Source organism: Arachis hypogaea, chromosome 19 (genome assembly GCF_003086295.3).
Source record: "Arachis hypogaea cultivar Tifrunner chromosome 19, arahy.Tifrunner.gnm2.J5K5, whole genome shotgun sequence".
NCBI lineage: Eukaryota > Viridiplantae > Streptophyta > Magnoliopsida > Fabales > Fabaceae > Arachis > Arachis hypogaea.
Genome location: NC_092054.1, coordinates 47,898,567 through 47,970,655, shown reverse-complemented (window position 1 = coordinate 47,970,655; position 72,089 = coordinate 47,898,567). Strand labels below are relative to the sequence as shown.

Sequence of the window (72,089 nt, the reverse complement as noted above, 5' to 3'; positions counted from 1 at the left end):
GGATTGTTTGAGTTTGGACAACTGACGGTTTATTTTGTTGCTTAGATTAGGAAAAATTTTTCTTTTTGGTTTAGAGTCTTTTATTATTTATACATTGTTAAAACACTTTAAATTTATAGCTCAATTAGTTAGAGCGTGGTGCTTATATTCTTGGTAATTGGCTATCCTATTTTTAAAATCTTTTTCAAAAATAATTTTTCTTTGAATAAATCTTGTGCCAAACTCTAAGTTTGGTGTTATCTTGTTGATTTTTCTTTGTTTTTCGAAAATTTTAGTTTGGTTTTCTAAAAATTTTAAGTTTGGTGTTCTTTCTTCATGTTTTTGTGTTCTTGTGAGTCTTCAAAGTGTTCTTGAGTTTTCCTTGTGTCTTGATCTTAAAATTTTTAAGTTTGGTGTTCCTTGGTGTTTTCCCTCCAAAATTTTCGAAAACAAGGAGCATTAGATCTAAAAATTTTAAATCTTGTGCTATTTTATTGTTTTTCAATTTCCTCACTAAATTCAAAAATATCTTTTCTCTCTATTTTTAAAACAAATTTTCGAAAATTATTTTTAAAAATTCAGATTTTTTTTCAAAATTTAAAATCTTTTCCAAATCATATCTTTTTCAAAACTTCCTAACCACTTTCTCTCTCCTCATTTTTTTCAGAAATCTTCACCTATTTTTATTTATTTTATTTTAATTTATTTTATTTTCAAAATAATTAAATAAATAAATAAATAAATAAAAATAAATATTTTTTTTATTTTACATCATCTCCCTTTCTCCATTATGGATCTAAGTGGAAATGAACAGTCTAGGAGGACTTTGGGGTCATATGCTAACCCCTCTACTGCTTCATATGGGAGTAGTATCTGCATAACTTCCATTGGAGTCAGTAGCTTTGAGTTGAATCCTCAGCTCATTATCATGGTGCAGCAAAGCTGCCAGTATTCCGGTCTTCCACAGGAAGAACCTACAGAGTTTCTGGCACAGTTTTTACAAATTGCTGACACAGTACATGATAAGGAAGTAGATCAGGATGTCTACAGATTATTACTGTTTCCATTTGCTGTAAAAGACCAAGCCAAGAGGTGGTTAAATAACCAACCTAAGGCTAGCATAAAGACATGGAAACAACTGACAGAAAAATTTCTAAATCAATACTTTCCTCCAAAACGGATGTCACAGCTAAGGCTGGACATCCAAGGCTTTAAACAAGGAGATAATGAATCTCTTTATGATGCCTGGGAGAGATACAGAGAGATGCTACGAAAATGCCCCTCTGAAATGTTTTCAGAGTGGGTTCAGTTAGACATCTTCTATTATGGGCTTACAGAAAAAGCTCAGATCTCTTTAGATTGCTCAGCTGGTGGATCTATCCACATGAGAAAGACAATTGAAGAAGCTCAAGAGCTCATTGATACAGTTGCCAGAAATCAGCATCTGTACCTAAGCAATGACTCTTCCATGAAAGAAGAGGCTAAAACAGTAACTGCTGAACTCAGTCCTGCAGAGCAAGCTGCTAAATTCAATCAACAATTGGATTTTCTAACAAAGCAGTTAGCTGAATTCAAGGATAAACTACAAGAGACAAGGATGGCTAATATAAACATGGAAGTACAATTAAAGCAAACAAAGCAGCAGCTGTCAAAACAAATAACAGAGGAATGCCAAGCAGTTCAATTAAGAAGTCGGAAAACATTAAATACCCCACCTCAAGGCAGCAAGAAGCCAAGAAATGAGCAAACCACCCAAAATCCACCAGAGGACAGTAAGAGCTCAGGGAAAAATAATTCTGGCACTAAAATGCCAGAAATTTGGTGGAAGGCTGGCGCTGAACGACCAGACCATGCTCAGGACTGGCGTTCAACGCCAGAAACAAGCAAGGATCTGGCGTTGAACGCCCAAAAGGAGCACAGTTCTGGCGTTCAGACGCCAGGAAGAACTGGGAAGCTGGCGTCTAACGCCACTCTAGCTACTAACTCTGGAATTCAATTGCCAGTGAGGGATCAGACACACACAAGTGATGATGACAACCCATCTAAAAAGGCTTCCTCAACCACTTCTGTAGGAAATAAACTTACAGCAACTAAGGTTGAGGAATATAAAGCCAAGATACCTTATCCTCAAAAACTCCGCCAAGAGGAGCATGATAAGTAATTTGCTCGCTTTGCAGATTATCTCAGGACTCTTGAAATAAAGATTCCATTTGCAGAGGCACTTGAGCAAATACCTTCTTATGCCAAGTTCATGAAAGAGATCTTGAGTCATAAGAAGGATTGGAGAGAAACTGAAAGAGTTCTCCTCACTGAAGAATGCAGTGCAGTCATTCTAAAAAGCATTCCTAAAAAGCTTAAATATCCTGGGAGTTTTCTGATACCATGCATGTTAGAAGGGAATTGCACCAAGACAGCTTTATGTGATCTTGGGGCAAGTATCAATCTAATACCTGCATCCACCGTCAGAAATCTTGGTTTAACTGAAGAAGTTAAACCAACTCGGATATGTCTCTAACTTGCTGATGGTTCCATTAAATACCCATCAAGCGTGATTGAAGACATGATTGTCAGGGTTGGGCCATTCGCCTTTCCCACTGACTTTGTAGTGCTGGAAATGGAGGAGCACAAGAGTGCTACTTTCATTCTAGGAAGACCCTTCCTAGCAACTAGACGAACTCTCATTGATGTCCAACAGGGAGAAATAACCCTGAGAGTCAATGATGATGAGTTTAAGTTGAATGCTGTCAAAGCCATGCAGCATCCGGACACATCAAAAGACTGCATGAAAGTTGATCTTATTGACTCCTTGGTAGAAGAGATCAACATGGCTGCAATTCTCGAATCAGAGTTGGAAGACATCTTTAAAGATGTTCAGCCTGATTTGGAGGATTCAGAGGAAATGAAAGAGCCTCTGAAATTTTCTCTAGAAGAGGAAAAACCTCTTAAACCCGAGCTCAAACCATTACCACCATCCCTGAAATATGCATTTCTGGGAGAAGGTGACACTTTTCCAGTGATCATAAGCTCTGCCTTAAATCCACAGGAAGAGGAAGCACTTATTCAAGTGCTAAAGACACACAAGACAGCTCTTGGGTGGTCCATAGGTGACCTTAAGGGCATAAGCCCAGCTAGATGCATGCACAAAATCTTATTGGAGGATAATGCTAAACCAGTGGTTCAACCACAGAGGCGGCTAAATCCAGCCATGAAAGAAGTGGTGCAGAAAGAGGTCACCAAATTACTGGAGGTTGGGATTATTTATCCTATTTCTGACAGCCCCTGGGTGAGCCCTGTCCAAGTTGTCCCCAAAAAGGGAGGCATGACAGTGGTTCATAATGAAAAAATGAACTGGTTCCTACAAGAACAGTTACAGGGTGGCGCATGTGTATTGACTACAGAAGGCTCAATACAGCCACCAGAAAGGATCATTTTCCTTTACCATTCATAGACCAGATGCTAGAAAGACTGGCAAGTCATGATTATTACTGCTTTTTAGATGGCTACTCAGGCTATAACCAGATTGCAGTAGATCCCCAAGATCAAGAGAAAACAACATTCACATGTCCATCTGGAGTGTTTGCTTATAGAAGGATGCCATTTGGGTTGTGTAATGCGCCTGCAACCTTCCAGAGATGCATGCTCTCTATTTTCTCTGATATGGTGGAAAAATTTCTGGAAGTCTTCATGGATGACTTCTCAGTATATGGAGACTCATTCAGCTCCTGTCTTGATCACCTGAAACTAGTTTTGAAAAGATGCCAAGAGACCAACCTGGTTTTAAACTGGGAAAAATGTCACTTTATGGTGACTGAAGGGATTGTCCTTGGGCATAAAATTTCAAACAAGGGAATAGAGGTGGATCAAGCAAAAATAGAGGTAATTGAAAAATTACCACCACCTGCCAATGTTAAGGCAATCAGAAGCTTTCTGGGGCATGCAGGATTCTATAGGAGGTTTATAAAGGATTTTTCAAAAATCGCAAAACCTCTGAGCAATCTGCTAGCTCCTGACACGCCATTTGTGTTTGACACAGAGTGTCTACAGGCCTTTGAAACGCTGAAAGCCAAGCTGGTCACAGCACCAGTTATTTCTGCACCAGACTGGACATTACCATTTGAGCTAATGTGTGATGCCAGTGATCACGCCATTGGTGCAGTGTTGGGGCAGAGGCATGACAAGCTTCTGCACGTCATTTATTATGCTAGCCGCATTTTAAATAACGCCCAAAAAAATTACACAACCACAGAAAAAGAATTGCTTGTAGTGATTTATGCCATTGACAAGTTTAGATCATACTTGGTAGGATCAAAGGTGATTGTGTATACTGACCATGCTGCTCTCAAATATCTACTCACAAAGCAGGATTCAAAACCCAGGCTCATAAGATGAGTGTTGCTTCTGCAAGAGTTTGATATAGAAATAAGAGACAGAAAAGGGACAGAGAACCAAGTGGCTGATCATCTGTCCCGGATAGAGCCAGTAGAAGGGACGTCCCTCCCCTCTCCTGAGATCTCTGAGACTTTTCTGGATGAGCATTTATTTGCCATTCAGGAAACACCATGGTTTGCAGACATTGCAAACTATAAAGCTGCAAGGTTCATACCCAAAGAGTACAACATGCAACAAAAGAAAAAATTAATTATTGATGCAAAGTACTACTTGTGGGATGAACCCTATCTCTTTAAGAGATGTGCAGACGGAATAATCCGGAGATGTGTGCCTAGAGAAGAAGCACAGAGGATCCTGTGGCATTACCATGGATCACAATATGGAGGCCATTTCAGAGGTGAGCGAACAGCCACCAAGGTCCTCCAATGTGGCTTCTATTGGCCCACACTCTATAAAGATTCCCGAGAGTTTGTACGTAACTGTGACAGTTGCCAAAGAGCTGGTAATCTGCCTCATGGTTACGCCATGCCTCAACAAGGAATCTTGGAGATTGAGTTGTTTGACGTATGGGGAATTGACTTCATGGGGCCTTTCCCACCATCATACTCAAACACTTATATTCTGGTGGCAGTTGACTACGTATCAAAATGGGTAGAGGCCATTGCCACACCCACCAATGATACTAAAACAGTGCTGAAGTTCCTCCAGAAACATATCTTCAGCAGGTTTGGGGTCCCTAGAGTACTAATCAGTGATGGGGGCACTCACTTCTGCAATAAACAGCTTTACTCTGCCATGGTTCGGTATGGGATTCGCCACAAGGTGGCAGCTCCATATCATCCACAAACTAATGGGCAAGCTGAAGTCTCTAACAGAGAGCTAAAAAGAATCCTGGAATGGACTGTAAGTACTCGTAGAAAGGATTGGGCACGAAGCTTGGATGATGCTCTGTGGGCTTACAGAACAGCATTCAAGACTCCTATAGGGACCTCTCCATACCAACTTGTGTATGGTAAGGCATGCCACCTGCCCGTGGAACTGGAACATAAAGCCTACTGGGCAACCAGATTCCTAAACTTTGATGCCAAATTAGCTGGAGAAAAAAGATTGCTCCAGCTAAAGGAGCTAGAGGAATTCAGATTCACTGCTTTCGAAAATGCCAAGCTTTATAAAGAAAAATAAAAAAAGTGGCATGACAGAAAGCTGTCATCTAGAATCTTTGAACCAGGACAAAAGGTTCTGTTGTTTAACTCTAGGCTCAGGCTATTCCCCGGGAAACTGAAGTCCCGGTGGAGGGGACCATATGTGATTACAAGTGTATCACCATATGGTTATGTGGAGCTTCAAGATATTGATTCTGACAAGAAGTTCATTGTTAATAGACAGAGAATCAAGCACTATCTTGAAGGCAATGTTGAGCAAGAGTGCTCAAGGCTGAAGCTAGATTAAAAGCTCAGCAAGGTCCAGCTAAAGACAATAAAGAAGCGCTTGCTGGGAGGCAACCCAGCCATGGGGCATCACTTCCTCTAAGCATTTTGCCCTATTCTTGAATTTATTTGTTTATATAAAGTTCACTGATACTAAGGTAAAGAGTCAATTGTATAAGTTCACAGAGTTACAGAAGGATTCTGCACACAAAACAGAGAAAAAGAGCTCACTGGCAAGAAAATGCCAGTAAAAGTCTGTTTTGGGTGCTCAACGCCCAAAAGAAGCATCCACTGGGCGTTGAACGCCAGTAAGGATAGCCATTTGGGCGTTAAACGCCAGAAAGAAGCATCTTCTGGGTGTTGAACGCTAAAAAGAAGCTCCTTCTGGGCGTTTAACACCAGATTTACAGCGTCTTGGGCGTTCAGAAAAACGCCCAGTGACAAAGGAGTTCCTGGCATTTAACGCCAGAAAGAAGCAGCAGCTGGGCGTTGAACGCCCAGGAGAGGCAGCATTTGGGCGTTGAACGCCCAAAACATGCAGCGTTTGGGCATTCAAACGCCAGGATGGTGGGGAGGAGGTGAATTCGCTTTTTACTTCACATTTTTCATTCTAAATTTAATTTTCATGTTTCAATTCACGATTTCTTGCATAAACATGTTAAGAACCCTGATTTCTAAAATCCCTAATTTCTAAAAAACCTATTTTAAAAATATCAAATATATCTTAATCCATAAGTACAAACCTTTTTTTTATCCAATTCAACTCTTTTTCAAAATTTTCAAAACAAATCTATCACTTTTCATTCAAAAATCTTTTCAACTAATCAATATCTTTTTCAAATCTCCATACTATCTTTTTCAAAAATCCAAATCTATCTTTTTCAAATATCTTTCATATCTTTTTAATCTAAAATTATATCTTCTATCTTATCTTTCTTTGTATTTTCGAAATAACCCACCCCCTCCCTTTAAATATGGGTTCGGCCTCCCTCCCCTCCCATCCACAATTGCACCTAGCTCTCCTTCTATCCCTCTCCTTTCTTTTCTTTTGCTTGAGGACAAGCAAACCTCTAAGTTTGGTGTGCTTATCCGTGATCACTAAGATCATGGCTCCTAAAGGAAAACAACCCACTCCAAGAGGCAAGAAAGAGAGTGTTCCAAAACCACTTTGGAATCAAGGGAAGTTCTTAACTAAAGAACATTCAGACCATTATTACAAAATAATGGGTCTAAGATCAGTGATCCCGGAAGTTAGATTCGATCTGAAAGAAGACGAATATCCAGAAATCCAGGAGCAAATTCGAATCAGGAACGGGGAGATCCTAGCCAATCCTGAAACGAAAGTGGGAAGGAATATGGTCCAGGAGTTCTATGCTAATATATGGCATACAGACAGGCAAAGACTATCTGGATCTGCTATCTATGACTATCGGACCTTGGTCAGAGGAAAGATTGTTCATACCCACCCTGACAAGATCAGGGAGATCTTAAAGCTACCTCAGCTGAAAGATGATCCAGACTCCTTCAATAGGAGAATGATGAGAACAAACAAGGGCCTGGATAAGATTCTGGAGGACATATGCATCCCTGGAGCCAGGTGGACCACTAGCATGAAGGGTGTTCCAAATCAACTCAAAAGAGAAGATCTCAAACCAGTCGCCAGAGGATGCCTGGATTTCATTGGGCATTCTCTGCTGCCCACTAGCAACCGTTCTGAAGTCACTATTAGAAGAGCAGTGATGATCCATTGCATCATGATGGGAAAAGAAGTGGAAGTTCATCAACTGATTTCAACTAAATTTTACAAAATTGCAAACAAAAATTCCAAAGATGCCAGGTTGGCTTATCCAAGCTTGATTTCTATGCTCTGCAAGAAAGCTGGAGTAAGGATGGGAATAACTGAGTATATCTCAATTGAGCGAGCAATCACCAAAGCATCAATGGAAAAACAACAAGCATAGGATGACCCCATCAAGAAGAAAACACAGGAATTTCTCCCAGAAATCCCTCAATCTGAATACTGGGAGTATCTTGAAACGTCAGTTACCAAGATGCAAGAAGCTATGGAACAAATAATGAAAGAACAGAAGGAACAAAGTAGCATTCTTTGCTATTTGATTAAAGAACAGGAGGAGCAAGGGCGCGACTTAAGGGAATTGAAGCGCCAGAAATTATCTCTTGAAGGACCAAGCACCCCGCAGATTAGAGGAACATCCACTCCCCAGAACAAAGGTTGTTAAATTCCAATCTTAGCCTTAACTCTGTGATAACTGTTTCTATTTTTGTTTTACCTTAAGAGTCATATAGTAGTAATTAGTATCTATATTTTTTATTTTATCCCCAATTAAGCTATAATTTAATTTTATCATCATCATTAAACATGAATAAAATAGAATAATTTCTTTAGAATAAAGAGGCAATATTTTTCGAGTTTTTAATAAGATAAATTCTAATTATTTACATGTGGTGGCAATGCTTCCTGTCTTCTGAATGAATGCTTGAACAGTGCATATGTCTTTTGAATTTGATATTTAAGATTGTTAAATATGTTGGCTCTTGAAAGAATGATAAACATGAGACATGTTATTGATAATCTGAAAAATTATAAGAATGATTCTTGAAGCAAGAAAAAGCAGCAAAGAACAAAGCTTGCAGAAAAAAAATAGCGAAAAAAAATATAGAAAGAAAAAGAAAAAGCAAGCAGAAAAAGCAAAAAGCTCTTAAAACCAAGAGGCAAGAACAAAAAGCCAATAACCCTTAAAACCAAAAGGCAAGGGTAAATAAAAAGGATCCCAAGGCTTTGAGCATCAGTGGATAGGAGGACCTAAAGGAATAAAATCCCGGCCTAAGCGGCTAAACCAAGCTGTCCCTAACCATGTGCTTGTGGCGTGAAGGTGTCAAGTGAAAACTTGAGACTGAGCGGTTAAAGTCAAGGTCCAAAGCAAAAAGAAGAGTGTGCTTAAGAACCCTGGACACCTCTAATTGGGGACTTTAGCAAAGCTGAGTCAGAATCTGAAAAGGTTCACCCAATTATGTGTCTGTGGCATTTATGTATCCGGTGGTAATACTGGAAAACAAAGTGCTTAGGGCCACGACCAAGACTCATAAAGTAGTTGTGTTCAAGAATCAAAATACTAAACTAGGAGAATCAATATCACTATCTGAATTCTGAGTTCCTATAGATGCCAATCACTCTGAGCTTCAATGGATAAAGTGAGATGCCAAAACGGTTCAGAAGCAAAAAGCTACTAGTCCCGCTCATCTAATTAGAATCTGAGCTTCACTCAAAAACTCTGAGATATTATTGCTTCTTAAATTATCTGTATTCTATTTTATTTATCTAGTTGCTTGAGGATAAGCAACAGTTTAAGTTTGGTGTTGTGATGAGCGGATATTTTATACGCTTTTTGGGGTTAATTTCATATAGTTTCTAGTGTGTTTTAGTTAGTTTTTAGTTTATTTTCATTAGTTTCAAGGCAAAATTCATATTTCTGGACTTTACTATGAGTTTGTGTGTTTTTCTGTGATTTCAGGTATTTTCTGGCTGAAATTGAGGGAGCTGAGCAAAAATCTGATTCAGGCTGAAAAAGGACTGCTGATGCTGTTGGATTCTGACCTCTCTGCACTCAAAATGGAATTTCTGGAGCTACAGGAGTCCAAATGGCGCGCTTCTAATTGCGTTGGAAAGTAGACATCCAGGGCTTTCCAGCAATATATAATAATTCATACTTTTCTCAAGGATAGACGACGTAAACTAGCGTTCAACGCCAGTTCCATGCTGCAGTCTGGCGTCCAGCGCCAAAAACAAGTTACAAAGTGGAGTTCAACGCCAGAAAAGGATCCAAAGCTGGCGTTGAACACCCAAAACAGCCCTATGCACGTGATTAGCTTAAGTCTCAGCCCCATCACACACCATGTGGGCCCCAGAAGTGGATTTCTGCACCATCTATCATAGTTTGTTCATTTTCTGTAAACCTAGGTTACTAGTTTAGTATTTAAACAACTTTTAGAGGTTTATTTCACATCTCATGACATTTTAGATCTAAAATTTGTACCTTTTGACAGCATGAGTCTCTAAACTCCATTGTTGGGGGTGAGGAGCTCTGCTGTGCCTCGATGAGTTAATGCCAGTATTTCTGTTTTCTATTCAATCATGTTTGTTCCTATCTAAGATATTCATTTGTGCCTTATTATGATGAATGTGATGATCCGTGACACTCATCACCATTCTCAACCTATGAACGTGTGCCTGACAACCACCTCCGTTCTACATTAGATTGAATGAGCATCTCTTAGATTCTTTAATCGGAATCTCCGTGGTATAAGCTAGAATCCATTGGCAGCATCCTTGAGAATCCGGAAAGTCTAAACCTTGTCTGTGGTATTCCTAGTAGGATTCTGGGATTGGATGACTGTGACGAGCTTCAAACTCGCGAGTGCTGGGCGTAGTGACAGATGCAAAAGGATAGCGAATCCTATTCCGGTATGATCGAGAACCTACAGATGATTAGCCTTGTGGTGACAGCGCACTTGGACCATTTTCACTGAAAGGAAGGATGGTAGCCATTGAAAACGGTGATCCTCCAACACACAGCTTGCCATAGGAGGGACGTGCGTGCATGAAGAAGAAGATAGAGAGAAAGCAGAGATTCAAAAGGCAAAGCATCTCCAAAACTCCAACATATTCTCATTTACTGCATAACAAGTAACCTTTAATTCATGCTCTCTTATTCATTTGCAAGTCAATTGATAGCCACTAATTAATATCCTGACTAAGAATTGCAAGATAACCATAGCTTGCTTCAAACCAACAATCTCCGTGGGATAGACCCTTACTCACGTAAGGTATTACTTGGACGACCCAGTGCACTTGCTGGTTAGTTGTGCAGAATTACATAGTGTGAAGTAATTTTCGTGCACCACTTAGTCAGCTTCTGGGGTGGAAAGAATTTAGTCAAAAATCTAGTGACCACCTTCTCCCATGTGCCAAGCTCTCCTTGGGCTAAGAATCAAGTCACTGCTTTGCTCTATCCCTTACAGCAAAAGGGAAGAGCATGAGCTTGTAAACCTCAGGGTTCACTCTACTCGTCTTGACAGTGTCACAGATCTATAGAAAGTCAGATATGAATTTATTGGGATCCTCCTACGGGAGTCCATAAAACTAACAGTTCTGCTGCATCAAAGTAACGAGTTGAGGCTTAAGCTCGAAATTGTTGGCACTAATGGCAGGTATAGCTATATTGTGCCCATAGAAGTCTGGTGTGGATGCAGTGTATGAGCCAAGCACCTTTCTTGCTTGCTTTTTAGCGTTCAGATTCTCTCCATTAGCTGCCATGGTGGGTTCTTCAACTTCCTTCTCAAAAGTTTCCTTGAGATTCTCTCTGACTTTGTACGCTTTAGCTTGTTGCAAATGCCGCCTCAAGGTTCTTTCAGGTTCAGAATCAAACTCGAGAAGGGATTCTTTGTCCCTGTTCCTTCTCATAAACAACAAGAAACAAAGAAAAAGTGGGAGTCTCTATGTCAAAGTATAGAGATCTCCCGGTGAGATATCCTATCTAAAAAAAAGAAATTAAGTAAAACAAAGTAAACAATTAACCAAAAACTTTGAAACGACAAGTGAGAAAATAACTTAAAAATTTCAAAAACTAAAAAGACAATAACCCTAAAATTCTCAAAAATAAAAATAAAAGAAAAACCTTAACAAGACACCAAACTTAAAATTAAAAATTATATGCAGATTAATAAGATGAAATTTGAAAATCAAGAAAAATAAGCAAAATAGAAAATAAAAAATTAAGAAGAAATTAAATAAACAAAAACTAATAAAAAACCTAATCTAAGCAACAACACAACTGATAGTTGTCTGTCACAAACAATCCCCGGCAACGGCGCTAGAAACTTGGTGCAGGAAATCAAATTTCCCACAGCTTAACCAGCAAGTGCAACGGGTCATCCAAGTAATACTTTAGGTGAGTAAGGGTCAATCCCATGAGGATTGTCAGACTGAGCAAACAAAGGTTGTCAGGTTGGACTTAGTCAGGCAAACAGGAATAAATGGTTGTTGTTGTTGTAAACGCATAAAAATAATAAGCAATTGAGAAAAGCAATAAACAGTTTGGTGTGAAAATAATATGAGAGAACAGTTAAGGTTTCGGAGATGTTTACTTTTTCTGGATTATAACGTCTTACCAATTATTTTAACAATGACTGATTCATTCTATGGCAAACCATAAATGTCTAAACTCTAATCTCTTAGCGATTTAGCCTCCTCTAACCTTCATCAACCACCACTCTTGTGGTCACTAAACTTAGATTAAAGGGTGAAGTTCAAAAAAATTAGTTTATACCACGAAGGCCCTAATCACCCCAAACCGGTTGAATAGATATTGCTTATCCCATCAGTTTGTGTTATTAGCCGTCTAAGAGGAATTTTTTCAAGCTATAGTTTAGGTGAGATAACTCTCGAGAGAGTCACAAGAACTCATGTAGAAAAGGGTCAAACTCTCGTTCCACCCAGTTCATAAGAATAAGAATGAAAACAATCCTAAGAATTGAATTAAACATATATTAAAATAGAACAATAATAATTCTAATCCATAGAAATAAACAGAGCTTCTAACCTTAAGCAAGAGGTTTAGTTGCTCATAATTTACACAGAAAATAGGGTTCCGAAAACGTCTAATGATACGTGATGCAAGATGCCCTAGAAAGGGTGCATCTTATTCCTTAAATACTAACCTAATCTGATAAGGAAATAAAATAAAATAACAAATTCTAAACCTAAAAGATATTGTTTGTAAATAAAAATTACAAAAAAAAAATAAAATAAGTTAAGAAGTGCAAAATCCACTTGAGAAACCCAACTGAGTGCGGATTCGGGCAGCTGCTGGCATTTTAACTCCAAAGATAGATGTTAAACGCCAAGGGGGAGAGTGCAACGTTGCTGGCCTGTGTCCCTACTAGCGTGAAACGCCGGGTGGGCGTTCAAAGCCCAGGGGGGATGCTGATAGCATTTTTCTTTTTAGCCCTAAACTCCGCCAAGTTACTCTAAATTTCACCTAAAATCATAAAAACACGAGAAAAACTCAAAGTAGCATCCAAATAGGATTTTTGCACTAAAATCAAGTAAAAATAAATAAAATCTAACTAAAAACAAATAGAAAATGCTAGGAAAAAGGGTATAAGATGCTCATGCATCATTTGATAGAAGAAATGAGGTGTTTAAGGTGCACGAAATGGCCAGTCAAAAAGTTTTAGCAGTTGATCTTGCGCAGCGGGTGTGACTGAGGCCACTTTTAAGTGGTGCGACTACTTTGTCGTTATGTTATTTCTTGTTGTGCTAACCAGTGCCTTGATTAGCAGGTGTATGTCAACTAGGTGTGTTCAAAACTGATCCGAACCGAACAAAATCAAACAAAAAAATCAAGAATCGAACAACCGAAAATAAAAAAACGGAAAAAAATCACGTTTTGCTTTTTTTTTTTTTTTTGCGATTTGGTTCAGTTTTTGGTTGAGACTGAAAACCCTAACCAAACCGGTCACCTAAAAAACGCTAAACAACCAACCCCCTAAACCCAATTGCCCAAACATAAAAAAAACATAATCCGTAGTAGCGCCACTCTTAGTCTCTCACAGTTTCTCTCTAAGAAGGAAGATTAAGCCCCAACCCCTAGCCTTTGAACCCCTTCCTCCCAACACCGTCTTTCTCCACCATCCACAGCACCATCGCCAACTCGCCGGATAGCACCCAAGGCCACAACACCGTCTTCCTCCACCGTCCACAACACCATCGCCAACTCATCGGACAGCACCTTGCCGGACAGCTCCTCACGGACAGGACCTGCAAGCCACAACACCATTTTTGTTGCCGCATTTTCCTCTTCTCGATGTGGTCTTCTCTCCCTCCCTTCCTCTTCGGTCATCGCACTTCCCTCGCTGAGTCAGATATGGAGCCTTTGAGTCAGGTATTCGATTTTTGTTCAATGTAGTTTTCAATGTATTTGTTCATTGTTGTTCATTGTTGCTGATTGTTGTTCATTGTTGTTCATTATTTGTTCATTGTTGCTGATTGTTGTTCATTGTTGTTGATGACTAGTAATTTTATTTTGTTGTGTTTCTGCTTCTACTTTTTTAATTATTTGTTCATTGATGTTCATTGTTCATTGTTGCTGATTCCTAATATTTGTTGTTCATTATCTGGTATTGGTCTTTAGCAGGATATAAGAAGAGAACTTGGACTCAATATAATTGATGAACAAAAGGTGCAAATGTCTAAGGTAATGCATCCTACAATAAGTCTAAGGTCATGATCATCAAATAGGTATTTGCTTTGTATTAATGATCTATTCTATTGACAAGTCAACAATAAATGTGATAAATGTGGTCATGGTGAAGCTACCTTCTATACCAGACAGGTAAATTATCAATTATGTTATATAATGAAAGATTTTTCAGTTTAATTTTGAAGGATATATTATATATTTGTATTCCTAGTTTATTTATGTGAAATTCTGGTAATCTTCAAATGAGATCAGCAAATGAAGGGTAAACCACTTTCTACACATGTCTCGGTTGCGGCTTTCAATTTCAAGAGAATGAGGTGCACAATATATTGCCTGAATTTTTTTGTGAGAGAGTGCATTTCAATTGCAAGTTATGAAGTTCCTTATACCATGAAAGATGTCTTCATCATTCTAAATATACTGACATAATGGTATTAAAGATAGAAAGGAAAAATTTTATTGTTTTTAATATACTTTAGATCTTTTATCTATGTTATTTTGTTGCATAATGCAATGACACTTCTGTTTGTCTTGTGTTATTTTGTGTCATTTCATTGAGTTAGTTCATTTGTTTTACTACATTTAGAAATTCCTTAACATGTGTTGTGAAATTGTGATCCTCAATTTCATTTATTTTAATTTCTTTAGTCGTTGAATTTTATTAGATTAAGACTTTTGTTTATTGTGTATTTTTGTTCTATGATTTCAATATTATGACTTTGTAAAATAGTATGGCAGGTTTTTCTTTGAGTTGATTGAAAAACCAAAAAAATCGAACCGAACCAAACCAAATTGATTTCAATGGTTTGGTTTGGTTCGGATGGTCTTGATAAAAAACCAAACCAAATTGAACCGTAGTTTAATTAACCTATTGAATTGGATGACTTTTCTCTAAAATATCGAACTAAACCACACTGCGAACACCCCTAATGTCAATGATGTGTATAAGATATCAGAGATTCACAAAGTCTACAGGGTAGAGTTTGTCCCTTTAGTCGATCCGGAGTCATGGCTTGCTTATCTGGGACGAACGATGGTCGCGAATCCTACCTTGAGGGAAATATCAAAAGGTCATCCCAAATCAACCTACTACTTGAATGAAATGGTCTTCGAATACACCATCTCTGCAAGAGACAGGGTCATTGCCGGAGTAGATGTCCTCAACGTGCTACACCAAGTGGGGGAGGGGGTGGTGGTAGTGGTGGTTCATTGGTCTTTGTTGGTGGATGTATTTAAATTAATGTGTGTTAATTTTTGACTTGCCAAACCACGATGGAGAAAACTTATCTGGCGGATTGATTTCCGTCCGTAGGTTATAAGGATGACCCCGACTAGAAACACCGACCTTTTTCGTACTCAATCCACCTTCCTCTCCTCCTACCATGCCCAACTCACTGGCCTCTCTAGGAGCAGACACATCGGAGTCGTACTCGTCAACATGCTCCTACTGTGCCACGTTCAAGTCAAGATCGCCTGGCCTATCAGGTGGTACATTAACACGAGCTCTGTCAATTGTGAAGTGCGAAGCGATGCTACCACTCCCTCGAGAATCAACTAACATACGACTTGAGGTGTGGTTAGAAGTAGTATGCCTTCGATGATAGGAACTATCAGTCGAAACTTGTTGTGGTTGAGACAGTTGTGGCTCAGATATGCTTCAATATAGGAAATATCCCACACCAGTGGCAACCCAACCTTCGATTTGATCATCCCTAATAAAGGCATTTGCAATGGGATTGGGGAGAAGTCTGAGTACAGAAGACTATAGATCGAGCTCTCGTGTAATGTTGGTGATGGTAGCAGTGGTGGCTCGTGGTGGATGTGATAGTTGTGACGACTAGGGTGGCTGCGATGGCTGTGCTGTGATGGTTCTGGTAGTTGTGGTGGTGGTGGGGTGGATATTGCTGGTAATAAGGAAATTGATGAAAGACTAGATAATGTTGCGATTGTTGCCGAGGTGGTTGCTAAGGAACTCTCTCTGACAATCTCAACTATACTCCGAAGGCACCCAAGTACTAAGTCTGGTAATCAGCAAACAATTTGAAGTCGGCGATTGGAAGGGGATGTTGTTCTCGCAACCAAGTGTTACGGCGGTTGTCCCAATTCTCTATCTATCCCGCATGTAACTTGCTCTAATCATGGTTTTGCACTCTGGGAAAAGTGATGCAATGCTCATCCACGCTAATGACTTTTGCAGGTGCAAGTTCAGGTTGTGCATGACCGAACTGACACATCACTCGGTCCTCATGGTTTCATTTGACACACTTAAACTACAACAACGGCGCCACTGTGTCACACACTTCAAGACGTTCATGTAGCTTATTGAGTATGATCAATTCTTCGTACGGTCGCTAGACAAACTATAATATATTATCAAAAAATTAGAAAATTACAATTGTGTTTAATATTAACATACACAAAGCACAAACACTGACCTCAGCCGTGTCTATTTCCTGCCTAAAAGACATTTTGGTCATTGATGTCCGCACTTTAGATCGTGGGCAATGACTCCACCTGCAACACATAATGTTTACAAACATATAAAATATCTACCATCAATAAAATATAGATAAAGTATGATTTGTTACCACTGAGCAACTGGTATTTCAGCTGGTGCAAGATGTTGTCTCGGAATCGGCTCAAGCCATGGTATTTGCTCCTATGCCCAAACAAACAAAAGATTAAGAGGGTTGGTGCGCAGAAATTGTGATTACACTTTGATTATGTAAAATTCATCGCTCTTTCTTTCCCTGGTAATGGCGCCAAAAACATGATGCCAATACCATGGTTCACAACTTCGCACAACTAACCAGCAAGTGCACTGGGTCGTCCAAGTAATACCTTACGTGAGTAAGGGTCGAATCCCACGGAGATTGTTGGTATGAAGCAAGCTATGGTCACCTTGCAAATCTCAGTCAGGTAGGGTTAAATGTGATTGGATTAGATAATTAAAAGATAAATAATAAAGGATAGAAATACTTATGTAATTCATTGGTGAGAATTTCAGATAAGCAAATAGAGATGCTTTCGTTCCTCTGAACCTCTGCTTTCCTGCTATCTTCATCCAATCAGTCTTACTGCTTTCCATGACTGACTTTATATGATACATCACCATTGTCAATGGCTACTTTCGGTCTTCTCTCGGGAAAATGATCCAAATGCCCTGTCACGGCACGGCTAATCGTCTGGAGGCATCACCCTTGTCAATGGCTTCATCTTATCCTCTCAGTGAAAATGGTCAACGCACCCTGTCACGGCACCGCTATTCATCTGTCGGTTCTCGATCATGCTGGAATAGGATTTACTATCCTTTTGCGTCTGTCACTACGCCCGGCAATCGCGAGTTTGAAGCTCGTCACAGTCATTCAATCATTGAATCCTACTCGGAATACCACAGACAAGGTTTAGACCTTCCGGATTCTCTTGAATGCCGCCATCATTCTAGCTTATACCACGAAGATTCTGATTAAGAGATCTAAGAGATACTCATTCAATCTAATGTAGAACGGAAGTGGTTGTCAGGCACGCGTTCATAGGGAATGATGATGATTGTCACGTTCATCACATTCAGGTTGAAGTGCGAATGAATATCTTAGAAGCAAAATAAGATGAGTTGAATAGAAAACAGTAGTACTTTGCGTTAATCTTTAAGGAACAGTAGAGCTCTACACCTTAATCTATGGAGTGTAGAAACTCTACCGTTAAAATTACATAAGTGAAAGGTCCAGGCATGGCCGAGATGGCCAGCCCTCAAAACGTGATCACAGGATCAAAATACGATCCAGGATCCAGGATGTCTAATACAATAGTGAAATGTCCTATTTATAATAAACTAGCTACTAGGGTTTACAAAAGTAAGTAATTGATGCATAAATCCACTTCCGGGGCCCACTTGGTATGTGCTTGGGCTGAGCTTTGAGTGTTGCACGTGTAGAGGTCCTCCTTGGAGTTGAACGCCAGCTTTTGTGCCAATTTGGGCGTTCAACTCTGGTTTTGGCTCCTTTTCTGGCGCTGGACGCCAGATTTGGGCAGAGAGCTGGCGTTGAACGCCAGTTTGCGTCGTTTAAACTTGGCGAAAGTATGGACTATTATATATTGCTAGAAAGCCATGGATGTCTACTTTCCAACGCAATTCGAAGCGCGCCATTTCGAGTTCTTTAGCTCCATAAAATCCACTTTGAGTGCAGGGAGGTCAGAATCCAACAGCATCAGCAGTCCTTCTTCAACCTCTGAATCTGATTTTTGCTCAAGTCCCTCAATTTCAGCCAGAAAATACCTGAAATCACAGAAAAACACACAAACTCATAGTAAAGTCCAGAAATGTGAATTTAACATAAAAACTAATGAAAACATCCCTAAAAGTAACTAGATCCTACTAAAAACATACTAAAAACAATGCCAAAAAGCGTATAAATTATCCGCTCATCACAACACCAAACTTAAATTGTTGCTTGTCCCCAAGCAACTGAAAATCAAACAAGATAAAAAGAAGAGAATATACTATAAATTCCAAACTATCAATTAAACATAGCTTCAACCAGATGAGCGGGACCTGTAGCTTTTTGCCTCTTGAATAGTTTTGGCATCTCACTTTATCCATTGAGGTTCAGAATGATTGGCATCTATAGGAACTCAAAGTTCAGATAGTGTTATTGATTCTCCTAGTTCAGTATGATGATTCTTGAACACAGCTATTTTATAAGTCTTGGCCGTGGCCCTAAGCACTTTGTTTTCCAGTATTACCACCGGATACATAAATGCCACAGACACATAATTGGGTGAACCTTTTCAGATTGTGACTCAGCTTTGCTAAAGTCCCCAATTAGAGGTGTCCAGGGTTCTTAAGCACACTCTTTTTTTGCTTTGGACCTTGACTTTAACCGCTCAGTCTCAAGTTTTCACTTGACACCTACACGCCACAAGCACATGGTTAGGGACAGCTTGGTTTAGCCGCTTAGACCAGGATTTTATTCCTTTAGGCCCTCCTATCCACTGATGCTCAAAGCCTTGGGATCCTTTTTATTTGCCCTTGCCTTTTGGTTTTAAGGGTTATTGGCTTTTTGCTATTGCCTCTTGGTTTTAAGAGCTTTTGGCTTTTTCTGCTTGCTTTTTCTTTCTAATTTTTTTTCGCCTTTTTTTTTTCTCTTTTTTTTTTTCTGCAAGCTTTGTTTTTTTGCTGCTTTTTCTTGCTTCAAGAATCATTTTTATGATTTTTCAGATTATCAAATAACATGTCTCCTAGTAATCATTCTTTCAAGAGCCAACATATTTAACATTCTTAAACAACAACTTTAAAAGACATATGCACTGTTCAAGCATTCATTCAGAAAATAAGAAGCATTGTCACCACATCAATATAATTAAACTAAGTTCAAGGATAAATTCGAAACTCATGTACTTCTTGTTCTTTTGAATTAAAACATTTTTCATTTAAGAGAGGTGATGGATTCATAGGACATTCATAACTTTAAGACAAAGTTACTAACTACTAATGATCATGTAATGAAGACACAAACATAGATAAACACATAACATAGAAAATGAAAAACAGAAGAAATAAGAACAAGGAATGAATCCACCTTAGTGATGGTGGTGTTTCCTTCTTGAGGAACCAATGATGTCCTTGAGCTCTTCTATGTCTCTTCCTTGTCTTTGTTGCTCCTCCCTCATTGCTTTTTGATCTTCTCTTATTTCATGAAGGATGATGGAGTGCTCTTGATGTTCCACCCTTAATTTTCCGATGTTGGAACTTAATTCTCCTAGGGAGGTGTTGATTTGCTCCTAATATTTATGTGGGTTTCAAGGTTGAATCCTCCCTCACTGCATTTGCATAAAACTCTTTCACCAGGTTGATGTTGATTCTAGTGATTGGCTTAGTCAGGAGCTCCCACTTCCTCTTTTTGATCTTCTCCCAAACACCTGGGAACTCATCCTTTTCAAGGTCAAAGGGAACCTCAGCTAGTACCGTTTTAGGTCTCATCCATTCGGCTTGAATCTCATGGAATACTGATTTGTATCTCCATGCATCGAATTCCCTGTTCTCCTCCATTGGCTGCTTGTCTTTTCTTCTTTTGTGGCTAGATGAGGCTGCCATTGGTTCTTTAGTTTTGGTAAGTGACAAGCTAAAGTTGACAAGGTGAAGCAAGAAGTGTTGTTGGAAGTGTGGTGAGGTTGTTTTTGGCAAGAGATAGTTATGCTATGATGAAAGAAAATGTGCATGAAGGAGATTTGGTGGTGTGGAACTCGTTCCCCAAGTGGTTCTTTATAGTGCCCGTAAGTGAAAAATGGACGGCTAGGGTGATTTGTGAAGGGTGGCTTGATGGTAAATATATGAATTAGGGAAAAGGACGAATTGCTTTTCATTTTCTTGGAGGTATTCTGAGTGCATTAGGTTGTACATGTAGCTATCTTTTCATGCAGAACTCCCTTTTCCCATGTGTTAGTTTCAAAGACTTGTGAACTTCCTTTTTGACCAAGCACCGTACCTCCCCCTTTGTCTTTTTCCTCCATTCTTATCTTTCCTTTTGTACCTGCACAAACAAACAAATTTGCTATCATTTTTTTCGTTCATGTGAATAATGAATAGTACTTGTACATGTTTTTCCTTCTTTTTGAATTGTAAATCAATGATTGACTTCCTGAGCTTATAGCCGTGACCTTTGTATGTATGCACACTTATTACTGGACACCAAACTTAGTGTTTGGTAATGTCTCCTGATGACATGAAATCCATGTTGGTTATCCTTAATGAATGTGCATAATTCTAACAAATCATAGTCACTTTGGCTCTTTGATCCTAAACAATTTTACTACCTAAAGTAATTGAAATCAAAGTATTAAAACATGCAAATGGTATACTTGTCATGAATTTCTAAATCCAGAGGAACTTCTTGCTTTTCATTAACTGTGTTCAAAAGGAACACCAAACTTAATGTTTGGTTGTGCACTTTGAATGAAAGATTGAATACAATTTGAATAAAATTTGGGGTGCCTTCAGGCACACCAAACTTAGATACCAATTGTATTTTACATGCAATGTTTAGTGCACTCTTTCAACAGTTGTCCTGAGGATTCAAGTTCATGCATAAGAAACCATGCTTTATTAGATGCAAAGCAAAACAATAAAGAGTAAGGATACTAAAACATGGGTTGCCTCCCATGAAGCGCTTCTTTAACGTCACTAGCTTGACGGTTGTCCCTTGTTAGGGTGGATTGTAGTGCTTGATGCCTTCTCCTCTCATTATGAAAACGTCCCCATTTGATTCCTTCATGACTTCTAAATGTTCCATAGAAAGAACTTTCCTGATTGTGAACACTTGAGGGAGCTGGGAAGGAATGGTTTTGAGGCCAGGTGGAATTGGCAGATAATGACTTGATATCACTTTATCTCCCGGAGAAAAACCTTCAGTGGGAATTTTCTTGTTTCTCCATCCTCTTGGAAATTTCTTTACAATTCTTCCCTTTCTCTTGAGGATTTCTTCATTGACCCTTATGCCATGAGGATCCTTCTGATTTGTTTCTATTGATTCTTGTGGCTTTAACTTTTGCAATTCTTGTTTGCCTTCCAAGGACTGTTTTAGAGTTTCAGCTGCTGGATTACTTTCCTCCAAACACAGATGGCTACTATCATCCTTAGGCTTTTCAGGTTCTGGTTCAGGCTCAGATGCAGGTTTGAAAACTTTGAAAATGAGCTGTTCATCATGTATTCTCAGAATTAGCTCTCCTTGTTCTACATCTATGAGCGCTCTAGTAGTGGCTAGAAATGGCCTGCCCAGAATGATAGGGTGTAAGTAGCTTTCCTCCATGTCCAAAATGACAAAGTCTGTGGGGAAGTAATAATCTCCCACTTTCACCAGCACATTCTCAACTACCCCTTCAGCTTGCTTCTGAGTTTTGTCAGCCAGTTGTATGATTACATCAGTGGATCTCACCTCATTCAGTTGTAGCCTCTTCATAAGAGTTAGAGGCATCACATTTATGCTAGCTCCTAGATCACAGAATCCTTTATCAATTTTTGTTTCCCCTATGATGCAGGGGATATGAAAACTTCCTGGGTCTGTTTTCTTAGAGACTGTGTCCTTCTTGATGAGGGCACTGCATTCTTTGTTCATTGTTACCATTTGTCCTCCCTTCAAAACTCTTTTCTTGCTCAACAATTCCTTTAAATACTTGATATGTGTAGGCATCTGCTGGAGGATCTCAAGGAAGGGAATATTGATATGGAGAGACTTAAATGTCTCTAAAAACCTTGAATAGGTTTTCCCTTTTTCACCTCCTCCTAACCTCTGAGGAAATGGTGCTTTTGGTTGGTATGTTTCCAGCATGCCTTTTTGCAGTTCCTTGGCTTGCTCAGTTTCACTTTCCTGCTTAGCTTCTTCCACACCTTCCTTCAAGATTTCTGGCTCCTGTTCTGAGGGTCTGATTCCTTCTTCTTCTGAAACTTCCTTCAATATGGTGATGGCCTTGCATTCTTCCCATCTTACTCTCTTTTGTTCCCCTTTAGGATTCTTTTCTGTGTCACTAGGGAACACTGCAGTTGATTTGGGGGCCTGTTGAGATAGCTCTCCTACTTGAGACTCCATCCTCTTGAGTTTTTCACCATGGTTTCTTAAGGTAGATCTCACATCATCCCTGAAGCTTTTCAACTCAATTATGTCCTGACCCATGTGTGCCAGCATTCCTTCTATCCTGTTTAATTGATCTTGAAATTGTTGGTTCGGATTAGGTTGGGTAGGTTGATTATTTTGGCCATGATATGATGGTTGGGAGTAAGTGTTTTGTGTGGCTTGGTATGATCTTTGGTTGGAGTTTTGGTATGTGGACTTGTTATGTTGGTTTTGCTGGTTTCCCCACCCAAAGTTTGGGTGGTTTTTCCAGCCTGGGTTGTAAGTGTTGGAATGTGGATCATATGGTTGCCTTTGTTGATTTCCTACATAATTGGCCTCTTCCCAATCACCTCCTTCAGTGCTTTCTTCCTCTTGATCTTGTGTGTGTATTGCAGCCACTTGTTTTGTTTCTAATTTCCTGGTGAGCTCTGCTAGTTGCTTGGCAAACACCTTGTTTTGGGCTAGAATTGTATCAACATGGTTCAGCTCCATGACTCCCTTAGTGTTGTGTCTCTCTGATGCATAGTAGTACTCATTCTCAGCCACTGTCTCAATCACTTCAATGGCTTCTTCCACAGTCTTTTTCCTGTTCAATGAACCTCCTGATGAATGGTCTACAGCCTTCCTTGATTCATAAGAGAGTCCATCATAGAAAATATGCAATTGCACCCAGTCATGGAACATGTCTGGTGGGCATTTCCTTGTCAAATCCTTGAATCTCTCCCATGCCTCGTAGAGAGTTTCACCATCTTGTTGTCTAAAAGTCTGAACCGCAGATCGAAGCCTATTGACCTTTTGTGGGGGGTAGAAACGTGCCAGAAACTTGCTTTCCACCTCGTCCCATGTTGTTAGGCTCCCCCTTGGGAATGATTCCAGCCACTTAGCTGCCTTGTCCCTAAGTGAAAATGGGAACAAAAGCAGTTTATAGGCATCTTCCTGGACTCCATTGGACTTCACAGTGTCGCAAATTCTCAGGAATTTTGTGAGATGTTGGTTTGGGTCTTCATTAGCACTCCCACCAAATGAACAATGATTCTCCACAAGTGATATTAGCTGTGGTTTGAGCTCAAAATTGTTGGCCTGAATGGGTGGTTTTTGAATGCTGCTACCACAATTCCCAGAGGTTGGGTTTATGTATGAACTAAGAACCCTCCTCTCAGGAATGGCATTGTTTCCATCAGCTCTCTCATGGTTGTGAACTTCTCTATCCATGTTGAGATCTAAAGCTTCCTCAAAATTGTCCTCAGATTCTCCTTCAGATTCTTCTTCTCCCAGTACTCTCTTCCCTCTTGCTTCCCTTCTAAGTCTATGAAGGGTCCTCTCTGGTTCGGTATATGGAGGAGTTGATGTCTCTCCTCTCCTACCTGTCATACAAGAACACAGCACAAGCAACAAACAAGTGAAATACTCTTGGTTAATGGAAGAGTATGGTTAGAGCAGTTGAGGAATTAATTCAAACAGTTAGTGAGTCAGTGAGTTAGTTGCTTGAATTTAAAGGCATAAAGAAAGAAAGCATGTAACAGAGTGCAGAAATTAAAATTCAACAAGTAACTTGTACTGAATTAACAAAGCAAGGAAAATGCTCAATCTAGTTAACTTCCAATTTGAGAATTGTCAATCGAAAACCAATCCCCGGCAACGGCGCCATAAACTTGATGCGCATAAACTTGTTATGCTATGATTTAGGAAATTGCACGATCGGCAAAATTCCTTCCGGCAAGTGCACCGGTTATCGTCAAGTAAAAACTCACAATAGAGTGAGGTCGAATCCCACAAGGATTGGTTGAATGAGCAATTCGGATTAGAAGTGTGACTAGTTGAGCGGAATCAAGAATTAGATGAGATTTGCGGAATGTAAAATTGGCGGGAAATGTAAATGGCAAGAAATTGAAATGGCGGAATCTTAAATTGCATGAATTAAAGAGCAGAAGCTAAATTGCTGAAATTAAAAGGGAATGGGGGTGATTGCATGAATTAAGTTGCAGAATGTAAAGAGAAAGTGGAAATCAGAGATGGGGAATTCATTGGGTTATAGGAGATATTGAGATCTCCGAATCAAAACATGTATATCTCTTCCTCAACCAATGCGTTCATTGAATTTTGCTTGGCAATCTTATATGATTGGATCCCAATCCCTTGGCTCACCAATTCTCTCTAAAAACAAACAAATTCCCAATCCCTTGGTTTAAATGTTCATAAGAAGAGATGATGCTCGATCACTGATTATACCACACAGTTTCATGAACCACAATTTGGTAGGATTACATGTCACAATATCCATCCAAACCCCAATCCAATTCACTGTGAGAAAGCTTCTCTAGCATGAATCCTCCATTCCTTTCCCAAGGTTCCGAAGGATTCCAATTATGGGTAATTTCTTTCCCAAGACAACTACCCAATGGAATTAGATCGAGAAGCTTTCTAACAAAATTCAAGAGAAAAGATTGAAGAAGAAGATAAACTATTATTGATTCATTGAATTACAATAGAGCTCCCTAACCCAATGAAAGGGGGTTTAGTGAGTCATAGCTTTGAATTCAATTACAAAGTTATGAAAAATAGCAAAATGAAAAGGTAAAAATCCTTCCTAACTTAAATTCTATCCTATTTATACACTTTCTATATTGAGCTTCTGTTGTGTTTCTTGGGCTTTGAGGCCTCTCCCTGCTTTCCTTCTGCTTTGGGTTTATGATCCATAATCTTGATGAGGCTGCTGATCCACATTCTGTAACATTCATTGAGCCAACTTAGTGATAATCAAGTAATGACATATGACTCAACAAATTAAAATTCCAGACTCATCAATCCTTCAGGCCCAATCCCATAAACCATGATATTCAATTGGGTTTCATACCAGAGTAAGTTTAAGTTAATGTTTGTGCTCAAAAGCTAACTTAAACTGCAATATTTTTGGCCCAGAAACCTTTTCCGATAGTGGCGTTTAAGTTGCAGTTTAAGCTTAAACTGCAGCTTAAACGCCAGACACTTCCAGTGATGCCTTTTGTGGAAGCACGTTTAAGCTTCAGTTTAAGGTTAAACTGAAGCTTAAATGTGGAAATGGAAGAAGGCAGCCCTGGAGGGTAAAGTAGTCGAACACGTTTAAGCTTCAGTTTAAGGTTAAACTGAAGCTTAAACGTGGAGATAGGAAAGGCAGCCCTGGAGGTCGAACACGTTTAAGCTCCAGTTTAAGGTTAAACTGGAGCTTAAACGTGGGAATAGAGAAAGCCATCCTGGAGGTCGAACACGTTTAAGCTCCAGTTTAAGGTTAAACTGGAGCTTAAACGTGGGAATAGAGAAAGGTAGCCCTGGAGGTGTCGAACACGTTTAAGTTCCAGTTTAAGGTTAAACTGGAGCTTAAACGTGGAAGGGGAGAAAGGTAGCCCTGGAGGTGTCGAACACGTTTAAGCTCCAGTTTAAGGTTAAACTGAAGCTTAAACGTGGAAATGGAGAAAGCAACCCTGGAGGAGAAAACTTGATCGAACACGTTTAAGCTCCAGTTTAAGGTCAAACTGGAGCTTAAACGTGGAAATGGCTCCCTGGTGCATTTCCCATTTCTGGCGTTTAACTTCCAGTTTAAGGTTAAACTGGAGGTTAAACGCCACTTCCTTCCTTTCCTCAGCTTTCATGATTTTGGCGTTTAAGCTCCAGTTTAAGCTTAAACTGGAACTTAAACTCCACATGTGATATTCAAGCTTCCTTTATTGATTTTTGTTGCTTCCTTGCCTAGCCTCTTCTTTCCTGAAATCATCCAAACAACTGCATCAAAGTCTTGCAAAATTTCATGAGAATCTTCCATTCATAGCATTCAAGTAATATAACTAAAAACTCATGGAATTTGCATCAAAATCATACTGTTTGGATGGTTCATTGCTTTGTTATTCATTTAACCATTCTTGGTTACTTTAAGCTCAAGAAAATGCATAAAACAACTAAAACTAACAGAAAAATGCTAGTGAAACTAGCCTAAGATGCCTTGGCATCACATTCATCAGCCTATAAATATCTTGGTTACCATTGTTCAATGTTTCCTCTAATTCTCGGAGTTAAATTCTGACTTTCTCTAAACTTAATTTGTTTGCATTGAATCAGGTTCTCTGACGAGCGGGTATATCGGAGCTCTGGAATAATTTACTTGGGGTGTATTCCTGTACCTGCAGCTGTGACAGGTATTATCAATAGAGTAGAACCAATTTGCCTTGCACAAAGTCTTTTGGAGAATGTATTAAGTATTCATCTTTATATTTTTATTTGATATATTTTGTTTTTAGTTGAATTGGAGGATCATGTTGTATTATTTTTTTATTTTATCAACCTTCTTTTTTTAGAAGAGCTTGATTCAGAAATAGTCTATTAAGAAGAAGAAAAATTGAATTCTTGCTTGCTCAATCACCAATTGTGTTTTCCAAATTAAAATGCTCTTGTAAATGTAGGCATGACATTGCAAACTAAAAATTTACTTTTGATCTCTGGTTTCGCGTGATTAAAGAAGACTTAAAGTAAACCCTTTGATCCTTGATTTAATTATTTTTTATCAATGTGCTAGCTACCACCCAAAAAAAAATGCACCTTTTATTTTTTTATTTTGCATCAGATTTGAACGTGAAATGTATTTTATATTTTTTTGCTGCTAGCAATCTGAGTGAGTTGTTTCTTTTGTTAATTGAATGCCAAAATCAAGTAGAATTCAGTTTTTGAATACTATTCAGTTTTTAATCTGAGTGAGTTGTTTCGTTTCTTTTTGTGACAGCTGTGTACGCTTGATATTTTTATATTCCCCCCTTTTGATGAGCATGGTTATATAAGATGTTATTATTTGATACGTGTATTCCATGAGGAAAACTGAGGTCTTTTTTTGGATGCAGATTGTGAAGGCAAGACAGATCTCAACATTCGTGCTTTAGAGGTTGTGGAAGAACTTAGAACTAAAAGAGCAGACAAGTAGGTCAGTTATTAGTTATCACCCTTGAATGCTAATATCCATATGTCGTTGTCAGTGTTGTAAACTCTGGATCATACTTTGACCTTTTTCATTCCTTTGTTTTCCATTTGTCATTAAACTATTAAGATAGTTGTCTGATCATTATTTTAGAGGAGCATACTAACAATTCTTTTGACTTTCTAACCATTTCCAAACAGTCCATGCTCCTGTTAGTGGCTTTATACAAAGACAGGACATCTTTACCTCAACCTCTGCTAATTAGAATTTAGGTGAAAATAATTACAACCTCACAAGATGCACAAAATAATGAGTCAATCCTATGTATTCCATACTCAAAATAAGTCTTCATTTCTTTTATTCTATATATAGTGTTCTTATGTGATACAATTAATGGAGCAGTTTGATACTTTCATTTTGAGTGTTTTCAAGCATAAAACTATCCTCCATGTCATCACTTTTACCATTTTGATTTACCCCTTTCCATTTTTATATTAGTGACTTCGCCAACTCATATATTATATTTTAATAGTATAATAATTTCTCATTCTTTTATAACTTGTAGTGAAAAATATATAATGTATATCTGTGGGTGAACTGTTAAACAATTAATAGTCTAAGCTAACATAATAAGTGTCATCAGTTAGGGAAAAATTGTAATTTTCATTTCTGCATTATTATTCAAATGTTGCCAAGTAGACTCCATCAGTATAATATCATGGGAAGTAGGTATGTTTAGTTGAAAAACCTAAAAGCTTGTCCAAATATCATTATCCATTTGTGTCAGAAATAGGTTAAAAATGCAAGTATACTAGTAGATATATACAATAGTAGTGTAGCAGTATATTTGATACTAAAACTATGCATTTTGGTGTGTACTTTGGTGCTTGATTGATGAAATTACACGTTAAAAAAAAAGTTTTCCTGCCATGTTAGCTTATTGACACATAGATATATAGTGGGTACGAAAAATAACTAGCCCTTTTTTTTATAATCTCCTCCAGTAGGTCAAAGATTAATTTATTACAAGTTATATATACGTATATATTTTTATTTCTCAGATTAATATAATATTCCTCTTTTTCTTTTTCTGTTTTTAAGGAAGGAATTTTATTTTCCATTTCAAATATTTGCCATCGGACCCAGAGTTTCTTTCTTCCAGTAATTTTTTTTGAAAGTGCAGCATTTTTCAATGAGTAAGCAAATTTCTTCTACATTTCTCGTGCCTGTGTATTATCCTATATGCTATTAAATGCGTGTTTTATTATTCGGTTTAACAGTCAATCACCCATTCTATATCAAGTGTTAATTACTTACTTTTTTCTCGTGGTCTGCCTTTATTTTACGATTTGTCGTCGTTCCAATTTTTTCATCAAACTAGATATAGATAAGAGCTAGATTTCAAAGTCACGAGTTAGTGCAGAATATAGGGACGGTTTGACCGGATTCCTAGATTTTGCATTTGCCAATGCATCATCTGATGGGATGATACGTTGTCCATCTCCGAAGTGTGGTTTCCACCTCTTACAAAATAGAGAGGATGCGTTCGATCACTTGGTGATCAACCCTTTCCCGTCTACTTACACATTTTGGATCCATCACGGTGAGAGACGCGAGGTCGAGCCCTCTTCCGACGGACAAGAAGATCAATCTGAACAACATTTCAACGCCCCGATGCTTGATATCGTCCACGATGCATTCAACTTCTCAGGACTTCCCGGTCCCAAAGAAGACTTGGAGAATGAACCGGGCGGCGGTGCTATGGATGAGTTGCCTAACTTATACAATGAACCTAGTCGAGAGTCCCGCAACTTTCAATGCCTACTCGAAGACGGGGAGCAGGAGTTATACCCAGGATGTTCAAAGTTCTCTAAGTTATCTTTCTTGGTGAGGCTCTATCACATTAAGTCCATGTGCGGAGTGAGGGATAAGGCCTTCAGAATGATATTGGAGTTGCTCGCGGACGCGTTTGAGCATGCCCGGATTCCATCCACTGTGCACGATGCCAAAAAAGTCATAAGAAGACTCGGTCTCGAGTACAAGAAGATAGATGCATGTCTAAATGACTGCATGCTATACCAGGGCAACGACCAAGAGCTGACCAAATGCAAGCAGTGTGGGACATCGAGATGAAAGCATAAAACTAAGAAGAACTCTAGGGTGAGGATCAAGATGGTTATCAAGAAGAACGGCAAACCACAAGCGGCAAAGATTCTTCGTTACTTTCCCCTTATTCCACGATTGCAGAGGTTATATATGTCTAGTAAGACAGCCGTTGACATGCTGTGGCATAAGAGAGGTCCTAACTCTGATGGTATGTATAGGCATTCAAGGTATGCCGAGGCATGGAAGTCATTTGACGCACGATATCCCGACTTCTCTCGTGATCCGCGTAGTGTTCGCCTAGCATTAGCCAGTGATGGCTTTAACCCTTTTGAGAACATGAGCTCGAAGTACTCAATTTGGCCAGTGGTTCTTATCCCGTATAACATGCTGCCCAGGATTTGCATGAAACCCACTTCGTTCATCCTCTCTATGATTATTGCTGGTCCTAAAATGCCTGAAAATGACATAGACGTGTACCTAGAGCCGTTAATCAACGAGTTGAAGCAATTATGGAGGGGTGTTGAAACTTATGATGCAGTCGAGAAAAACACCTTCAAGATGCAAGTTGCGTTGATGTGGACAATCAGTGATTTACCAGGCTTGGGGAAATTATCTGGGTGGAACACGTACGGTGGGAGAGCTTGTCCTGCGTGCAATTTGGATGCTGAAAGTAAACGCCTTACACACAGCCAGAAATGGTGTTTCATGGGTTATCGTCGCTTTCTGAATCATGACCACAAATACAGAAAAGACCGGTACTCCTTTGATGGAAAGTTAGAGGATAGAGGTCCGCCTATTAGAGTCTCTGGTAGAGACATTCTCGGGCAGTTAGAGGGTGTGCATGTCCAATTTGGCAAGGTGCAATCGGTTACGGGGAAAAGGACACGCGGACAGCAAACTCCCATGCAAGACGAGACTCCTTGGAAGAAGAGGAGTATATTCTTTGAGCTGCCATATTGGGAGAACAATGAATTGCCTCACAACCTTAATGTCATGCACATAGAGAAGAATGTCTGTGACAACATAGTATTCACCATAATGAACGAGAAAGGTAAGTCTAAAGACCACATTAAAGCTCGAAGAGACCTCTAGTCGATGGGAATCAAGCATGATTTGTGGCCACGGAAAGATGGAAAGTACCCATCTGCCATCTTTACTATGACCAATCCACAGAAGGAGCTCTTTCTACGGACTATCAAGAACATTGTCTTTCCAGATGGATACGCTAGCAACATTTCCCGCTGCGTGGATTTACGACAGTGCAAGTTGTCGGGGCTGAAAAGCCACGACTATCACATTCTAATGGAATATCTACTTCCAATCGCGTTAAGGAATGCATTGCCTCTCCAGGTGTCTTCTGTCCTGGCGGATTTGTCATCCTTTTTTCGTCGATTATGCAGCAAATCCATAGACCCTCAACAACTTTCTCTCCTTCAGAGTCACGTGGTTCATACTCTGTGTCGCATGGAGACGATTTTCCCTCCTTCTTTCTTCACAGTGATGGTTCACTTGAGAGTGCATCTGGTCGAGGAGGTGCGTCTCGGTGGCCCAGTGCATTATCGGTGGATGTACCCAATTGAACGGTAATTATCAAACAAAATTATTAATTTTTGCCATTAATTAGTGCTTATGACACGTGTTATATTCCCAAAGGTACCTATGCCGTCTCAAGCAGTACGTGCGTAACAAATCACAACCAGAGGGCTCAATTGCAGAGGGATACTTATCCGAGGAGATTCTCGTATTCTGTTCAAAGTACTTAGATAATGTCGAGAGTAGGATAAATCGACCATCCCGTATTGATGATCGACCGCGTGAAGTCATTCCTGATGAGAGTGCAACCATGTTCCCAGAGGTTGGAAAGGCGGTCGGGGCTGCTTCTTTTTACACCCTCACACCAGCTGAAAAATTACAAGCTCACCGTCACGTATTGGTAAGTGACCAATACACATACATATGAAAGTGTATTTGAAAGTGTCTACTTCGTATGATTTTACAATATCTTGAGTAAGTGCATTTGAAAGTGTCTACTTCGTATGATTTTATACGGTTGGAGAACCTGAAGTGACATTTTTTGTGACGTTTGTAGTGAGTTTAGGGCGATCACAAAGAGAAAGTTACGAAGTAGGACAAGGTCAGAGTCTCACATAGATAGTGTTGTGCACAGAAAATTTTCTGATTGGTTCAAGCGTAAGGTGAAACGTTTTTTCATTTATACACATACATATTAATAAATGGTATCATATTATTCGTATCCCAAGATAATGAATAGTCAATTTGTTCACTTCCAGGTTACATTGGGAAGCAGCATGCACTCAAACGAATTGCAGTGGCTTGCATGTGGGCCCAATGTTCAAGTTAGCCGATATACATCCTACAACGTAAATAAATTTAAGTTCAGAACCCTATCGAGAGAGGAAGGGTTGAAAACTCAAAATAGTGGGGTGTATGTCACTTCTGACACTAGGAGTTACGCAAGCAAGCGCGATAGTAATATTGCCGTTGGTAGCGTCTCGTATTACAGAAAACTAGTGGACATCATTGAGTTAAATTACAGTGGTCAATTCACAGTCGTCTTGTTTAGATGTATCTGGGCAAACACCACATCCGGCAGAGGTATAAAAAAGGACTCTTTGGGACACACAGTGGTTAACTTCTCTCATCCAATTCATACCGGTGATCAAGAAGATGATGAACCGTATATTCTTGCATCCGAGGCTCGCTTAGTGTACTATGTCGAGGATGACGCTAATAAAGAATGGAGTGTGGTAATCCATGTGAACCCAAGGGACATGTTTGAAATGGGTGAAGATATAGGACAGTGTAACTTCAAATTTTCTCCCCAACCGATTCTAACTGGGTTGGCTGAGTTTGACGTCGAAGGTTTGTCATTGAGACGGGACGACGATTTGGAGGAACCAACCACTGATGCCATCGATAACTGCGACGAGGCTGCCTAGACATAGATGTCTTCGGAGACTAATTCTAGACATGGGCGCTATTTTTATAGTGTATATCACTGTTGAGGGTTATAAGATCGCATAAATATTAATTAGCATCTAGCATGTAATAGGTTCTCAGAACTTGGATACACCTGATGTATATTCCTATTTATTTATAATTAATTTACCTGGAGAATATGATTTTTTAAACATATGTATTGCTCAATTTATTTAACCAAGTAAGATGTTACTAGATTGTAATTGACACTATATATTGACTGACATGATCTTTTTTTCCAGGGAAATTGGAAGAGAGGGACCTCTTTCTTTGTGCCTCTAGCGTCTTGTTTTGCAATGCGATGATCGAGGCCTCCCCGTTCTCTTCACTAGAGCACGCAAGGTCATTCGCAAGAAACCTGTGGTTCAACACATTGCCCATTCAGTCATGGCTGGACACATTCTCAGCACACAGGCACTTATCAGATGCTATTACTTTTGCGCGTGGGGATATTAGGATGGTAAGTTGCCATGTGTCTACTCGCCTAAAGGCTACTTGGCTTTATTTCAACCCGCCATAGCAAATCTAGATGTTTATTGTCTTTAATTAAAAGGCACCTTCGAAAGGGGCTAACATATCTGAAAAAATGGACATTGCAGGGATTGCTTCAATACCTATCAGAGTACCGCAAGAAATTCGGCTTCGGGTTCGTGACTAGCACGAACCTGCACCTTTCGCAACAAATACTGGAGGAGGTGCAGGTACCATTTTTAATCTTTTTAACACGTGATTGTATGATTTAAGAAAAATAAATAAAAATAATAATAAGGGAGTAATTGAATGAGAAGAGAAGCAAAGAGTGTGAGTGGGATTATAATAATTTTGTCCGATGAGTTAGGAAGAATAATGGGGTCGTGAATGAAATTGGGATGAAGACTTGTGGCTCTGTTGGGGATGCTGGTTACATCATCATATTATTGATTATTAACAACAACTCTTAATTGAGTGCATCTAGTTAACTCAATCCTAAAACCCTATAGTTTGTAAGATTACAATAATAATTCTTTATGCATTTTTGTATATTGATAAGTATATTTATTTTCCTCCTAAGAAAATAAATATACTAACTTTTGAACATGCTGTCTACGTGATTATGGGTGTGCCTTGAATTCAGGTTTCTATTTTTGTTTGTTGTTTCTTCTTCCAATTAAAGAATGGAGGAGGCAGTTCGTTACTTTTGAGGAGGAGGTGTTTACCATCTTCCTTCCCATCATTTTTCCATTTGATTGTGACGACTTCATGATTGAGTTACTAAACATGTTTGTTACTTGTTAGGTACAATTACTTTGTGATTTTTTATTCACGCTAAGAAAATTGTTTGTTTAGTGTTTTTAGTTAAAATAATTTGACGTCACAGATTGAGCCTCTCTTATAATTTAGAAATTGTTAGTTAGTTTCAAAGGACTAATTAATTAGTTCATCATTTGGTTTGATGTGACAACTAAGAAATCACCACTCTAGTATTATACCATGTCTTTTCCTTGGACGCTCCTAAGTATGACTTTCAGTGATATTATTTAAAGAAAGAAAGAAAGAAATGGAGGAACAGCTTGGTATATATTTTTGACCTATATTTCTGATCTATACCACCATGTCAATTCAAATTTGTCAAGCATGTCCATTACTGATATATATTTCTGATTGGTCTGGCTGATTTTGGCATGTTCTTGTGCAGGCACGATATCAGAATAGTCTGCAAGTTGAACTTGAAACGGCGTCTCGGGAGGAATTCACTCTTATAGAAAGACGTCTTACGAAACTATGGGAACGTAAGCCAAACCAGCAGTTTATAACATGGCGCTATTTTGTGCTTTGTTTTTTGTAAAATTTGTGACTTCTAATAACTTGTTTGCTTATGGTGTATGCGTCAGGTTTGTCTTCGGAAAAGACTCTAGAAGTTTCGGAAGAGACTGGCGAGGTGGTTCAAGATTCAATGCTCGAAGATGACGTTGCGCCAGATAGTTCTGATGAGATTGTCTCTAAAGGACACCAACCTTCCATCGTAACCTTTGACCTCAATAAAACTCGAGAGGAGAATGATATTTGCTGACTGCTCTCTTTATTATTAGTCTGCCTTATCTCATGAAATATTAGGACTGAACTGAACAAAGTGACTATTTGTGATTATTCATTTGCCCATTGAATTCGATGAAATGATAATGAATTTGGAATAGATTAATCTCAAATTACTATATATCTAACATTAGATTTATTTAAGTTTTGCATGCATAAATTTATTTTTTTATTTTATTGTTTATCTTATTTTATTTTTTATCTAATTTATGTTTTTCACTTTGAAATTTACCAGTGATCAAATTCTAGACCTTTTAGATATGAAGTTTTGATATCATGTCATAAAATTATTTTTTCCAAAATTTTTAACTTGTAGAAAAAGACAACAGAATAGTTATATTGTTAACAATATATTATTTAATTTTGATAAACATTTTGATTGAATCAATATAATCAACGGTATATGTCTGCCTCCTTTCTCCTTCATCTCACTGAATAAACATAAATGAAATAATAATAATATATGAAGCAGGGGAAATTAAAATATTAAATGAGCACAGAGTTATTTAAAAATGTTTAATGATTTGATAGTAAACATTTTTTATAAATATACGAACGGTGATTCCAAAGACACATATAATTCATCAATGATTTTCTTGAAAGCTGGAGAATCATTGACTCCAATATGTGGAACATTTATCAATTTCTTAGTTTACTAGTCAGAATATTATAATCAGCAAAAGTAAAAAGCTCGATTTGAATAGCTTCTTGAAATAGCCAATAGGCCTTTCTTATCAATTCACTTAATTCATCATCTGCTCAAGTTTACACTACTCATGATTAATAAATATAAAAGTAAAAAAAAAAAAGAGAGAAGAAGAACACAATAGATTACTTCAAATATGTAACCAAAATAGTCTCGAATATTTCTTAAAAATTAATATATACAGAACACAATAATTTGTTCGTTAAGTATTTATGTTTTTTTTATTAGTTTAAATTTTGAAAGAAATAATATTATGATATGATATTAGAATTTTATATCTAAAAAATTTAGAATTCGATCTTTAATAAATTTTAAAAATAAAAAATAACATAAAACAAATAAAAACAGAAAAACTATGAAAAATTAAATAAATCTAAAAAAGGCATTTGTTTGAAAATGAGTGTTAAAAATATAACTATTTATATTATTTTTTTATTAATTTAAATTTTTAAAAAAATTAATTTCATAATAGAAACGATGAAGAATAAAATATAAATTTATAAAAAGCATATATATTATTCCAGTTTATGGAATTAATTAATCTATCGGTATGATATATAAACAAATAAGTCATATATACTGAATATTTTCTTAGTAGCGATATGCAAATGATAATATTAATGTATGAATTGAAGAGAGTAAACAAAACAACATTTTATATTAATGTATGAATTGAAGAGAGTAAACAAAAACTATTAGCGTCTATTATAAAATTAAATAAATAGACCTAACAAGCTTGGAGAATAAAATTAACATAAATATTTGTTTATAAATATATAGATAACAAACTAATATAATCGTTAAGTATTTATTTTTTAATTGTAATTTTTCCTTCAATACCTACTAATACTTTTAAAAAAGATACAAAAAACCGAAAAACACAAACTTAAATTTTAAATTAGATAAGCCACCGCCCCTTAATTCCTTATTTTTTTCCTAATACCAATAATCCTTATTGTTGCTTGCTTCGTCCAGTACCTCTCCTCCACGTCCGTCTCTGCGGTGTGCCAGCGTCCTGGAGCCTCTTCCCTCACTGTCCGATCCCCGGTGGTTCCTCTCTTACCCTCAAACCAGTCATCCCGCTGAAAGTAACCACGATTAATCCTGGATATTATTATGCTCTAACCTACTACTAATTTCATTCTCCAACCGCATCCTTCCATGCTCTAACTCACCTTCAATTCATCTCTCTCTTTTTTTAATCTGTCATTATCTTCATTTTAAGCATGCTATTGCTGATCCTAATAATAATAGTTATCTACGACGTACATTCATTATATTATATATTTAATTAACAAATACTCTGCTTATATATTAGGATTACTAATTACTAATTAATTAATAAGTGTCAAGTAATGAGAGACGTTTAGGCACCAAAAACAAAATTATAGAAACAGCATAATCTTACTCTCTCGTCTTGGCTAATGATATCCTTTCTGATTCCCTCTCACCCCCAGTTATTAGTTTTTCATAATTTCTCTCATTAATGAAGAGCCACCCTGCACCATGCGAATAAGTGTCCCTTTTACATTCATACGTTGCAATGTCTAGTTAGATTTATTTTCTTTTAATATGATTAATTAATTAAGCTTCTTCAAGAATTTGCTGCAATTCCACATTGAAGTGCTATTTTTTATTTTAAATTGAGTATTATTATTGTACTATTTTGAGTATGTTTGGAAGAACCCGAATTTTATGTGTATTAATCTAATAGTTAGACTTTTTTGCAATTCTATTCCAATAGTACACCACATTCTTATGGTTCTAGGCATTATAGAGAAATTGGAAGTACGTCAATGTTAGTTTTATGTCTAACATATTTGATTTCCTTGTTAATATACTCTTTTAATTGACAAACTCATGTACTCTCGTATTTTTCGAATGCAGTTGGGACCTCTGATAATTTATATTATGATGTACATATTAATTGTTATATTCATGTTAATAAAAATGATACATGATTAATTATATTTAACATAAATAATTGAATAAATTGTGAATATATCAATTTTTTTATGCCCCACATATTTGATTTCTTTGTTAACATGCTATCTCAACTCATGTACTCATGTACTCATGTAACTGGGGTATGCCGGTGTCCTTTTTGCATATTAATTTATATTATTATGTACACATTAATTGTTATTACTTCATTATAATTCAAATGCGGTTGGGAAAGATGCCTCGGGTAGGTCGTTTCACGAAGAAAGCCCGTGTAGACACAGCATGTCAGCAGCCTCAAGTGGGAGGTCATGCGGCTTTAACTTCGCAGAGAGCGGACTGCCCAATTCCGCCGCCCAGTGGCAGTAGTGCCCCCACATCCTCGTCTTTACGCCCCTTTCGTCCGCCCCGAACCGAACCACTGCCTGCTCCATAGGCTTCCATGAATGATGTTGAAAACTCGGGGCCAGACGCCGAGGCAGATGAGGTAGATTCTTTTGACCAACATGTTGATAACCTTTTAGCTGCACAGGATGCTCAGAAGCGCAAGACCACAGAATTTTGGGATGTTAAAACAATTGGTATAAGAAAACTTATTTAATTCTACATTTTATTGCCCCATTTTTCTATGATTTATTCGCAGCTTGACTCCAATGGTAGCTAACTAATAATTAATATTTTTTACAGAATCCGATGGCACAATCAAACAAGTCAAACTGAGTGTGAAGGAAGCTATGAAGCCACCTAACGGAAGAAAGGTTGTACTCAGGTTTAACAGTGCACTGCAACCAGTTAGGGATGAAGCAGGTTTACTGAGCGGCGTTATGGGACTGCTAGGATCTGACTACACCAAATTCCCAATCTGCGAGAGGGACTGGAGAAAGGTTCGCACCAGGGACAAGGTCTATAATGAAATAGTAAAGGTAAAATGTTATTTTTATTTCTTCGTACCATTCCAAACTCATACTTTGAACACTACTCACAGCTAAATTCTAATGTTTCAGGAAATGTTCCATTTTGAAGAAGATAGTAGAGGAATTATAAAGTCTGTAATATTCAAGATGCTGGGAAGGGCTTGGAAGGAAACGAGAAGCAGATTATACCATCGCTACTATGACACAGAACTTTCACTTGCAGCAAATATTGAAAACTGCCCAGATGGAATTACTGCGGAACATTGGAGAAAGTTTCTCGATTATCGCAATAGCGAAGAGACATAGGTAATATAGTTTTAGTTTCATATCAGACAAAGTCCATTTATGTTACATTTAGTTCGTTAGAACTAGTGTCTAGTAACTCTTAATTTGATGGCATGACAGGAGAAGTGTAAGAAAAATGTCGAGAATCGATCAAAGCAGCTTTACACCCACATCGGCGGATCGAAAAGCTTGGCAAGGCACGGAGAAGAAGAGGTAATCTAATTTTGAGAATGTTTTAGAATTATCTGTTCCTCTACCTTATTCACTTTGTCGTCATTATTGGTACAGTCGGAACGACAAGGGAGGAGAGTTAGTAGAGGAGAGTTGTATCTCTTAACGCACAAAAGAGATGATGGCTCCTATATCCATGATGCGGCTCGCGCTATTGGAGTAAGTAATGTGTTTTTAGTTTTTTAAATTTTATTGGAAGTATGTGCGGTTAGCGACTAGCTAATAAATGCTCTTAATTGCTTATCTATGTGTGTAGGAAAGAATTGAGGCTATTGAGCAAGGCGATGAATCTTCTAGACTGTTATGCCAGAATGATTCGCTTGCTCAAGCTCTCGGAAAAGAGCGCCCGGGTAGGGTGCGTGGCATGGGGTTGGGACCGACTTCTAGTCAAGTCTTTGGTATGAATTCCCATCAGTCGAGCAATAGTTTTGAAAGGAAGGAGACTCAAAGGGTGCTGCTTGAACTGCAAGCAGAGTTGGTAGTAGAGAAATTGAAAAGGAAGGCAGTGGAGGATGAAGTAGCAACCGAGAAGACCAAAAGACAGTCAGTGGAGGATGAAGTAGCAGCTGGAAAGGTCAGGATGCAGGCAATGGAGAGTGCTTTGATATGTCTACTTCAAGGGCAAGGTAGGGAGCTGCCATCAGACGTCGCCACATGGATGAGTGCGTTGGAGGGACAGATTAGAAAGTAGTTCTTAGGATTGTGGAACCTTTTCTTCTTTCAGATATACACTTTTATTTTGTTGATTATGCAACTCTTAGTAAGGAGTACACTTTGTTGATATTCGGATAATTATATTAATTAAGTTAATGGTTTTGCTATTGTCGTTTACCCTGCAATTTATTTTTCGGGATTTTAAATAATTTAACTTACTAATATTAAGAACAATTAAAAAAAAACGAAAAAAATGTACATTGAAATAAAAAAAGCGTGATTGCCAGTGTACAAAACAGTATTTTTGCGGCCATTTAACTGAAAAATAGTGGCGGTTGCGAACTAGCCATTAGGAATTTGAAAATTCAGGTTAGGAGATAGCGCCAGTTACATTTCAAAAAACATTGGCCGTTAAACCGCGACGTTTTCAAACCGCCGGTAAATGCATTAGTCTTTAAACTGTGGCCATTAAACGGCGGCGGTTTGAAACCGCCGAACATTTCGTGTCGACTACAGATTTCCAAATCGCGGCGGTTTTAAACCCCCGCTAAATATTGCAACGCTAATCTTGGATTTTGCGGTGGTTGTGCCAGCGGTTCCTGAGAACCGCCGCAAAATCATATAACCACCCCCTAATAGGCGACGCTTAACGAACCGCTGGAATCCCATTTCGTGGCGGTTTAAAATCGCCGCAAATCACTCCAGGAACCGCCGCTATTTTCTAGTTCTCTTGTAGTGAAAAGCCTTGCTTTTTACTTTCCATTCACACTTATGGCACCCAAAGTTGGAGAATCCTCTAGAAAGAGGAAAGGGAAAGAAGTTGCTTCCACCTCCGAACCTTGCGAGATGGAGAGATTCATCATCAAAGCTCATCAAGACCACTTCTATGAAGTAGTGGCAAAAAAGAGGGTGATTCCTGAAATCCCCTTTAGGCTAAAAAAGAATGAGTACCCGGAGATCCGATGAGAAATCCGTAGGAGAGGTTGGAAAGTCCTAACCAATCCTATTCCAGAAGTTAGAATCTTGATGGTACAAGAGTTCTATGTCAATGCATGGGTCACTAAAAACTATGACACTATTGTGAACGCACATCCCAAAAATTGGAGAGCTATGGTCCGAGGGCGACCCTTGGATTTTAGCCCAGAGAGTGTAAGGTCGGCGCTCCATTTCCCAATGATGTAAGGAGATCCACATCCTTACACTAGGGGAGTCAATTTTGACCAAAGGCTGGACCAAGTCCTTTCAGACATTTGTGTGGAAGGAGCTCAGTGGAAGAGGGATACTCAAGGCAAGCCTGTCCAACTAAGAAGGCTTGACCTCAAGCCCGTAGCTAGAGGATGGTTGGAATTTATCCAACATTCTATCATCGCTACTAGGAATCGGTCAGAAGTGACCATTGATAAAGCCATCATGATTCATTGCATCATGATTGGAAATGAGGTGGAGGTACATGAGGTAATACTTCAAAAATTGTACAAGAAAGCTGAAAAGCCTTCCACCTTAGCAAGGTTGGCTTTTCCCCACCTTGTATGTCACTTATGCAATTCAGCTGGAATTGTCATAGAAGGAGACATCCCAATTGAGGAGGACAAGCCCATCACTAAATGAAGGATGGAGCAAACAAGAGAGCCTACGCATGCACCTCAACAAGAGCGTGTGGAGCTGCCTCAACAAGAAATCCCTGAGATGCTTCAAGGGATGCATTTTTCTCCCCAAGGCTATTGGGACCAATTACACACTTCTCTAGGAGAACTAAGCTCCAACATGGATCAGTTGAGGATGGGAAATCAAGAGCATTCCACCATCCTCTATGAAATAAGAGAAGATCAAAGAGCCATGACGGAAGAACAACAGAGGCAGGGGCGTGACATAGAAGACATCAAGCTCTTAATTGGATTCCAAAGAGGAAGCATCAACCGTCGTCACTAAAGTGGTCACGTTCCATACTTCCCTTTTTCCTATGTCATTTATGTAAGACCCCGAATTTTTAGAAACTAAATATTGTCATTTAATGATTTATTTTTTTACTCGAGAATATAATTTCCAGAAATTTATGTATTAATTGAGTATTTTCTTATTATTGATTTACAACTTTAGTGATTGAAAAATAATGAGTTTTATCCGCTTTAATTTGAATGATTAGATTTTGAATTTTATTTTACGATTTAAAGAAAATTAATTTAATTATCTCTAACTATTGAGTTAGAGTATCTATTTGAAAATAAATTTGTAAATTAATAATTAAATAGTATTTTTATAGATATTATTTTTGGGTTAAAATTTGGTTTTCAATTACTCTATTACCCTAATTTTATTAAAATTACTAAACTAACCCTAACCCTAATTTTCTAAAAATGAAATCCTAACCCTAGCCCCCCCTCACCACACTCAGCCGCAACCCCTCTTTCCCCTTCAACAAACATATGAGAAAAGTAAAAGAAAGAAAGAAAGGGGGGAAACAAAGGGAAGTAGGGAGAACTGAGGAGAAGGAGAGGAAGAGAGACACGAGCTTGCGCCGGTGGGCCTCGCCGTCACCGCTGAGCTGCTCACCACTCGCAGCCATCACGAGGAAGGCCAAAACTGAGCAAGGGGGAAGAAGCCACGCGGCAGAGGAGAAAAGAAGGGAAACTCACCGTGTCGCCGTCACCCATGGAGCCACTAGCTGCACACAGTCGCTATCGAGGTCACCACGTCATCGTCCTTGCCAGCTCTGAATGAGAATCACGATGGAGCTCTGTTTCAGCTTCTCTGGTCCACCGAGAGTGAGCGACGCTGGGAGAGAGGGAGTTGCGAGCCATAGCCGCTGCCGTTCGCGCTCCAGCCCGTCGCCACCACCACATCACCTGCATAGTCACTGGTCTGTCCACAAGCCGCTGCGAGCGGGAGTCGCGCCGCGCAGACGTGTTGCCGTCCGTGAAGCCATCGCCGTCAGCTGTGTCATCGCCGCTGCATTCTGCTCCATCAGCACCTTCGTGGGGGTCCAAGTCAGCGGAGCTCCACATCACTTCTGCTGTCCAGAACCCTGCTACCGTCGCCCGAAAATACTGCCGGTAAGGGTTTTAAGTATGGTTTCTTTTCTTTCAAAATTCCGGGAAGATTATTGACACTGTATGGTTGTACAGCTGCTATTATCAGAGATTCGAGCTGCCGCCGTCACTTGAAAATTATTGACGGAGATGCTGCCTGGTCGATTTTGAGTTGTGGCTGCTTCGCTTTGTTATTCAGTAAGTAATTTTTATTTCGAAAGCCCTGCGTTAGTGTTCTATTCCGTATAATAAAGTATTTGCGATGTTAATGGTTCTAGAAGTTAGAATCTAACTTTACTTGTGGCATTTGAAGTTGTTTCTGCTTTTGAGAGAGCAGGTGGAGCCGAGGTTTTGGTTGCTGTCAATTCGGGTTGAGGGAAAAAGAACTCTGTGAGGCGTTTGGGCTGTGGTTTTCCGTATTGAGGTAGGGGCCTTTTCAGAAAACCATATTTTTTGAATTGGAATTATTATATATGGATATTGATGTGAGAAGATGTATCTTTGAGTGATTGTATATGTCTTATGTAATTGTTGGTTGTCTTGGATGAATATGAATGCTTGTTTGGCTGGGTTATTTCTTCGCTTTTGAGAAACGGATAGTTCTTGAAATGCTTCTTTAAAGTTAACTTGTAAAAGCTTTCAAATCGAGTTTATTGGTGCACAAAATTGTGATCTCAACTACGCCAACAACTTGGTATGCACGATCATAATCTCAATTATTTTTCACACAACTCCGCACAACTAACTAGAAAGTGCACTGGGTCGTCCAAGTAATAAACCTTACGTGAGTAAGGGTCGATCCCGCAGAGATTGTCGGCTTGAAGCAAGCTATGGTCATCTTGCAAATCTCAGTCAGGCAGATTCAAATGGTTATAGGATTTTGATAATTAAAAGATGAATAAAACATAAAATAGGATAGAGATACTTATGTAATTCATTGGTGAGAATTTCAGATAAGCGTATGGAGATGCTTTGTTCCTCCTGAACTTCTGCTATCTTATTGTCTTCATCCAATCATTCATACTCCTTTCTATGCCAAGCTGTATGTTGGGTATCACCGTTGTCAATGGCTACCTCTCGTCCTCTCAGTGAAAATTGTCCAAATGCGCTGTCACCGCACGGCTAATCAGCTGTTGGTTCTCGATCATATTGGAGTAGGATCCATTGATCCTTTTGCATTTGTCACTACGCCCAACACTCGCGAGTTTGAAGCTCGTCACAGTCATCCCTTCCCAGATCCTACTCGGAATACCACAGACAAGGTTTAGACATTTCGGATCTCAGGAATGACCGCCAATAATTCTAGCTTATACCACGAAGACTCCGATCTTTCGGAATGGAGGCTAAGAGATACACACTCAAGTTATTGCAGATAGAACAGAAGTGGTTGTCAGGCACGCGTTCATAGGTGAGAATGATGATGAGTGTCACGGATCATCATATTCATCAGGTTGAAGTGCGAGTGAATATCTTGGAATAAGAATAAGCTTGAATGGAATAGAAAAACAATAGTACTTTGCATTAATTCATGAAGAACAGTAGAGCTCCACACCTTAATCTATGGTGTGTAGAAACTCCACTGTTGAAAATACATAAGTGATAATGGTGGTCATTGGTTTCGGCCCCAGAGAGGGAACCAGAATAGCCAAGATTGATCCATGATAAGATGAACTAAAGATGAAAATACAATAGCAAAAGGTCCTATTTATAGAGAACTAGTAGCCTAGGGTTTACAGAAATGAGTAAATGATGTAGAAATCCACTTCTGGGCCCACTTGGTGTGTGCTTGGGCTGAGCATTAAAGCTTTCACATGTAGAGACTTTTCTTGGAGTTAAATGCCAGCTTTGGTGCCAGTTTGGCCGTTTAACTCCAGCTTTTATGCCAGTTCTGGCGTTTTGACGCCAGAATTTTGATGCTGACTTGGAATGCCGGTTTGGGCCATCAAATCTTGGGCAAAGTATGAACCATTATATATTGCTGAAAAACCCAGGATGTCTACTTTCCAACGCAATTGAAAGCGTTCCAATTGAGCTTCTGTAGCTCCAGAAAATCCACTTCGAGTGCAGGGAGGTCAGAATCCAACAGCATCTGCAGTCCTTTTTCAGCCTCTGAATCAGATTTTTGCTCAGGTCCCTCAATTTCAGCCAGAAAATACCTGAAATCACAGAAAAACACACAAACTCATAGTAAAGTCCAGGAATGTGATTTTTGAATAAAACCTAATAAAAACATAATAAAAATTAACTAAAATATACTAAAAACTACCTAAAAATAATGCCAAAAAGCGTATAAATTATCCGCTCATCACAACACCAAACTTAAATTGTTGCTTGTCCCCAAGCAACTGAAAATTAAATAGGATAAAAAGAAGAGAATATACTATAAATTCCAAAATATCAATGAAACTTAGCTCCAATTAGATGAGCGGGACTAGTAGCTTTTTGCCTCTGAACAGTTTTGGCATCTCACTTTATCCTTTGAAGTTTAGAATGATTGGCATCTATAGGAACTCAGAATTTAGATAGTGTTATTGATTCTCCTAGTTCAGTATTGTTGATTCTTGAATACAGTTACTTTATGAGTCTTGGCCGTGGCCCTAAGCACTTTGTTTTCCAGTATTACTGGTGCGGTATTTGTAACCCACTAACTTACCAGCAAGTGCACCGGGTCGTACCAAGTAATACCTTACGAGGATTGATGGATTAAGTAACAATAGTATTTGATAGGCTTAGTTAGACAAACAGAAAAGAGTAATTGAGAGTTCAAAAGCATTAAACAATAAAGAAGAGTTTGAAGACAGGCAGGTGAATAGGTGAGGAATAAAATATTGAGAAAGCAGTTAAGGCTTCAGAGTTATCTATTTTCTGGATTGACTTTTCTTATTAACTAATTTTTAATCATGTAAGATTTAATTCATGGCAAACTATTGGTGACTAGACCCTAATTCCTTAGACCTTCCTAGTCTCCACTAAAATTCATCAACTGCCAATTCCTGAAATATAAATCAAAACATGAATTAAAATAGAAAAATAATATTATCAATCCTTACAATAGACAGAGCTCCTAACCTAAACAATGGAGGATTAGTTGCTCATGGAATATGTGATAAACCACTATTTTATGGTTTATCTTGTGCTCAATTGAGTGGATTTCATCAACTCTTTACCCACTTATTCATATTATTTGCATGGTTTTACATTTGCCTTCCTAATTATGTGCTTTGATTGAAAACATGCTTCTTTGATCTTATATTTGCTTATTATTAATCCTCTCTTATTACCATTAGATGCCTTGATATGTGTGTTAAGTGTTTTCAGATATTATAAGGCAGGAATGGCTTGGAGGATGGGAAGAAAGCATGCAAAAGTGGAAGGAATACAAGAAGTTGGAGAAATTGCTAAGCTGTCCAGCCTGACCTCTCTGCACTCAAACGGCTATAACTTTTGCTACAGAGGTCCAAACGACGCGGTTCCAGTTGCGTTGGAAAGCTAACATCCGGAGCTTCGATCTGATATATAATATGCTATAGTTTCCCTGACGCTAGGCAACGCGACCGCGTGATCCATGCGGCTGCGTCGCAGTGACGGAAATCCAGCGTGGCAAAATTCGAAACCAGCGAATTCTGGACTGTTTCTGACCCAGTTTGCGTCCCAGAAAACACAGATTAGAGGCTATAAAGTGGGGGAATGCATCCATTCATAGGGAGGCTTCCACATTCACAATTTTAGGAGTAGATGTAGTTTTTAGAGAGAGAGGTTCTCTCCTCTCTCTTAGGATTAGGATTTAGGATTTCTCTTAGTTTTAGGAGTGACTCTCAATCCCAGGTTCTTTATTTTTATTTATTTTCTCACTTTTGTTTATGACTCTCTATGTTTAGATTGATTTTCTATTTAATATATTTTTGAGGTATTTCAGACTTAAGATTGCTTTGCTCTATTTATAAGTGCTTTCAATTTAACTTACACATTTTCTTCCTTTTGGCTTTGGTTAAATAATTGGTAACTCTTGAGTTATCAAACTCATTGTTGATTAAGAATTGGAATTCTTCAAGAATTAATTCATCCACTTAACTTACCTTCATAGTTAGAGGTTAATAAAGTGGGAGAAAAATCCAATTCTCATTACAATTGATAAGGATAACTGGGATAGGACCTCCAGTCTTCATACCTTGCCAAAAGCTTATTTTATAGTTATTTATTTATTTTACTTGTCATTTAAATATACCTGTGCACATTGCCCAAGCTCTAAATTTCTCAAACCCCCAAATTTACAATCTCCATAACCAATAATAAGAACATACCTCCCTGCAATTCCTTGAGAAGACGACCCGAGGTTTGAATACTCGGTTATCAATTTTAAAAAGGGGTTTGTTACTTGTGACACCCAATACGTTTGTATGAAAGGACTTTTGAAGGTTTAGAAACTATACTTGCAACGAGGATTTATCCGCAATTTTCTAGACCATGCAAAAGTTCTCTCATCAATATGCAATGTAAATTTGTATGGAATAATGTTGTGGAATGTTCTTCTGGAACCACCCTATTGGGATCCCTTTTATAACTAATCCTAATAATTTAAAAATCAAATTTCTAAAATTAAAATTAAAATAATATCTTTTTCTAAAATAAGATTTGAATTTAAATTCGAATTAATTAACAAGTCTTTAGCTGATGGGTGGGGGACCACTTGATTTGTCCCTTCTGCAGCTTCTAATCTATGATTTCTGGGCTAAGAACTGGGTCAAAACAGCCCAGAAATCGCCCCCAGCGTTTTTCTGCGTTTTTTGCACGTGGCGCATGTCACGCATACACGTCGGTCACGCGCACGCGTTGATGGTCCTTTTTTGCGTGTCACGCGGATGCGTCGGTTACGCGGACGCGTCGTTGAGCAAATCTTCAAATCACGCGAATGCGTCAGTCACGCGTGTGCGTCGCTCCTTGATGAGTATTTTGGTGAAAAATAAATTTCTCCCAAAACACACAAATCTAACCGGCAAGTGCACCGGGTCGCATCAAGTAATAAAAACTCACGGGAGTGAGGTCGATCCCACAGGGATTGATGGATCAAGCAACTTTAGTGGGTGATTAGTTTAGTCAAGCTAACATTGAGTGATTTGAGTGACAATTGAAGTCAACAGAATGTAAATGACAAGGAAAAGTAAAGTGCAGAAAGTAAATTGCATTGAAACTTAAAGATGCAGAATGTAAAATTGCAAGTAAGTTAAAGAACAAGAAAGTAAAATAGCTGAAACTTAAATTGCAAGAAAAGTAAATTGCATGAAAAGTAAAGGGGATTGGGTGCAGGGAAATTAAATGAAAGCAGTAAATCAAAGCTTAGAACAATTGCAAGAGAAATTAAAGAAAAGTAAATTGCAGAAGCCAAGAAAAGGTGAAGTAGTAAACAGGAATGGAAATTCAATTTTGCAGAGAAAGTAAACAAGAAAATTTTCAAGGTGAGATTGAAACAGAATTTCTTCAATTCTCCACCCAAGATTCAAAAATGAAATTGAAAACTAAGAGAGAGCTCTCAAATCCTAATGCTCCCTCGTGGAGCCAGCCTCCTTACAAATATGAAAATGATGCCTTATATAGGCTTTACAAAATGGAAATGAAAATGAAATTAAAAACAAATTACAATTAAATGAAATTCCTATTTTATCTATTTCTTGTGCCTTTGAGTGATGATCATGGGCCTTTGCTCTTGGTGGAATTGGGTTGAAAGAGGCCTTGGTTGATTGCTCTTGGAGTTTGGAGAAGAACCGAAGTGAACCAATTGAACCGGTTTTGAGGTTAGCAAAAGTTGGACCAAAAGTTTGAGCCAAAGTTAGGGGTCTAACTTTGGCTCCAACTTTTCATATCAGTTGGCACATTTTTCTGGTTTGGACGTTGGTGCCAACGTTAGGGGTCTAACTTTGACCCTAACGTTGGCCTCCCTTATGCACATTTATGGGGCCAACTTTGTCCTCTTGTCATGTTGCCAATTTTATGTCCAATATAGACTATCATATATGGTTGGAAAGCTCTGAATGTCAGCTTTCTAACCCATATGGAATCACTTCAATTGGACATCTACAACTCAAGTTATGATCATTTGAAGAGGGCATGGTTGCTGGCTTTGGTGTGCAGCGTTTGAGGTAACGTTAGCCCTCAAACGTTGGCGAAAACGCCAGTTTTGGAGGCTCAAATGTATTGTCCACCCCATACTATTATACATTGTTGGAAAGCCCTGGATGTCTACTTTCCAATGCCGTTGGGAGCACATTATTTGGATCTCTACAGCTCGAGTTATACTCCTTTGAAGGTGCAGAGGTCAGTTGGCCTCACTGCAGGTTGCCACCATGTTCATTTATGCACATTGCGGGGCAGTTTTCTCCCTCAATTTTAGTGTCCACCATGCAATGCCATATATGCTTGGAAAGCTCTTGATTCCTACTTTCCAATGCTTCTTGAATCACCTCATTTGAAGCTCTGTAGCTCAAGTTATTCTTGTTGGAAGTATACCCCTTGTATGCCTTGTGGTGTGTGGCGCCAACGTTAGCCTCCAAGTTAGGGGGCTAACGTTGGCGCAAACGTTGGATCCTTCCCCCTTTGTAATTCATGTGCCAACGTTAGGGTCAAAGTTAGACCCCTAACGTTGGCACCAATGTTGGATGGCCAGGGAGGAAGTTTCTCTTGCCAACGTTAGCCTCCAAGTTAGGGGGCTAACGTTGGCTCAAACGTGGGGAGCCCAGGGAGAATTCTTCATGCCTAACGTTAGCCTTCAAGTTAGGGGTCTAACTTTGAGGCTAACTTTAGGTCCAACCTTTTGCTTCATGGTTCAATTTCACTTATTCCATTGTCCTCTCTTCACTCCTAGCCATTCCTCTTTGCTTCAACCTTTCTCCAAGCTTTCTTCACCTATCATTAATCAACCAAACTAATCAAAGCTATGCTCAAAATCATGAGATCTTCATTCTTTCATAATATGCAACAAATATAGCACAAAACCTCATGAAATGGCATGAATTCATATATGGTTGGATCAATCAAGGGAAACATGAAAATCTACCCAATTGGCTTGCTTATGGCTCAAGAAAGTGCATAATTCAATTGAAAACAAAAGAAAAAGGCTAGTTAAAATAGGCTAAGATGACTTGTCATCACAACAGCAAACTTAAAGCTTGCTTGTCCCCAAGCAAGAAAAGAATCATGCAATAAAGATTGACAATCCAAGGTAAGAAGAATAGCAACTCAATGTTCATGGTAAGCTAGTTTTCTAAGCATGCTACAATCACAAAAGAAATGTAAATGATTGATGCTTTCATCTAGCTCAATTTATGAAATCTTTTTCTTGTATTTCTTCCTTGAAACAAGCTTTTGATTTTCTTATTAGCTTCTCCTTTTGGGTGCTTTGCCCCATGAGTTGATAACAAAGCTACGACTTCTAAATGCTTTGTTTTCAAGTATTACCACTTGATACATAAGCACCACAAGCATTTGATTAGAGGACTTCATTAAGCTCATTTTTCTTTTCTTTTCTTGACTCTCTAATCATTGATGCTCAGAGCCTTGAGCTTTGAGGGAGTGCTTTTGCACTTTGAGCCTAACCTTGACTTCTAAGTGTTTTGTTTTCAAGCATTTGGCTTGATACATAAACACCACAAGCACTTAACAAATAAATTGCCATTGGTACTCAGAGCCTTCAGCTTTCTCATTCTTTCCCTTTTTCTTTTCTTGCTCTATTTTGCTTTTTCTTTCAAGGTTTTCATGATTTTCAAAGGATTTCACAAAATGTACTAGATGAAAACTTCAATCAAATAAAATCCAATGCAATTGAGCAACAATTAATCATACTAGCTTTCCAATACTTGTATGCACATGCTAAACTCTTCTTTAGTTCCTTGTTTGTTTATGATCATGATGCTTTACTGCTTTTGAATTCACAAAACTCAAGTTGGTAATCACAATGGCACAGCACCATGTTGCAAATTAAAAATCAACTATTCCTTTTCATACACACATGCATACAGAGAAGGTAAAGACAATCATGCAGTTTATAGTGCTTGAAACAAATGAAAGGAAAAGGAACTTTACAACCTTGTAGTTCATCTTCTCTATTGTTGTCATTTTCCTCCCATTCTCTTCCTTCCCATATCAAACTCAGAATGCTTGCTTATCCTCAAGCAACTATTAGAACCGTGGCTATGGGGCTAAGATGGATCATGAATGTCTTACACAAGGAATGTTAGTAGTACATGTGTTTCAAGCAAGCAAAATTAAAGATAATAATCAAGGCACAAGATACAGAGACATTGTGATTGCATACTTAAGAAGGTGAGCATAATACTTTGCATAGAGAATAAGTGGCACACCAAACTTAATGTGACACTTTCACTTGGAATCAATGCAAGTATCCAGTAAAGATTTGAAGCAAATTGTGTTGCATAGCAACACCAAACTTAGAATGCAATCCTATGTCAATTTATTTGAACTAAAACTAAACAAAAGAAACTGTTATATGTTAAGTACAATCACCAAATGAAGAATCTGTTATGAATAAGGATGTCTTGGTGATGTATTAACAAAAATAGTTAATGGAGGAAAGCATTAAAAACAAGTAAATAAATGAAACAAAGAGAAAACAAAAATTATCCAACTAAGAAGAAAAATAACACTGTAAAAGGCAATATGATTATGCAGACAAGTGATGTTGCTGGATTGATTTGCATAGAAAAATAGGTGGCACACCAAACTTAGAATCTTGGGGTGTCACTTTCATGTAAAATTGATGCAATCATCCATGAAGATGGAAAACAGTTTGTTGCAGGGCAACACCAAACTTAGAATGTAACCATATGCCAATTTATTGAAATTTAAACAAAGCAAGGAGAAGAATTGTACCTACTGTCTACCTGTTCTTTACTTTCTTCCTTTTCTTCCAATTTGTTAAGAGAAATGACTTCAAAGGAGGAGAAGTTTCAGCTAGTGCCCCCTGTCTTGGTCTCTCCTCAGCAAGCTTCCTTGTGAAATTGGCTTGATTGATCTTGCTTGCTGTATCAGGGGGAGGATTGTTTGCAGTTGACCTTCTCATGAATGTTGTCCTTGGTGCCTTGGTCACAATTCTCTTCTTGGTGCTTTTGTTAATTGCCTTCACTTCTTGGATGTCAAGACATGGTTGCTGTGTGATTATTGGAGTGATTTCTTCATTCAGGGCCTCTTGTATTGGTGGTTCCATGAACTCCTCCTTTATGTACTTTTCTGCCTCACTTGAGTTTGGAATGACTTCTTCACTCTCTTGCTCCTCCACTTCCTCTTTTACACCCAACATTTGTTTCATTCGCTCTATTATGGGGGAGGTTTGTCGATCTTCCCAACATTTCTTCATCTCCTCGTCATACCTTTCGATCATGGATTCAGATGTTGAGGCATTTTGGTCCAGGGAGGTTTGTGAGAGTTGTGAGTTTTCATGTTCTCTTGTCATCTCAAGTGCAGTTTCAGGTTCAACCACCTCATTCTTCATTGAAAGTTCACTTGATGCAGTGGCCTCCTTATCTTGCTCTTCTACTTTATCCTTCACATCCATCAATTGGTCTTCATTTTCCTTGCTTAGTAGTTCTAAGCGTTTATCTGTGTCCTCCAATTGCTTATCTGTCTCCTGAGAAAGGATTTCTAGTTCCCTCCGGGATTGTTGATATTCCTCCGCCATTCTGTTGAACCTAGACTCAAATTCTGAAACCCATGAGTGGTTCATGGAAGTTTGTGTGGGTGGTGAGTTTTGAAAGGGGCTTTCGGTTGAAGTATGGTCAAGTGATGATATCTCTGGATGAATATCATATGGAGCACTAGAATTCCCTTCCCAGCCACCATTAGAATCATGACTTGCATTATTTTGTGGTGGAGAGAAACATCCCATATGATTTTCTTTCTCATCTTGTGGTTCTGAAGCATAGCTCCATGAATTGGAGTGCCCAGAATTTGAAGTTTCTTGGTGATACTCCCAGCCACCATTGGAGTCATGACTTGCATCATTTTGTGGTGGTGGGAAGTATTCCATATGACTCACTTGCTCATCTTGTGTCTCTGAAGCAAATCTCCATGAATTGGAGTGCTCAGAATGTGTATTCTCTTGGTGATATTCCCAGCCATCATTAGAGATTGATGATGGTGGGTAATATCCCATAAAATTTTGTTTGACCATAAGATGAGTTGAACTCCATTTGTATTTTGTAAACATCAATGAAAATTGAAATTACTCATATCAGAGATGAGAATTTCTTAGTGAGGCAAAAACACAAACACCTTGGTTTCAAGAACAAAAACAAAAAAAATGCTTAATCTAGACTTCTCACCCACTTAATCATTGTTGATCTAATCAATCCCCGGCAACGGCGCCAAAAACTTGATGAGTATTTTGGTGAAAAATAAATTTCTCCCAAAACACACAAATCTAACCGGCAAGTGCACCGGGTCGCATCAAGTAATAAAAACTCACGGGAGTGAGGTCGATCCCACAGGGATTGATGGATCAAGCAACTTTAGTGGGTGATTAGTTTAGTCAAGCTAACATTGAGTGATTTGAGTGACAATTGAAGTCAACAGAATGTAAATGACAAGGAAAAGTAAAGTGCAGAAAGTAAATTGCATTGAAACTTAAAGATGCAAAAAGTAAAATTGCAAGTAAGTTAAAGAACAAGAAAGTAAAATAGCTGAAACTTAAATTGCAAGAAAAGTAAATTGCATGAAAAGTAAAGGGGATTGGGTGCAGGGAAATTAAATGAAAGCAGTAAATCAAAGCTTAGAACAATTGCAAGAGAAATTAAAGAAAAGTAAATTGCAGAAGCCAAGAAAAGGTGAAGTAGTAAACAGGAATGGAAATTCAATTTTGCAGAGAAAGTAAACAAGAAAATTTTCAAGGTGAGATTGAAACAGAATTTCTTCAATTCTCCACCCAAGATTCAAAAACGAAATTGAAAACTAAGAGAGAGCTCTCAAATCCTAATGCTCCCTCGTGGAGCCAGCCTCCTTACAAATATGAAAATGATGCCTTATATAGGCTTTACAAAATGGAAATGAAAATGAAATTAAAAACAAATTACAATTAAATGAAATTCCTATTTTATCTATTTCTTGTGCCTTTGAGTGATGATCATGGGCCTTTGCTCTTGGTAGAATTGGGTTGAAAGAGGCCTTGGTTGATTGCTCTTGGAGTTTGGAGAAGAACCGAAGTGAACCAATTGAACCGGTTTTGAGGTTAGCAAAAGTTGGACCAAAAGTTTGAGCCCAACTTTTCATATCAGTTGGCACATTTTTCTGGTTTGGACGTTGGTGCCAACGTTAGGGGTCTAACTTTGACCCTAACGTTGGCCTCCCTTATGCACATTTATGGGGCCAACTTTGTCCTCTTGTCATGTTGCCAATTTTATGCCCAATATAGACTATCATATATGGTTGGAAAGCTCTGAATGTCAGCTTTCTAACCCACTTGGAATCACTTCAATTTGACATCTACAACTCAAGTTATGATCATTTGAAGAGGGCATGGTCGCTGGCTTTGGTGTGCAGCGTTTGAGGTAACGTTAGCCCTCAAACGTTGGCGAAAACGCCAGTTCTGGAGGCTCAAATGTATTGTCCACCCCATACTATTATACATTGTTGGAAAGCCCTGGATGTCTACTTTCCAATGCCGTTGGGAGCACATTATTTGGAGCTCTACAGCTCGATTTATACTCCTTTGAAGGTGCAGAGGTCAGTTGGCCTCACTGCAGGTTGCCACCATGTTCGTTTATGCACATTGCGGGGCAGTTTTCTCCCTCAATTTTAGTGTCCACCATGCAGTGCCATATATGCTTGGAAAGCTCTTGATTCCTACTTTCCAATGCTTCTTGAATCACCTCATTTGGAGCTCTGTAGCTCAAGTTATTCTTGTTGGAAGTATACCCCTTGTATGCCTTGTGGTGTGTGGCGCCAACGTTAGCCTCCAAGTTAGGGGGCTAACGTTGGCGCAAACGTTGGCTCCTTCCCCCTTTGTAATTCATGTGCCAACGTTAGGGTCAAAGTTAGACCCCTAACGTTGGCACCAACGTTGGATGGCCAGGGAGGAAGTTTCTCTTGCCAACGTTAGCCTCCAAGTTAGGGGGCTAACGTTGGCTCAAACGTGGGGAGCCCAGGGAGAATTCTTCATGCCTAACGTTAGCCTTCAAGTTAGGGTTCTAACTTTGAGGCTAACTTTAGGTCCAACCTTTTGCTTCATGGTTCAATTTCACTTATTCCATTGTCCTCTCTTCACTCCTAGCCATTCCTCTTTGCTTCAACCTTTCTCCAAGCTTTCTTCACCTATCATTAATCAACCAAACTAATCAAAGCTATGCTCAAAATCATGAGATCTTCATTCTTTCATAATATGCAACAAATATAGCACAAAACCTCATGAAATGGCATGAATTCATATATGGTTGGTTCAATCAAGGGAAACATGAAAATCTACCCAATTGGCTTGCTTATGGCTCAAGAAAGTGCATAATTCAATTGAAAACAAAAGAAAAAGGCTAGTTAAAATAGGCTAAGATGACTTGTCATCACTCCTCGCTGCCATCTCCTTGGTTTCTTCTCTTTCTCTGCAGAAACTTCATCAAATCCATCCAAATGCGACCTAAAATAAATAAAATTGCACGAAACTCAAAATAGCATCCATAGTGGCTAAATTATAATTAATTCTTAATAAAACTCAACAAATTAGATGCAAATTCACTAGGAAAAGATAGGAAAGATGCTCACACATCAATTACCACCGGATACATAAACGCCACAAACACATAATTGGGTGAACCTTTTCAGATTATGACTCAGCTTTGCTAGAGTACCCTATTAGAGGTGTCCATGGTTCTTAAGCACACTCTTTTTGCTTTGGACCACGACTTTAACCGCTCAGTCTCAAGTTTTCACTTGACACCTTTACACCACAAGCACATAGTTAGGGACAGCTTGGTTTAGCCGCTTAGGCTAGGATTTTATTCCTGTGGGCCCTCCTATCCATTAATGCTCAAAGCCTTGGATCCTTTTTATTTTACCCTTGCCTTTTGTTTTAAAGGGCTATTGGCTTTTTCTGCTTGCTTTTTCTTTTCTTTCTTTTTCTCTCTCTTTTTTTTCGCCATATTTATTTTTTTCTGCAAGCTTCTTCTTTTTCACTGCTTTTTCTTGCTTCAAGAATCAATTTTATGATTTTTCAGATTATCAATAACATTTCTCCTTTTCCATCATTCTTTCAAGAGCTAACAATTTCAACATTTATAAACAACAAATTCAAAAATATGTACTGTTCAAGCATTCATTCAGAAAACAAAAAGTATTGTCACCACATCAAGATAATTAAACTAATTTCAAGGATGAATTCGAAATCATGTACTTCTTGTTCTTTTGTAATTAAAATATTTTTCATTTAAGAAAGGTGATGGATTCATAGGACATTCATAGCTTTAAGGCATAGACACTTAAACACTAATGATCATGTAATAAAGACACAAACATAAATAAAACATAAAGCATAAAAAATTGAAAAACAGAAAAATAAGAACAAGGAAATTAAAGAACGGGTCCACCTTAGTGATGGCGGCTTGTTCCTCCTCTTGAAGATCTTATGGAGTACTTGAGCTCCTCAATGTCTCTTCCTTGCCTTTGTTGCTCCTCCCTCATGACTCTTTGGTCTTCTCTAATTTCATGGAGGAAGATGGAATGCTCTTGGTGCTCCACCCTTAGTTGTCCTATATTGAAACTTAATTCTCCTAGGGAGGTGTTGATTTGCTCCCAATCATTTTGTGGAGGAAAGTGCATCCCTTGAGGCATCTCAGGAATCTCATGATGAAAAATTTCCTCATGCTCTTGGTGAGGTTCATGAGTGGGCTCTCTTGTTTGCTCCATCCTTTTCTTAGTGATGGGCTTGTCCTCATCAATGAGGATGCTTCCTCTATGTCAATTCCAGCTGAATTGCAGAGGTGACAAATGAGATGAGGGAAGGCTAACCTTGCCAAAGTAGAGGACTTGTCCGCCACCTTGTAGAGTTCTAGGGATATAACCTCATGAACTTCTACTTCCTCTCCAATCATGATGCTATGGATCATGATAGCCCGATCTATAGTAACTTCAGACCGGTTGCTAGTGGGAATGATTGAGCGTTGGATGAACTCCAACCATCCCCTAGCCACGGGCTTAAGGTCATGCCTTCTTAGTTGAACCGGCTTCCCTCTTGAATCTCTCTTCCATTGAGCGCCCTCTTCACAAATGTCTATGAGGACTTGGTCCAACCTTTGATCAAAGTTGACCCTTCTAGTATAGAGGCGTGCATCTCCTTGCATCATGGGCAAGTTGAATGCCAACCGTATATTTTTCGGACTGAAATCTAAGCATTTCCCCCAGACCATTGTAAGCCAATTCTTTCGGTCCGGGTTTACACTTTGATCATGGTTTTTGGTGATCCATGCATTGGCATAGAACTCTTGAACCATTAAGATCCCGACTTGTTGAATGGGGTTGGTGAGAATTTCCCAACCTCTTCTTCGAATCTCATGTCAGATCTCCGGATATTCACCCTTTTTGAGTTTGAAAGGGACTTCGGGGATCACCTTCTTCTTGGCCACAACTTCATAGAAGTGGTATTGATGGACCTTTGAGATGAATCTCCCCATCTCCCATGACTCGGAGGCAGAAGCTTTTGCCTTCTGTTCATACCCTGGGTCGAGCTGTCCGACCCGGGATGTTTAGCGACATGGCGACCGACCTCTTCAGGTCCGACTACCCGATCTCTTCTTAAAGAGATCGGCCAAATCAACAAGAAAGCCCAGTAAAGGGCCCAAATAGAGGAACACGACCCAAATCCAAAGGCAATCCAAGCCTATAGAGATAAAGGCAGTTCCCTTGAAGATAAGATGACTTCACCCAAAATAAGATAAGATAAGATAAGATAACTAACTTATCTTATCAGAAAGGTCAGCCCACACTACTATAAATACACCAGAGCACCCAGGTATAACTCATACTCTGATTCTACAATAAACCTGTTTAATACCCGTGCTAACTTAAGCATCGGAGTCTCTTGCAGGTACCCCCCACCTTCCGGTGACCAAGGATCAGAAGTAAAGCCAGTCCAACAAGTCGGACACAACAGCTCCGGCCGCCACCAGCCAGTCGGACACGTCATCTCCGACCAGTACAGAAGATCTCATCCGAGATCGGCCTACAGTTTCAGGTAACCCTCGGAACATTGGCGCCATTGCTGGGGACCTGGAAGTCATCCCATCACCATGGCGGACGAACAGGATAACGACCACAACTCAGATTTAGAGGACAGAACACCGCACAAAAACACGGGTGCCACACCAAAGGACACTCCGGAATCTAACAGAGACAAAAACTGATCACATCCGGGAGTAATAGAAGCACTTCAAGATCGCCTAAAGAAACTCGAAAAGAAAAGCCAGTACCAGCAAGAAGTCGGCAAGGATCTACAAAGAGAGGTAAGGCGACGTCGAGAATTAGAAGATAAACTTCTACAACTTGAAGCCGATCTCAAAGCAAAGACTACCCGGACCCCCCCTGAAGACAACTCTCGCAAAGATCAAGATCCATTCACTAGGGAAATCATGAAGACTAAAATCCATAAAGACTTCAAACTTCTGGATATGACTTTGTATGATGGCACTACAGATCCCAACCATCACATCAGCAACTTCAGAAGCAGAATGTACCTCACCGACGCCTCAGACGCCGTTCGCTGCAAAGCTTTTCCAATGACTCTCACGAAGACAGCAATTAGATGGTTCGACAACCTACCTCCAAAGTCCATCTCCAACTTTGACGACCTGGCCAGATTCTCCATCCAAAAAGACAAGGCTAAGTACACCCCCAGTCTACTAGGTATCAAGCAAGGAGATCGGGAAAGTCTTCGCAACTACATGGAAAGATTCAACAAAACGTGCCTAGACATACAAAGCTTACCAACAGACGCTGCCGTCATGGGCCTCATCAACGGCCTACGAAAAGGACCTTTCAGCCAATCTATATCAAAGAAATATCCCACATCCCTAGATGAGGTACAAGAGTGGGCAGAGAAGTACATCAACATGGAAGAAAATTCCCGACTTGGAGAAGCCTCGAATTCTGATTAAACCTACCGAGATAAAGATAAAGAATCCAAGAAGAAGGAAGATTAAACAGGCAAAAAAATCAAAAGGTATCATAATTACACCCCTCTTCGGGTGTCCCTTGTGGATATTTACAAAGAAGTCTGTAACACAGAAAAGATACCCCCAGCTCGACCACTCAAAGGCAAAAGAGGAGGAGGAAATCGGAACGAATACTGTGAATATCATCGGGTCTGAGGACATTCAACCAACGAGTGCTTCGACTTAAAAAATATCATAGAAAAGTTAGTAAGGGAAGGAAAACTAAATCGGTATCTAGCCACCCGAGATGATGAACAAAGAAAAAGACGAAGAGATGAAGATGTCGGACGAGCTGAGCGATCACCTCGTATGCCAGAAAGACATGTCCATATGATACACGGAGGATTTTCACGAGGTGGAATCTCCAAATCATCCTGCAAAAGATACCTGATGGGATATTTTCGCGGAAGAAACGAATTTCTCCAAAATACCCAAAACTAACCGGAAAGTGCACCGGGTCGCATCAAGTAATAATAACTCACGGGAGTGAGGTCGATCCCACAGGGATTGAAGGATTGAGCAATTTTAGTTTAGTGGTTGATTTAGTCAAGCGAATCAACATTTGGTTGAGAGATTTGTGATTTGCAGAATTTAACTTGCATAGAAAGTAAAGGGAATGGGTAATTGGCATGAAATTAAAGAGAACAGGAATTAAAGTGCTGAATCTTAAAGAACAAGAAATTAAATGGCAGAAACTTAGAACGCAAGAAATGTAAATTGCAAAATCTTAAAGTGCAAGAAATGTAAATGGCTTGAATTGTAAAGGGAATGGGGAGTTGGATTTGCAGAAATTAAACAAGGAAATGTAAAATTGCAACAAACAGAGAAGTAAAGAAGGACTTGAATCGAACCGGATCTTAAAACAAAAATGTAAATGAGCATGAAAACAGTAAACAGGGAATGGGAAATGGAATTCAGATCCCAGGACCCAAGAGACTAGAAAACCAAGTCTAGATCTCAATGCCTTCCTAGATCCAACAAGCACAATTGCAAAGGAAATTATAAATTGCAAAGAAAGTAGATGAAGAGCAATTAACCGAAACCGAATTCAATTTTTGCAGTAAAATAAAGCAGAGAGGTCTCAGGATGAGATTGAAACAGAATTTCTTCAATTCTCCAACCCAAAATCCAAGACAAGAAAAATAAAGAGTGCTGGGCAAGAACAAGGAAGAAGAGAGATCAATTCTCCTCCCAAATTCTCTTGAATTAAACAACAATGCTAAGAAAAATAAAAGTGAGCTCTAAGCCAAACCGAAAAGAAAGCTATTCTGAAAAACTAAAAGGGAAGCTCCCCTTAAAACTTAAATTCTAATCTATTTATACACTTTCTTCAAATGGTCTTCAAGCCTTCAATTGGGCCTTTGCTCTTGGTGGAATTGGGTTGAGAGAGGCCTTTGTTGATTGCTCTTGGAGTTCGGAAAAGAACCGAATTGAACCGGGTTGGAATCATGAAAGCTTGAGTGAAAGTTGGAGTAAAAGTTAGGGTCTAACTTTTGCTCCAACTTTTCACATCAGCACCCTTGTTTTGCTGATACCAACGTTGGGGCAAAAGTTAGGGGTCTAACTTTTGCTCCAACGTTGGCCTCCCCTTAGTTATTCATGGCGCCAACGTTAGCCAGAAAGTTAGGGGCTAACGTTGGTGCAAACTTTTGCTAGCCCAGGGAGTTTTTCAAGTGCCAACGTTAGCCAAAAAGTTAGGGGCTAACGTTGGCGCAAACTTTTGGTGCATCCAGGGAGTGTTTTTCATGCCAAAAGTTAGCCAAAAAGTTAGGGGCTAACTTTTGCTCCAGCTTTTGCTTCCTGGTTCATAGTTAATTCAAGACTCAAGTCATTCCTCCTTGCATCAACCTTTCTCCAAGCTTTCTTCACCTATCATCAATCAACCAAACACATCAAAGCTATGCTCAAAATCATGAGATATTCATTCTTTCATAATATGTGACATTTATAGCATAAAACCTCATGAAATGGCATGAATTCATACATGGTTGATTAAATCAAAGGAAACATGAAAATCTACCCAATTGGCTTGCTTTTGGCTCAAGAAAGTGCATAATTCAATTGAAAACTAAAGAAAAAGGCTAGTGAAACTAGGCTAAGATGACTTGTCATCACAACACCAAACTTAAAGCTTGCTTGTCTCCAAGCAAGAAATGAGTTATGCTCAATGGTTCTTTCATTTAAGATGGATTGAAGAACAACTTGTCAGGTCCTGTGAGTGAAGTGATCAAGTGTCAGTGGGGTGAACTCTAAATCATATGCTCATGCAAAGGCTTCAGTGCTCACTAGTCCTTACATATTGGGAGTCTTAGGTCTTAGGATTTTCATCCAAATGGTATCATGGAGATCTCTTTATATGTAGTCACCTTGAAGCAGCTTATAGTTTCTGTGCTTTGGCCTCGACTCTAAGTGTCATGTCTCAAAGCGGCTCTTTAGATAAGCTTTCAATCAATACTCCTAAACCAGTTGGTTTTAAGGTATTAGGTATTAAAGCACCCCTAAGGATTTACTTGCTCAAGCCTCTTTCCTTGACACAGCTCAACCACAAGCATTTACTAGGCTAATAACTCTTTGAGTTTTGTTTCTTCTTTCTTTTTCTGCCTAGTAATTGATGCTCAGAGCCTTGGGCCATGTTCTTTTTGCTTTTGTATTTTCTTTATTTTCTTTTGTTTTGTTTGCTGCTTCTTGGATCAATAAATTTTTGAGAATCTCCACAATACTTCTTTGAACTTCATGTCCTGCCTATGAGCTCCGATGCAAGTTTTCACAAGCATGCAACCTCAATACATAATCATACAACTAGAACCGCCACTTCTCCTAATCTTTTGCTTGCCTCAAAACTGTTTAATTCCTCAATCCTTCTTTTCAAAGAACTTTCATGTGATGCATTTTTGAACATTGAGTGCAAACAAGTTTTGAAGAGAAAAATGTTGTGAATGATCAAGCATCTTGCTTATTGAATTACAGAAAAACTATGCTATGCAGATAGATAATCAGGAAAACTAAACCACTCTCAATCATAGCAGTGTTTGATGTAAGATAATCACTTAACAATACAACCTTTTGGAGTTCACTTGCTTTCCTTCTTATCATCATCATCACTGATCCACACATTCCTCTTTCATTTTTTTTTGTTGATGATGCTTAATCCTTCCAAAAGCTTGTATGGACCTCTGCAATGATATTGAAAGTTGCTTGTTCCCCAAGCACTTAGAAACAATGATTAGCATGCATGATTTATTTGTGGGCTTTTGAACTTACTTTGGTGTGGGAACACTAAACTTAGTACCTTGCCAATGGTTCTCATGCATCAGATTAACCATGTGTGATAATTTTTTTTTCTTCTTCTTTTTCAAAAGCAATAAAACTGAAAACTAGGAAACAGCAGAATAGTTAACTAGTTCATCCAATCATGCTTGAAGCCAGCATTATGCAGAAAGTGAGAATGTGTTTTATAATGGGATTTTGGTGAAACACCACACTTAGAATCCTGCATTCTCCTTTAGATTGTTTTGGTATGCAACACCAAACTTAGCTTCTTGCATTATAGATAAAACTAATTAACCTTTTTATTAAAATAGTTATGAATAGAAAACTACCTCAGGTTGGGTTGCCTCCCAACAAGCGCTCTTTTATTGTCACTAGCTTGACATCTTTCATCCTCTGATCATGGAAGTTGAGGTTTCTGTTGCCTTTGGTTTCCTCCTCTCACCGTAGGCTTCTCCTTGATAGTTGTTTCTTTTCCCGTAGCCTTCTCACTGTTTTCCAGAACTGCTTTCCCTTTCAACCCAGCAGCTTTTTCATTATTCCTTGAGTCATCTTCAGTGGCTCTTAGGGACATATCTCCCTCTCTCTCGCCCAGTTTAGCAAGGTTTTGAACCAGTTGTTCCATGTACCTTTCAATTCTCTTGAGATATGCCTCTTGGATTTTCCTTATATCCTCCTGCTCTATTATTGTCATTTCTTGAATTTTCATAAACCTTTCCATCATCATTTCTAGAACATAGAGCCTTTGGAAATTTAGGATTGGTTGTGGCTGTGTTAATTGTGGTGATTGATGTAAGTCATGTTAGGCAGGTGGTGAGGTAGGACAGGGCTGGAGGTGTGTATATTGGGGTGGTGTGTAGTGATTTCTGTTGGTATGGTGGTGTTTTTGCAGGTTTGGGAAGTTGGGGTTGTTATAGTTGAAGTCCCTTTGTTCCTGATGCTGAGATTCCCTCATTCTTAGATAAGAATGTGGTTTTCATGGTGGGAATTGTGCATTCACTGTGGCAGAATGTAGAGAATCAATTTGTCTAGCTATTGATTCCAATTGCTGCTGAGTTTGCTGGTATAGTTGTTTGTTTTGATTCATGGTTGCTCTCACTCCTTCAAGATTCATTACTTCCTTTCCTGAAATTGCATTCCGTGGCGTCTCAAATGAGTGTTGGTTATTGGCTCTTTTGTCACTGAACTCTGCAGTTCCTTGGATGGTTGCTGTTGCCTTGAGTAGGCCATCTGAGAAGTAATCTACTACTCTTCTTGTTTCTGAGGTTAATCCTTCATAGAACGCTTGAAAATCCACCTTGTAACTTGCTTTCTTGTATCTCTCCCATGCTTTGAACAATGGTTCTTCCTCTCTTTGTATGAATGGATGTACTCCTTCTTTCATCTTGATGTGTTGTTGGGATGAGGAGAATTTGGCTAGAAACTTGGCAGCCAATTCATCCCAACTAGTTATACTTCCTTGGGGAAAAGTTTCAAGCCATTGTGCCGCTTCATCCTTCAGTGAGAAGGGAAATAACAAGAGCTTAATGGTATCATGGTTTACACCATTGAGATTGACAGCACCACAAGTTTTCAGAAAAATGGATAGGTGCTGTTTAGGGTCCTCCAAGGAATTTCCACCATAGGAACAATTGTTCTCTATTAGTGTAATGAGTTGTGGCTTCATGTTGTGATGTTCTTCTTTCTCAGAAACTCCTTCTTCAATGATATCCTTCCTTTTGGCTGCTCTTCTTCCCTATGACATATAAATCAACAACGGAACACACAGTGATACTTTTGCAAATTGAGTATAGTCAGTTGAGACAAAACTTCAAACAGTTAGTGGGTTAGTCAAAAATTAAAGAAAAAGTGCTTGATCTAAACTGCCACCTCACTTAATCATTGTCAATCTAATCAACCCCGGCAACGGCGCCAAAAACTTGATGGGATATTTTCGCGGAAGAAACGAATTTCTCCAAAACACCCAAAACTAACCGGAAAGTGCACCGGGTCGCATCAAGTAATAATAACTCACGGGAGTGAGGTCGATCCCACAGGGATTGAAGGATTGAGCAATTTTAGTTTAGTGGTTGATTTAGTCAAGCGAATCAACATTTGGTTGAGAGATTTGTGATTTGCAGAATTTAACTTGCATAGAAAGTAAAGGGAATGGGTAATTGGCATGAAATTAAAGAGAACAGGAATTAAAGTGCTGAATCTTAAAGAACAAGAAATTAAATGGCAGAAACTTAGAACGCAAGAAATGTAAATTGCAAAATCTTAAAGTGCAAGAAATGTAAATGGCTTGAATTGTAAAGGGAGTGGGGAGTTGGATTTGCAGAAATTAAACAAGGAAATGTAAAATTGCAACAAACAGAGAAGTAAAGAAGGACTTGAATCGAACCGAATCTTAAAACAAAAATGTAAATGAGCATGAAAACAGTAAACAGGGAATGGGAAATGGAATTCAGATCCCAGGACCCAAAAGACTAGAAAACCAAGTCTAGATCTCAATGCCTTCCTAGATCCAACAAGCACAATTGCAAAGGAAATTATAAATTGCAAAGAAAGTAGATGAAGAGCAATTAACCGAAACCGAATTCAATTTTTGCAGTAAAATAAAGCAGAGAGGTCTCAGGATGAGATTGAAATAGAATTTCTTCAATTCTCCAACCCAAAATCCAAGACAAGAAAAATAAAGAGTGCTGGGCAAGAACAAGGAAGAAGAGAGATCAATTCTCCTCCCAAATTCTCTTGAATTAAACAACAATGCTAAGAAAAATAAAAGTGAGCTCTAAGCCAAACCAAAAAGAAAGCTATTCTGAAAAACTAAAAGGGAAGCTCCCCTTAAAACTTAAATTCTAATCTATTTATACACTTTCTTCAAATGGTCTTCAAGCCTTCAATTGGGCCTTTGCTCTTGGTGGAATTGGGTTGAGAGAGGCCTTGGTTGATTGCTCTTGGAGTTTGGAAAAGAACCGAATTGAACCGGGTTGGAATCATGAAAGCTTGAGTGAAAGTTGGAGTAAAAGTTAGGGTCTAACTTTTGCTCCAACTTTTCACATCAGCACCCTTGTTTTGCTGATACCAACGTTGGGGCAAAAGTTAGGGGTCTAACTTTTGCTCCAACGTTGGCCTCCCCTTAGTTATTCATGGCGCCAACGTTAGCCAGAAAGTTAGGGGCTAACGTTGGCGCAAACTTTTGCTAGCCCAGGGAGTTTTTCAAGTGCCAACGTTAGCCAAAAAGTTAGGGGCTAACGTTGGCGCAAACTTTTGGTGCATCCAGGGAGTGTTTTTCATGCCAAAAGTTAGCCAAAAAGTTAGGGGCTAACTTTTGCTCCAGCTTTTGCTTCCTGGTTCATAGTTAATTCAAGACTCAAGTCATTCCTCCTTGCATCAACCTTTCTCCAAGCTTTCTTCACCTATCATCAATCAACCAAACACATCAAAGCTATGCTCAAAATCATGAGATATTCATTCTTTCATAATATGTGACATTTATAGCATAAAACCTCATGAAATGGCATGAATTCATACATGGTTGATTAAATCAAAGGAAACATGAAAATCTACCCAATTGGCTTGCTTTTGGCTCAAGAAAGTGCATAATTCAATTGAAAACTAAAGAAAAAGGCTAGTGAAACTAGGCTAAGATGACTTGTCATCAATACCTCAAAGAAGTATATCATGTCGAAGGTAAGGAGGAAGCACTCGACATCCCTGCAATCACGTTCACCAAAGAAGACGCATCCGGTATCATCTCAAGACACGACGATCCCATGGTCATCACCATCATACTGGCAAATGCCAATCTCCACCGCACATTAATAGACCAAGGGAGTTCTGCCAACATCTTATTCAAAACTGCCTTTGACAAACTCGGCTTAGAAGAAAAGGAGCTTAGAGCATACCCGAACAGCCTGTTCGGACTGGGAGATACCCCAGTACAACCACTGGGATATGTGTCGCTACATACAACCTTCGGAAAAGGGAACCAATCCAGAACACTCAAGATAGACTACATTGTGGTCGACGTGAGTTCAGCCTACAATGCCCTAATAGGTCAGACAACACTAAATCAACTCGGCGCAATAGTCTCGACTCCACATCTATGCATGAAATTTCCAACTATAGAAGGGATAGCGACGATAAAAGCAGATCAAAAGATGGCACGCCGCTGTTATAATGAAAGTCTAAACCTCAGAGGTAGAGGAGAAGAGTTCCATACAATTGAGCTTGGTGGAGTTCAGAGACGTGAAGAACTCCGTCCACAACCTGAAGGAGAAATAGAGAAAGTTCAGATCGGGGATACCTCGGACAAAACAACTAATATTGGCACGATCCTGAAGGGAGACAGAAAAGAATTACTAGTACAGTTCTTACGAGATAATGTCGATCTCTTCGCATGGAAAGCTGCAGACATGCCAGGCGTAGACCCCAATCTAATGAGTCACAAGTTGGCGGTCTATCTAGGATCTCGGCCGGAACAGCAGAGACGAAGAAAACTTGGGCCAGAACGATCCCAAGCTGTGGAAGAACAGGTACAAGCACTACTGGAGGCAGGATTCATAAGAGAAGTCCAGTACCCACTATGGCTAGCTAACGTCGTCTTGGTGAAAAAATCAAATGGGAAATGGCGAATGTGCACCGACTACACTGACCTCAACAAAGCCTGCCCAAATGATCCTTACCCACTCCCAACTATCGACGCTCTGGTAGATGCTTCATCCGGATATAGATACCTCTCGTTTATGGATGCATATTCCGGATACAACCAAATTCCCATGTATCCACCAGATCAAGAAAAGACCTCGTTTTTGACGCCAAAAGCAAATTACTGCTACATTGTAATGCCTTTCGGTCTCAAGAATGCGGGAGCTACGTATCAAAGGCTAATGAATAAAGTCTTTTCAGATCATATTGGAAAGATCATGGAAGTCTACGTGGACGACATGTTAATAAAGACATAAAGTGAAGAGACATTATTGTCTGACCTGGCCCAAGTGTTCGACACTATAAGGAAGTATGACATGCGCCTCAATCCCGCAAAATGCACTTTTGCAGTAGAAGCAGGCAAGTTCTTGGGTTTTATGCTCACACAAAGAGGAATTGAGGCAAATCTGGATAAATGCCAGGCCATACTCAACATGAAAAGCCCAACTTGTGTCAAAGAAGTACAACAACTCAACGGGAGGTTAGCGGCCTTGTCCAGGTTCCTAGCGGGATCAGCGATAAGATCCCTTCCTTTCTATGCCACTCTAAGGAAAGGAAAGAACTTCGAGTGGACAATGGAATGCGAGCAAGCCTTCCAGGATTTCAAAAGTTTCTTGGGACGACCACCTATCCTAACTCGACCACAAAAGGAAGAGCCACTCGTATTGTACCTTGAGGTAGGAAGTCAGGTAGTAGCCTCAGCGCTAGTTCGAGAGGATGACAAAGGGCAACAACCTGTATACTTCATTAGTAAAGCGCTGCAGGGATCCAAGCTGAACTACCAAAAAATAGAAAAGTTTGCCTATGCTCTCATACTGACATCTCGACGACTACGCCCGTACTTCCAGGCTCACACCATTAAGGTCCGGACCGACCAGCCCATAAAAGGGATACTGCAGAAAACAGATCTAGCAGGCAGAATTTTACAATGGGCAGTCGAGTTATCCGAGTTTGACCTCCAATATGAAGCTCGGACAGCCATCAAATCACAATACTTGGCTGACTTCATTGCAGAATTCACAGATACCCTGGAAACCCCCACAGAATGGAATCTCTACGTGGACGGGTCTTCAAATAAGACTGGAAGCGGCGCAGGTGTGATAATAGAAAGCAACCAAGGAACTCAAGTTGAGCTTTCCCTCAAATTTGGGTTCCCGGTCTCAAACAACCAGGCAGAATATGAAGCGTTACTAGCTGGTTTGAAGCTGGCTAAGGAGGTTGGAGCTCAAAAACTCAACATCTTCAGCGACTCACAAGTAGTCACCTCACAGATAACAGGGAGTTACCAAGCCAAAGATCCCACCATGAAAATGTATTTGGATATAACCAAGGAACAGCTCGGACAACTCGAGGAATATAAGATCTGCCACATACCCCGCGAACAAAATGCCCAAGCTGATGCACTCTCAAAGCTAGCCAGCACCAAACCATGGGTCAGCAATAGAAGCCTCATCCAAGAAATGCTACAGAACCCGTCAATCTCGGAAGCAGAAAAAGTTCTAGCTGTAACAAGTCAGGATCAAGGATGGATGACTCCCATAATTAATTACCTCAAAAAAGAAATACTCCCCACAAATTAGAAGGAAGCAAAGAGGTTAAAACAGGAGGCTCAGTACTACACCATCATAAACAACACCCTATACAAAAGAGGAATTTCAATACCATTGTTAAAATGTGTGCCGACCTCTAACACAAGGGAAGTTTTAGAGGAAGTACATAGCGGTATTTGTGGCAATCATCTCGGGGCACAAGCTCTCACCAAAAAGGTACTTCGGGCGGAATTTTACTGGCCAACTCTATAAAAGGAAGCTACAGAATTTGTAAAGACATGTCCCCCATGCCAGAAACATGCCAACTTTCACATCGCCCCGCCAGAAGAGCTCATCAGCGTAACTTCGCCTTGGCCATTTGCAAAATGGGGACTCGATCTTCTCGGACCCTTTCCCCAGGGATCAGGACAAGTCAAATTCCTCATAGTCGGAGTAGACTATTTCACAAAGTGGATTGAGGCAAAGCCCCTAGCCAATGCCACTGCTCAAAGAAGCCAGAAATTCCTATATAGGAATATTGTCACGAGGTTCGGGGTTCTATACTCCATCACCACAGACAATGGCACTCAATTCATAGATGCAGGCTTCAGGAAATTAGTAGCCGACTTGAACATAAAGCACCAGTTCACCTCTGTCGAACATCCTCAAGCCAATGGGCAAGCCGAAGCTGCCAACAAAGTCATATTGGCTGGGTTGAAACGGAGACTGCAAGATGCGAAAGGAGTTTGGGCTGAAGAACTTCCACAGGTCCTATGGGCATATCGAACTACGCCACATTCCACCACAAATGAATCACCGTTCCGATTAGCATACGGCGTGGAGGCAATAATCCCAGTAGAGGTCGAGGAAGGGTCACCTAGAGTAGTCCACTACAATGAAGAAGCCAACTCTCAACTTCAAAGGGAAGAACTCGACCTACTTCCGAAAATCCAAGAAAGTGCTCGGATCAGAGAAGAAGCGCTAAAGCGCCGAATGGCTTCAAGATATAATCAAAAGGTAGTGCCAAGAGGTTTTGCGGAGAATGATCTCATCCTAATCCGAAATGATATTGGAACAACTCGACCCGGAGAAGGAAAGTTGGCAGCAAACTGGAAAGGACCCTACCGAGTCATAGAAGTACTTGGGAAGGGCTACTACAGACTGTCCGAACTCGATGGACGAGAGCTTCCCAGATCGTGGCATGACTGCAACCTAAGAAGGTACTATAGCTAGAAAAGGTAAAAGATCTCATCATAAGATGCACTCTTTTTCCTGAAAAGGTTTTTTAATGAGGCACCAAGTTGAGATCCAGATATTATCCAACTTAAAAGGATGAAAAACTCCAACATGTATATATTTGCACTTTCTTTTGAATAAAAAATATTTTAGATATTCTACAAATTCTCAAGACGCATTAATATGAAGCATTCATCGTCCGATTATAAAGCAATAGATCGGCATAAAGTGAAAAATAGATTCACTGCATGATCATGATAAAAGACCAATAAAGATGAAAACGTGATTCATCTAAAAGTCGACCAAAGAAAGGCAGAAACCACCTTCTACAAATCGGCAAAGATGAACACAGAATAATGCAAGAAGTTATCGAAAATGATCCAAAAAAGAACCTGACGAGGTTTTATAGATTGCTAAAAAATAACTTAAAGACTAGCCGACGTTGAGAAGTCAGACCAAGTCAACCCAAGTTATCAGCAAATCCCTGGAAAGAGGTCTGGCCAACCCTATAAAAGAGGAATTGCTATAACTTAGAAGAGATCGTCATAAAGAAGTCGGTCTCCTACGAAAAACAAGTTATAAAAGTAATCCCTGAAAGAGACCTGACAAAGGTCCAAGAAAGAGGATTACAAAATAACTTAGAAGAGATCGACATAAAGAAGTCGACCTCCGACGAAAAGTTATAAAAGTAATCCCTGAAAGAGACCTCACAAAGGTCCAAGAAAGAGGATTACAAAAATAACTTAGAAAGAGGACGATGTACAGAAGTCGACCTCCTACGAAAAGTTATAGAAGTAATCCCTGAAAGAGACTTGACAAGGGTCCAAGAAAGAGGATTACAAAAATAACTTAGAAAGAGGACGACGTAAAGAAGTCGACCTCCTAAAAAAAGTTATAAAGGTAGTCCCTGAAAGGGACCTAACAAAGGTCCAAGAAAGAGGATTACGAAATAACTTAGAAGAGATCGACATGATGAAGCCGGTCCACTACAAAAATAACTTGGAAAAGGCCGACGCAAAGAAATCGGTTATGGATAAAATACAAGTAAGAGCAAGCAAATACGAATTGGATCCACGCATCTACGACCTCCAAGTACAAATCAGTTCAAAGAGGCCGAGCAGCAAGGCTTCAGTATTCTAAAATCCGGAAAGGTGCCAAGACAAGTGCAAACAAGCATGCTATAGAATACAATATTATAAAGCTTTAGGGTCAAGCCCAAAAGCTTGAAAGCTACTTGTTTTTTAAAACAAAAGTTGCTAAACAAGCAACCAAAAGGAGTACCAGCAGTCAGTAAAATATTCAACTATACAAAATAAATAGTTTTAAAGCCCACAAGACGGGCCAACTACGCAAATATCCAAAGAAAACTCAGCTAAAGATTAGAAGACTTTTTAGCAGCATCAGTCTAGGGTGAAGGAGGGCGAGCCTGGAGAGGCACAGGATCCACAGTACCATCATCCCGGTTCAAGATCTGACAGTCCGGATCAGAAACAGAATGACCAACCTCAACCGGAGGAATCGTAGAAGTGGGCACCTTGGCAGAAAGCACAGGGGGAGGAACAACATCATCATCATCTTGGTTATCGGGGACAATCTTACCATCCCTCACAACATTTTCCAAGCTAAAAAGAGTAAGGTCAACCTCAGGAGCAAGAACTTGAACTTGCTCTTTTAGATTATCATAGGCAGCATTCACGCTGCCGACGAGGTGACCTTGAAGCTCGGAATAGTCTACTAGGGCAGACTCCAGCTCCTCCCTCAGACGCACCACCTCCTGATAAGATGTAACATAACTGTCCTTATGCTTCAATGCCGTGTCCTCGGCAAACCGCACAGAAGCTTCCAGAGCAAGGGAACTCGCCTTTTCGTTCTCCAAATCCTTCTCCAACTTGGCTACCTTTACCTCAAGCTCTTCCTTCAGGCCCTTCATCCGGTCGAACTCCTGTTTAGCCTCCTCCATAAATTCTTTGGTGGCATAGAGAAGAAGATTCTGAGTAGTTCGGTACAGGGCAGCCCCCATATATGCCATTTTAATGCTGTTTCGGGTCATAAAATCCAGGTGGCGAAGGATTGATACATCATCCATGGCGAGGGCACCGTAGGGACCGATTTGCTGATCTACGAACTCGATTGCATTAAAATCAGGAGTGTCAAGGTTGAAAGGCTCAATTGTTTTTTGTTTCTTGTTGGGAGGAGCACCAGAAGTAGTGGCAGAAGTCTGTGGAGGATCAGTCAGACGAACTCGAGGAGTGGGGATCACCTTCCTCGGCCCAGGAGAACTCGGCACGGGCGGCTTCACTGGAACTTGAGAAGATCCCTCTCCGGCCGCCTTGGCCGAGATGTTTTGAGCAGCAGTAGCCTTCTTCGCTTTCTTGTAGGCCTTCATGGAATCATTGTTTCTCGACATCTCTGATAATACAGAATCAACCATAAGGATGAGTTACAACCTAGGAGAAGCAAAACTAAGAAACAAGTATAAGAAACAAGTCAGACAGTACCCAAAGTAGTTCGAACCAAAGATGGATCACTCAAAAATCTTTTTGTATCCAGATGGGGTGGTTCCCCCCACAAATCTTCAAGAACAACTACAAAAGCCCGCTCAACCTCATTAAGCATC

The 72,089-nt window shown here is 39.3% G+C and overlaps 1 protein-coding gene and 1 non-coding gene across 2 annotated transcripts; both read left to right on the top strand.

Annotated features, from left to right (window-relative positions):
- The first annotated feature begins 23,365 nt into the window (after nt 1-23,365).
- On the top strand, nt 23,366-23,469 carry LOC112782094 (small nucleolar RNA R71). The gene has a single exon (XR_003192834.1). It is a non-coding gene; the product is annotated as a small nucleolar RNA R71 (small nucleolar RNA).
- A 5,248-nt stretch (nt 23,470-28,717) lies between these two features.
- On the top strand, nt 28,718-34,561 carry LOC112778321 (uric acid degradation bifunctional protein TTL-like). The gene is made up of 4 exons (XM_025822650.2): nt 28,718-28,815; nt 32,968-33,185; nt 33,325-33,426; nt 34,401-34,561. The coding sequence occupies exons 1-4, from the start codon at nt 28,812-28,814 to the stop codon at nt 34,548-34,550; spliced, it is 474 nt and encodes a 157-aa protein (XP_025678435.2). The 5' UTR covers nt 28,718-28,811; the 3' UTR covers nt 34,551-34,561.
- Nucleotides 34,562-72,089: the final 37,528 nt, after the last annotated feature.

What these genes read in the sequence shown, in the direction of transcription:
- LOC112778321 (XM_025822650.2), top strand. An exon ending in CGCGTGGGGATATTAGGATG is followed by an intron (nt 33,186 to 33,324) that starts GTAAGTTGCCAT and finishes TGGACATTGCAG; the next exon opens with GGATTGCTTCAATACCTATC. An exon ending in AAATACTGGAGGAGGTGCAG is followed by an intron (nt 33,427 to 34,400) that starts GTACCATTTTTA and finishes GTTCTTGTGCAG; the next exon opens with GCACGATATCAGAATAGTCT.